At 43.4% G+C, this 72,089-nt stretch overlaps 1 long non-coding RNA gene across 1 annotated transcript; it reads left to right on the plus strand.

Annotated features, from left to right (window-relative positions):
- Positions 1-1,389: 1,389 nt before the first annotated feature.
- Positions 1,390-58,240, plus strand: LOC119622012 (uncharacterized). Its single transcript, XR_012093562.1, has 3 exons — positions 1,390-1,533; positions 4,342-4,453; positions 56,938-58,240. It is a non-coding gene; the product is annotated as an uncharacterized lncRNA (long non-coding RNA).
- Positions 58,241-72,089: the final 13,849 nt, after the last annotated feature.

The raw sequence follows: 72,089 nt of genomic DNA on the forward strand, positions 1-72,089 counted from the left end.
AATAAACAGTGTAAATGGGACAGAATTCATCATTTGCTTTTGGAGACACAAAGGTTAAGTGCTTTGTCCCACCCTACAAATCAAGACACCGTCAGAGCTCAGAATGGAATAGGGAGCATTGACAGGGCTCTTTGCAATCTACCAACATCTTTTTCCACAGAAGTATTAGTTGGCTAGAATACCTCCATGGAAGTCAGAAAACGGCAGTTAAAGAAAAACTTAAAGCACCCAGAGCAATCGATTGATGCTTGAAGTAAAACTACAAGAGAAAGTTCAAGTAGAAATAATCAGTTAACAGACTCCAATCTTCTCCACATTGAAAGGCAAGTTTAATTTGCTGAATTTCATCCCATCGATGCTATAAAACAAATGAGTGCCATTTAAAGAAAGGATTTCAAAGTTCTCCAATGATATTGACTCATTTACTCCTCATTTCCAGGCTTGTTAGATAAGGCAGATTGCCACCTCATCATATCTGAAAGTAGTTTGGGCAAGATCTAAAGAAAAATATTTCCTGGATGTTATTCTTTATATAACTTTTTCTTAAAGTACCAAGGGGCAGAGATAAATATATCTTAAAAATAAACCAGAATGTATTAGTTGAATGCCTCCCCCATCCCAAGCTTTTTTCCTGCAAATTTTATAGTGTTGGTTTAGTGACTTTCCTAAGAGACGTAGTCTGAATCAATGGACCTGATTCAGGAATCTCAGATCTCTGAGGTCAGAAAGTCCTGATTGACCTAGCCTTCCCAGACCTTGGATTTCAAGCTTCTAACTCAGGACAATGTCTCATTTGACTCCTTTTACCTATAAGACCCCTTCTTTCCTAGATAACTACATTATTTGGAAAGCCTAATCTTTATTATTAGAAATTGTTAGAAAGCCTAATCTTTCTTACATAATTTTCCCCATAGGCTTTAGATGTTCATCCTGTAGGTCCTTCAATTGTGGGTCTGGGCATCTGCTAATGACCCTTTAGAATCACATGGAAATAGTCTTATAAATTTAATAGTAAAAAAATATTTAAAATTCTTATGGAAAGGTATTTTTATTATTTTATATTTGAATATAGTATATCATATTAGTAACACTGTACATTATACAAGTGAGGGTCCATTTTGTTCCTGACCATCCATGAGAGGTCATGGGAGAGGAATTCATCAAGAACAGAATGCTCAGATAGGTTAATACTGCATTTGATTTTTTTAAGCTGCAAATATGGAGGAAAGAATATTCCTGAATGTGTTATTGCATGATTTATGATCCTCTCAATCCTAAGAAGCAAATTAAAGTCTAGCAGATGGTTCTCCAAAGCCCTGTAACTATAGTTACATGTTTTAAAAGTCAGAAACATCTTAGTGAATTGCTATTGAATTGTAGAGCTTCTCCACACCACAGAAAGGCTTCTCTACCCAGAACAGGTTGTGGCACTGAATGGGGCAGCCAATCCCCTGCCTCAGTTCCTGGCAGGAGCTTTCCCAGATGCCTGCAGCTGCCCTTCCCAGGCTGCTCTGGTGTCAAGGAACAAACCATGTAAGTAGCCTTGGTCCCATCGGATGGATGAGAATTGCTTGATACGGAGTAACTGACCACCCCAGAATGTAAGTTCATGCAGAGATGGATTTTATTTGGTTTTATTCATGGAAGTACCCCAGGCCTTTGATTTGTGCTGGCACACAGTAGGAATATAATAACTGTTGAATGAATGAATGAATAGTCCTGGCAGTCTGACCTCTCAGGAGTGCCTCTGTGTGACTATCATGCCCCAGTGTGTTCCCCAAGCACTGAGAAGTGCTTCCTGGGAGGAATGGGATCATTGAACCCGTGGGCCTGAGCTCTGAAAAGTACAGGTCTGCTCCTCTCTCCAACCCAGGACTCAGCCCAGTCTTGCCCAGATGCCCATTTGAGCTTCATGCACATGGTGGAAATCCATTCTTCTTAGTCTCCTGAGAACACCATTTGCTTCCCTAAGGCTAGAGATAGCTGCTGTTTGCTTTGCCAACCCATTGAACTTCCATATTCCACAAACGATGCTCAGTAGCATCTGCCTCCTCTCTGGGGTATCATAGCATGTCCTGGCCCTTCCTCGAACCCTGCTTCCCTGTGGGTACACAGCCATGCCTGTCCAACAAGCCCTGAGATAGGATCAGCTTTGAGAGAAATCATGAGCCCATTGATGCCCTGGCACTGAAGCAAACAAGGTCATCTGAGAATTACTGACTCATCCGTATAATTGGACACTTGAACTATTTCTTTACATTGGTTGATCCATTTTTCTGAGTCAGTTCTCCTTGCTTGAGACATAAAATCCCAAGCCCTAGAAGACTCAGCTTCTCCCTTTCAATGGAGTTTTTTCAGTCTTTAGAGATTACCAAGGGTGATTTTAATTAAAATGAAAGACATCTCTTATTAAGATGGCTTTGCTGACAAATAATTAAGATGTATTACTAGCATATACTTATCCCAGATGGCTCATTGGTGTCCATTTGAAGTAAGCATATGAAGCCCATAGTCCACACCTCAGCTCTTTAAAAGCAATTTATAACCTAACTCACCATCCTAACTACCTGAGAAGATTTTAATCCTAAACCTGTCACCAGCCATTATTTTCACAGGGTCCTGACAGTTCTACATTAAAACAGTTTATAAGTAAAAGTTAACAAGGCCTAAAGAGAGTGATTTATGTTTTACTGCGTGAAACGGTCAACTTTCTTTCCCTGGCCAAAGATAGCCCAGAGCTCTCTATGGGCTGAAGGGAGAAAATTATCTTGGAAAGATGAATGGCTTGTGCCTTTGGGCAGGTGGCTGATGTGTGGTCCTGGGCCCAAGTCCCAGGCATCAAGTAAAGCTTATGGATGTGAGGAACCAAGTGCAGCACCTCCTCCCTCCCCATTCCTTTCTAGCATCACTACCCTCCTGGGTCTATGTCATCTCTCAGGTATTTGGTGGTATGAAGGAAATGTTAACTTTCCTCTTTATAAAATGTTGATGACTCAGAAATTATCCTTGATTCATCAAAACCAACAGTGAGGAGTTGTAAATCAGTCCTGTTTGCCACTGGCAATTATGATTAGGTGATTCAGAGGAGGTAGGAGAGGTGTTTACAAAATAGACCCCACATCCCCAAAAAACCATACCTTAGGGAAGACAGAGCAGCCAAATGCTTTCTCTCTTTAAACTTGAGCTCTCTTCTCCGGTGTCCTGACCAACACGCGTTCTGAGAAGCTGTCTTTTCTGTAAAGGGATATCCCGCTCCCACTCCAGTTATATTCGTTTGCCTAGGCTGCCGTAACAAAATTCTAGAGACTGGGTGGCTTACACAACAGGAATTTATCTTCTCACAGTTCTGGAGACTGAAAGTCCAAGATCAATGTGTTGGCAGATGGGATTTCTTCTGAGGCCTCATTCCTTGGCTTGCGGACGGCTGCCTTCTTACTGGGTCCTCATATGGTCTTTCCTCTGTGCACACACACATCCCTGCTGTCTCTGTGCATTCAAATTTTCTCTTCTTATGACTCCAGTCAGATTGAATTAGAGCCCACCCTCATGGCCTCATTTTAACATAATCACTCCCTTAAAGGTCCTGTCTCCAAATAGTCACATTGAAGAAGTGGGAGTTAGGGTTCTGGGGGAGAATTTAGGGAGGATATAGTTCAGCCCATAACATCAATTGATTGCAGAAGCACTCCAGCTGAAAAATATCTACAAAGGAAGTACATTGAGGAGTTTCTCTAACTCTTGATGTGGCCAAAATAATCCCATTTTGAGGAATAAATATAACACTCTTTGCAAAAGGAAACAGAATTGCCACCTTAGAAAGGAAGCTATCAAAGAACTGAAAAACAGCTCAGCAAAACAAACTCCTTTCGAGGACGTTAATTTCATTTCCTTCCTTTGGTGCAGCACAGATCAAATCTCTGTCTCTTTTTCTTTTTTTCTTTATAAAAGAAAAAGGGGGCTTCTCCTTTCTCATTTTATTCAAAGATACCATTAAAGCAACATCCTCTCTTTGCCACAACTGCATTCCATTTTTGGTACCCAACTTTCTAAATGTGAACAGAAACTAATTTAGGGTGCTCCATCTGAAGCTGGTATGGAAGGTATTTCTCCATCCATTATTTCAAGTTGTAATAAGCCAGTGTGATTGGTGTTGCTCCCAAGAGAAGCAGGCCATAATATTTTCACTGTCACCATGATCACAGACTAAGATAAGAGGCCAACATGCTATTTTTACTCCCTATTTTTTACTCCTGGTGTTAAATACAAGGAGAACAAGTGAAAAACAAACTGCCTTGGCCCCTGCCGCAAAGTACAAAACATCCAACCTTTTCCTTTTCCAAGCCGGCCACGATGTACGTCAAGGATGACACAGATACTATTGAGGTGATCCGGTGCTGAAGAGATGCCTCCTAATTGTGTTTGCAGCACAGAGCAGAAAGCATGCCCATTCAAGGTACTTGTTGTATCATTTTTAAATCAAGGCCATCTTTTTCTCAGTGGTAAACGTGAAATGTTTTTAAAGGCCAGACTTAGCATAAAATCTATTGGTTGCCATGGATACCACTTACCACACAGGACTGCGCTCTGTGTTCAACTGTGTGATTTTCTCTATTCAAAGGTTCAGCATTGTCAAAAAACAAATTACTTTTTCTGTTGTTTATCTCAAAGTTCATTATGGGAAAGGCAATAAATAAGAAGATATTCATGTGTGGAGGGGAGCGACGTGGGGAGTCACTTGGGTGCCGTGCCTTAAAATTCAGTATTTTACTATAATTATAGCCAAATTGGCTATTGTTAGGAAATAAAATGCATTTGATCTTTTTTGTGTATGTGAATATAAAGTAAAGCAGGTACTTGGAAGTCTGTTCCCAACAAAATTACATGGTAATAAGGCTTTTCACACCTACACAGCACTTAGTTACAAAGCTCTGAAAGGAGGAGATTAAGCCCTGATAGGTTTGAAACTTGGTACCTGAGGCTTGTGGCTTTCCTCTTTATGAGAGAAAACGTGGGTTCGGGACCTCGTGCTTGCTGAATTATTCATGCCGTCTTTCCATCATACATCTTTAGGGGTGGAACCCGTTAGGCTCCTATTATTACGCATGCAGGTCCACCCTGTCCTGACACAGCCCAGAAGCCTGCACCACTGCCCTTGGCTAATTAGTTTGAATATTTGCAGCTGGCCACACCTTCCTCGCCTCAGTTCTTCCCTCCCACCTCTGCTCCTGAAGGAAAAGTGGGGGGAAAAAACCCACAGGGAATTTACATAAGTAGCAAAAGGGAGTTTCTCACATAACTGGAGGGTATTCAAAGGTAATTCATTGTCAGCAAGTTCCCATTGGCTGAAGCCTGGTGTATTTTGCTATAACTCCCAAGTAATCAAGGAATGCCTGGAAGATAGACTTGTTACTTATTTAAGATGCTCTTCCATCACCTCTCCAGCACTTTTTAGACTCCTTCATCTGGATGATTTGCATAACAATGAGGTAAAGGGGAGACCTTAATGAAGGCATATGTTTTTGAATGGGCTAGTGGTATTGGGTGCCTGTAATAATAGCCTGGAGGGGGCTGGAATTCTCATTTGGGTTCACCGCGAAGCAGTACTCTGATGGCTGCTAATATGCAAATTCCAACTTGTCACCACAATTATGCCTATAGCTGGTGGAATTGTCAAGTCTGCAGAGTAACAGTCGAATTGCGACTGGGCATAACCCACTTGCAAGATGCACTGGTAATTGATTTACATATTGCAAACATAAAAACAAGACAAAATAAAAGTGAGAATGCCCAAGGAAGGCTCAAGCGGTATTGGTAATCTCACTGCGCACTTGCCCTTGTGGGAAACTGACTTGGCCTATCTTGGGGCTTCAGGCCTGTACCAAGGAAACAGAGGTGAGAGCCCTACAGCAGGAGTTTCACTGGCTGGAAATCGGACGAGGTGGCCTTGAAACAGACGCAATGAACAGGGTGGTAATCTGTTTTATTCATAGATGTATCTCAGTCCCTAGACATTGTCTGGCACACGGCAAATACACAAGATATATTTGTCTTTGAGTTAAACAATAGGCAGTACTGAGAGACAGTTGTGTTGTTACTGGTGGTGAATCCACATGGGTCTGCAGCAACCTCAATTCTTGCCTCCTCAGAAGAAAGAATTCAACTGAGGGGCATAAGGCAGAAGGAGAGACCGAGGCAAGTTTTAGAGCAGGAGTGAAAGTTTATTAAAAAGTTTAGTACAGCAACGAAAGGAAGTAAAGTACACTCGGAAGAGTGCCAAGTGGGTGAATTGAGAAATCAAGTACGTGATTTACCTTTGACTTCGGGTGTTATATGTTGGCATGCTCCTGGGGGACTGCGTCCCTTCTCCTCTCATTCTTCTCTTGGGGTGGGCTATCCACATGTGCAGTGGCCTGCCAGCACTTGGGAGGGGAGCAGGCACAATGTGTTTACTGGAATTGTACGCATGCTCACTTGAGGTGTTCTCCCCTTACCAGTTCCTCCCTTACCAGTCAGAATGTCCCTAGAAAGTCATATGCCAGTTAAACTCCACCATTTTGCCTCTTCGTGCACATGTGTAAGAGCCCAGTCACCCAACTCCTGAGAGCTTATTGGGAAGCTATGTCCAGTTTCAGGTTTTTCTATCTATTGGGAGACTGCCTTTCCCTGGTGCTGACTGTGACCAATTATTATTTTAGAGAAGCAGTTTAACAAGCACTTGACCATCACCTGATGTTTGCCTGACATTCCTGGTTGGGGGCCTCTCCTGCCCTGCTCATGTCTGACTAGCTACCTACTGTAGCTACCTACTGTAACAGGATCAGTTAAACATATATTTGTGGCAAGCAACAAACACCAACTTTGGTTAGCTTATGCAGAGATGGTACTTATAGCCTTGCCATGGGGAAAAGTGAAAAACCAGACAACAGGAATCAGGGCAGTTTCAGGAGTCAAGGAGGAAGAAATCAATGGAGGATAGCTTCAAGATGCTGCCACTGGGATGGGGTAGCTCCAACTTTGTTCAGTCTTTTTGTCATTCTGCCCAAGATTCAAATTTTGAGGAAGAGTATCCTTTACCTTAGTTTGGGTTATATGTCCACCTCTTAACTAGAATTTACCTGGAGCACTTGGGGCATGAGCTTGGCTAGAAACTACAAGTCCCAGCCTCCCTTGTAGCCAAGTGTAGTCAGGAGATGAAGTTCTCACCAATGGAATATGAGTTAAAGTAATATACAGCTGTTTACAGGACTGGACCTAAAGACACAGAGTGGGAACTCTTCCATGCTCTATTTCCTTCCTGCTGGACAGAAATGGCAAAGCCTGGGGCAACCATGGAACCATGTGTTCAGGATGGCAGAGCTGCCCCCATAGCCTAGGTCCCTGCATGACCATGTGGAGCAGAACCTATCTACTGGCTCTGGGTTGTTAAGACAACTAACCTTTATCTTGTTTGAGATGTTACATTTTGGGATCTCTGTGTTATGGCTACTAAGCCTTTATTTTTTCTAATACTAGAGGTGGGAAGAGAAGCATCATTCCCCACCCCAGCCAAGCAATCTGTGAGGTTTCTTTCATCAGAAGAAGGAGAAATGAATATTTGGAAGCAACTACAATAAATGCCCACTGCAATAGTTGTTGTTATTGGCAACATGATCATTGTGCACAGCCTACATTCAGTATAAGTATTCCCTGCTCCTGTTCAGACTATCTGGTTTGAAATTTCTAACCAGGAAGTGCCTCGTTCTTTGCCACTCACATGCATGACTTGCCCCAAGCTACCAAGTGTGGTGCAGCTCTCCTCCACTTACTGAAATGCCAATCACAGAATCCCTCATTTAAGGGACTGGTGGTGAATTAAGTCACAATTTACTACAAAATGGAAGGAATTTAAATTTTCTGCCTGCCCTCTTGTCTCTGTAGCTACCACCACTTGTGATGCAGACTAATCTTTAACACTGATGAGCACATGCCCAGCCTCAATAAGCACCATTTTGTCCTAACGACTCTTAAGGAAAAGTCATTGCCAGTGAAATAAACAACTCATTAGCTTGGGGAGAGCATGATCAGCAGAAGCATGGACTCCTAATTTGTATTTTTATTTTGTGATTTATTTTCAGTCAATCAGCAAGTACTTATCGATTGCTCACTATGTGCCTATCCATGCTTTCATTTTGAGTGGAACAATGTATTGTTTTCAACCTGAGTATTGTTGTTAGTGTTTAATGAAACATATTGGATTTTTTTCCTGGTTGAAATACAGACACACACACTCATGTACTTTAACTCTTGCTGCAGTGTTAGTGGTAACTTTTCTACTTCATGCTGGAAATCAAAAGGAAAATGGGTTTTTATTTCAAATAATTTCATTCTTGAGTAAACTTTTTCTGGAATGTGCTTATTTCATTGATAATGGCTTTACTTTTTTCCCTCTTTCTTCAATTTACTTGTATTCCATTCCTGTACCAATCTGTGTGCCCACATTTTGGCATGATACAAGTTTGAGACATTTCATTATTAACTGTGCAGGTTGTTTAACCAGTTCAGGGTTCTTTTCAAATGAGAGTGAGACTTACTCATCTCTCTGTTTGCTTCCCACTCTCAGCCTACAAATCTTTTAGATATGGTCTTTCCTGCTTTGCCCAAGTACCTGGTTCTGATCAAGCCAGCTTTGATCATCAGTGTCTATACACAAAACCTTCTAGACTGCTCAGCCATCTCCAATCTTTAGATTTTCCTTGGCCATTGGCCTGCTGACCCACCTGAGGAACAGCTTGCTCCCCACCTCCAAAAGAAAAAGAGAAATCACTCCAATGCTTCAACATTCTAGCAGAAAGGTGCAATTCTGGCCAGAAGTAGAGAGTCAGTCCTTTAGTGTAAGAAAAACCATCTTATGAGCTTTGCTTATGCAGAGATGGGTAGAATCTCATCTAGGGAACAGGCTTAGACAAAAAGAAATTATGGGTTGTTTTGGGGGGGCGGGGTTCTTGGTTTATTGAAAAGGAATGGGTATTTGTGGTGAGGGAAGTCTGGAGCCAGAAGAAAAGTTAAGATGGAGAGTCTAAAGGAGAACATTCCATGATGACAGAACTGTTTCATATCTTTGCTACCCAATATGGTGACTATTAGCCACAAGTGACTATTGAGCACTTTTACTTTTATTTAATTTTAATTCATTTCAACTTAAATAGTCACACATAGCCAGGCACAGTGGCTCACACCTGTCATCCCAGCACTGTGGGAGGCTGAGGCAGGCAGATCACTTGAGGTCAGGAGTTCGAGAACAACCTAGCCAACATGGTGAAAGCCCGTCTCTACTAAAAACACACAAAAATTTAGCCGGGCACGGAGGTGCATACCTGTAATCCCAGCCACTTGGGAGTCTGAGGCAGGAGAATTGCTTGAACCCGGGGGATGGGGGTTTTAGTAAGTCGAGATCGTGCCACTGCACACCAGCCTGGGGGACAGAGTGAGACTCTGTCTAAAACAACAGCAACACAAAAATCACACATATGGCTAGTGACTACTGTTTTGGACCATGCTGGTCTACAGCCTCAGCAAATCCAAGATGAAGCCTTAGAAACAGCCAGTGAGAAACTGCCTGCAGTAAGGGTGGTGAAAAGACTTTGGCTTTCTGCCCTGTGTGGTGACAGTCTGCTCTATAGCATTGGGAATGGAAGGAGGAAGGAACATGAATGGAATACCTGGAGGGGAGAATCAGAGGCTTTGACAGGTCCTTTTAACCTTAGTATCCAAAAAGGTTGTGACTTAGACTAAGCCAATGAAAACAGAGGCTAGGTAGAGTTAGAGGTGGGCCCAGGAAGGACAATGAAGGTCTGATCTACAGGTAAATAGGGGCAAACTAGGTGAAGAATGAGGCTGGGCTTGTATTGCATGCTGTTAATATCTCTGAAGGACCAACGCCCACCTGCTGCAGTTCCACAGCAGAGTTTTGGAAGATGTAGTGGGGAGGGCGGGCCTGCTGGAGACCCACACGGCAGAGGCCAGCTTCCCTGAACCCACTTTCGGGACAGAAACATTAATGCCCTGAGCGGTGGAAATAGGAGGTTACTCAACAGAGGTGACCCTTCCCTTCAGAAGCTGCCAAACATTGCCTTTGTCCCAGGAAGCCCTCCCCTGGAGTGCTCCAGTCTGTTCATTACCCCCACCCTCATCATCATCATCTTCCTCCTAGTATGGCCTGCATACTTACAGAGAGGAAATGAGCAAAATGACTTAACACCCACAGGATGAACTTGCAGCTACCATGGTTGCCTGATAAATTAGGAGGCAGATCAGTCTGAGCACCCACTCATAGTACCTGAGGCTTCAGAGTAGCACAGTGCAATGCAGGCCTTTCGGGTGCTCTCCAAGTGTCTGGACCAGAGGTCCCCAAACCCTGGGCCACAGACTGGGTCAATGGCTGGTTAGGAACCAGGTCACACAGAAGGAGGTGAGTGGCAGGCAAGCAAGCCTTACCACCTGAGTTCCATCTCCTGTCAGATCAGCAGGGCATTCAATTCTCTTAGGAGCGTGAACTCTATTGTGAACTGCGTATGGGAGGGATCTAGGTTGCATGCTCCTTACGAGAATCTAATGCCTGAGAATCTATCACTATCTCCCATCACTCCCAGATGGAACCATCTAGTTGCAGGAAAACAAGCTCAGGGCTCCCACTGCTTCTACATTATGGTGAGTTGTATAATTATTTCATTATATATTTCAATGTAATAATAATAGCAATAAAGTTCACAATAAATGTAATGCACTTGAATCATCCTGAAACCATCCCCACCCCCAACCCTGGTCCAAGAAAAAAATCTTTTCCTGTAACCAGTCCCTGGTGCCAAAAGGGTTAGAGAATGAAAACACCCTCCCTCAGTAGAAAGGCGGGCTGTCTCCAACACAAAGGCCTTTGCTCCTCCTCCCACCTGTGAAATATCTTCGCAGGCTCTCTGCTTACAAGAGGCTAGTCTCAATGTGGGTACACAGCTCCAGTTCCTCCTGAACCCCAGTGCTGAAAATCAGAGGGCTCAGCTCCCCAGGCTGCCAAATCTAGTACTCTCATGAACACTACATTGGCTTAATTATTTTAATTGAAAAAAGTAGGCGACTAATGATTACAGCTCTCTCAGCCAATACATAATGGAGCCATGAAGCTAAAAGAACTGAGGTCCACTGTGAGTTTTTAAAGCCTTGTTATTTCAGAATGACTCTCACGTTTGGGTTGGACCAGGGAGTTGCCACCCTTTGGGGAGGGATAGTTAACATAGTTGATGTCAATTCATTTCTTTTGCTTTTCATGGAAAACCCACCCCATGGCTCTGTCTGAGTCACAAGTGTTCTGGAGTGCTTATGATTTCTTGCTCAAGAAAAATAATAGTCTTTTGCATAATTCTCAGAGCAAGCAACATGACTCTCCACCACATCTGGGAAAATTCCGAGATACACAATGCATAAGATGAATAGAGGTCCCAGCAAGCAAGCCATGATAAGGAGGTGTGTGGCATTCCACGCCAGTCTCCTGCCTGTGAAGTGACATAAAAGCCCAGTTAGTGCTGCATTAACAGCTGTATTTTTCTTGTCTACGAATGAGCAACCACGCCCGGCCGGAGCCTCAAATTCTATGTGCTCCCCACTTCCCCTGTCCCATCTAAGTACAAAATTTCCTCTCATCCCTGTTTGAGGCTGCTAGGTTAAGAACAACACGTCTGTATCCAAATCTTCAGGCAAGACATGAACTCTCAAAGCTACCTCAGTGCAACCCCCTCTTGTTCACCCAGTTCTTCAGAAATCTCAAACAATTTCCATTCAGTTGTATGAAAGTGGAACGCAACAAGGAAACCCCATGTCTGCCAATAATGGAAATTGTTTGAGATTTCTGAAGAACTGGGTGAACAAGAGGGGGTTGCACTGAGGTAGCTTTGAGAGTTCATGTCTTGCCTGAAGATTTGGATACAGACGTGTTGTTCTTAACCTAGCAGCCTCAAACAGGGATGAGAGGAAATTTTGTACTTAGATGGGACAGGGGAAGTGGGGAGCACATAGAATTTGAGGCTCTGGCCGGGCGTGGTTGCTCATGCCTTTAATCCCAGCACTTTGGGAGGCTGAGGCAGGTCAATCACCTGAGGTCAGGAGTTCAAGACCAGACTCACCAACGTGGTGAAACCCCGTCCCTACTAAAAATACAAAAATTAGCCAGGCATGGTGGTGGGCACCTGTAATCCCAGCTACTCGGGAGGCTGAGGCAGGAGAATCGGTTGAACCTGGGAGGCAGAGGTTGCAGTGAGCTGAGATTGTGCCATTGCACTCCAGCCTTGGTGACAGAACAAGACTCTATCTAAAAAAAAAAAAAAAAAAAAAAAAATTGAGGATCTGTAGAGATTAGAATTGGAACATGAGGGCAGATAAAAGACACAGAATTTGGCCAACCCAGTATAAGAACCTCCTGTTAGGTTCTTTCCATCCTTGGCCAATTACTACCGCATCCTGAGTTCTGCCCGAAAGACTTTAGAAGGCCAGAGCAGAGACACATTAGTAAGAAGCTTCTACCTCTGAATCGAGGCACCTTCCACAAGGAGCTCTCAATTGTCCTTCCACTTGCTGCTCTCTCACCTTCTAGATCTCAGGTTGTTGGGGGAGTGGTGGGGACGTGGGGCATGGACCCTCATGACCATCCATGAGGTGGGCTTAGTATATAGCATTATGTTTAGTTTTATAGATGAGGACATTGGGGTTTAAAAAAAATGCAAATGCCTGAGGCTGTGATCTACCAAATGGCAGAGGCAGAATGCAGACCCAGCCTCTCAAAGCCACGCTCGGTGTCCTTCATAACCTGCCACCTCCTCTACAGATGAGCTTGGCTCTGACCTTCAGCTTGCCCTTTTGGCCCCTACCTTGCTTTGCCCTTCGATGTATCCATCTGGCTCCCAATAGCCTGCTTGTCTTAGCCTCCAGTGTCCACCCACACCCCTGCCTCTGCTTGCAGTACTGCTTGGGAAAGGCGGTTGCTGGTTTCCCCTGTTTCCAAACTCCTGACAATCTATCTGCCTGGTTTCTGACCTCACCTTCGGCCCACTCCAGGTCTGACCGTGTTGGGTTTTGGCTGTTTCTGTGCTTTAAGGTCATGTTTGCTAGAGGACTGCCCATGAAGCTGGGCCGTGTTTGGTGGGAGCTGTGCCAGACAGCAGGTCATCAGGCAATGACCACTCCAAGATGCTGGGCCAGATAGGAGAAGCAAAGTCAGAAGCTAGGGAATGGAGCCAAAGGCGCATCGGGGCAGGAACTCATGCATAGATCCGCAGGGTGTGAGCCAAGGAAACATGTCAGGCAAAGGCAGATGAAATGGGGGGTTCTGGAGGTCATTCTATGAGCTCTGGCCATCTACTATGGAGTATTCTGAGCATGTTTTACTAGTGTTTCAACCATGTTACCCTGGGTGAGGAATTGGGAGGCCAGATGCGGATCAAGAGAGAGAAGCAGGATAGAGTGGTACAGATGGTTATAGTCACAGTTCCATGGGAAGAACAGAGCGCACTATGTGGGATTGTCCCTGGTTGACTGCTCCTTGGCCTTGGGGCAATTAGGACTGGTATTTATTGACCCGGGAGTGTGAGAGCCCAATAAGCGAGGCCATGTAGGGATGCGGATTTAACTGGCTACTCAAAAAGGGGAACTAATCAGCCTCTGGCCAGTGTGCCTCAAAACTGGGTCAAGGTAGCGTCAATAAAAGCTATATTACAAATGGGTTGTGATAGACTCCTAAAGAGAGTGTTTTAGCTTTATATATATATATATATGTTTTTGTATTTTTTATTTTATACATATATGTGTGTGTGTGTATATATATACACACATATATATATATATTTTTAGTGTCTCGCTCTGTCACCCAGATTGGAGTGCAAAGGCGCGATCTCGGCTCACTGCAACTTCCGCCTCCTGGGTATAAGCAATTCTCCTGCCTTAGTCTCCTGAGTAGCTTGGATTACAGGCACCCACCACCACGCCTGGCTAATTTTTGTAATTTTACTAGAGATGGGATTTCACCATGTTGGCCAGGCTGGTCTCGAACTCCTGACCTCAGGTGATCTGCCCCCTTCAGCCTTTCAAAGTGCTGGGAGTACAGGCATGAGCCAACGTGTCCAACCTAGTTATATTTTTAATTACAAAAGTAGTATATAGAAGTTGAAAATTCAATAATACAGTGAAAACTGATTTTACAAATGACTCTGTGACTCAACATCACAGGGGAAACTGCTATTCATAGATAAATATACATTTTTTCAGAACATTGGCTATGCTGATAGGAAATGTGTATTCATGAACATTTATGCATATACATATTGTTTTACAGTTTATAATACAGATAAAAAATCATATCATATATGGCATAATTCCTTTTTTTAACTCAATAATAAATTATGGGCCTTCTGCCACATTGATACCTACAGACTGACATCATTCTCTCTTAAGGGCTGCATAATATTCCATGGTTTGTCTCATTCTACTATTAATTAATATTTATGTTGCCTTCAGATTTTTACTATTACATTAACTAAGTAAACATTGTACACACTTGCATGACTTTTCTGGGGAATAAATTCCTCTAAGTGAAATTTCTGGATCAAAATTTGTATGCATTTGAAATTGTATTAGTAACTGTTCAATTTCTCTCTAAAAAGATTATACCAGTTTATGTTCCCACAGCAGTTTATGACTAGACATTAGACATTATTGATCTTTATTTTTCCAATCTAATTGCTGGGAAATGTGACTTTGTTTTAATTTGTATATATCTGATCACTAGGGAGGTAGGTAGGTCTTCTAAAATGTTATCTGTTTGAATAGCCTCACCTATAAATTAACTCTTCTGGTCTTTTTCCATTTTAAAACTTTATTCTTTGTATATTAAGAATATTAACTCTTGTCCATGTCAATTATAAATATTTTTATTAGCCTATCATTTGCTTTTTGTTTTGTCTATAGTGTTTTGTTCTGTATAAAAACTTTTCTGTTTTAGATAATAAAATCTGTCAGTATTTTCTTTCATGGTCTCTAGGTTTCTTGTCTTGTTTAGGAAGGTCTTCCCGATAGGGTAAATTTTTCAGGGGAGTGGGCTAGGAGAGACAATATTCCCAGCAATGGGAATACTGATGAGGCTGAGGCTGCTGGGGGGCTGGGCAGCGGTATTACCACTGCAAGTCACTGTTAAGTGGCTCTTAACTTTTTGTGTGCCATATATTTCTCTGAGATTCTGATAAAAGCTATGGACCCCAGACACAATTTCGACTACGATTTCAGAGGTTTTACAGACCACTTGAAGTTTATCACAGATCCCTGCTTATCTTCATCTGGTTAAGAACCCTCCCTATTGCATTGGGAAATATCCACTCTAGGAAAACATTTCAAATGATTTCTGCTGTCGAATATAGACCCTCAATTGACTCCTCCAGTAAATTTCACCTGGGAAGCTGAGTATTCTAAGGCAGCCTCTTTCTGAAACCCATTTGCCATCCTGGAAATTCATGACTCCTCCTGGCCCTGAATGTAAGGACGAGCGTCATCCTAGCTTGGGACCAGCATTCTCAGCCCTTCGCAGTAGAGCAGCCTTTTTCAATGCACCCATGCATTCCCTACAGTCGCTCTGACTTCACTGGATTTCAGATCTGGGGAGATAACAGCTGAGGCTCGGAGATGGAGGTGGGTGTGGGATTGTGGGGAGGGATGCTAAGGGCGGCAAGACACCATCAAGAAGATTAGAATCTGCCCGCCTTTGAAGAGCCCATGAAGAAGGACATTAAATTTAGCAGCAGTCTTACAAAGGCTCTGTTCTTGAGTCTGTCTGTTGAGTCCTGTCTGTTGAGATTTTGCCCTTTGCATATGTCCTACGATGCTATTATCTCTTGGAGATCTAAGTTGGAGTATCTTTTTCTTGTTTCATTTTCAAGGAATCTTTAATTTCAGCTTACATTCTCTATCAACACATTTCTTCAAAGGTTAGTCTTTCTAAAACCACAAAATGCTGGTTGCCTACAACCTAGCTGCTCCTCCTTCATCCGTTGGTCCGTGTCTGTATTCTCTCTTCATTGTCTGCCACAGTCAGCATTCTCCACGCTCTGAAGATGGAAGGGGAATTTTAAATTTCTTTTGGTGGAAAAGTTACTTTCAACTTCAAAGATAAATGAGTTAATTTCTTCACCCTATATAAGTGCCTGGTGATTCCTGCGTAACACAATGAAACATTCTCCCCTGTACCTCCTCAAAATAAACACACACATTTTACATAAGACTACAGTAACCTAAGAAGAGAGCCTCCTTAACATTTTATACTATATTGTGTAAGCCAAGGGGCAAATCTGGCTAAAGTAGGTAGTATTTTTAGTGGTACAGATTCCTGAGCCCAGCCTGGACTTTGGATTAGATGCTTTGAGGGTAAGCCCTGAGAGTCCTTACGCCCAGCCTAACTTCTTTGGTGGTTTGCTGTATGTAGCCGGCCCGGCACAGGTATGAAAACTGGGATAGTTTACAATGACAAAGAGTAAGAGTATATTATATAATCATGCAAAGTAAAAGAAGCAGAGAAAGCCTCTTTTCCTTGAAATTGGGGAACAATTTATGGAAGAATGAGTATTTCAGACCAGCCTGAGTGAAGAGAACTCATGAAGGAGCAGGCGTTGTCGGCAGCAATGGAGCCAGGGTGAGAGTCAGAAGCAGGCATGGAAAAAAGGGAAATTATACGGATATCCTGGGAGAAATGAAGAGGCCAGGCTGGCTTGCTTCAGGCTTTGTGATCCTTCACGCTTCCGGGATTCCCCACCTTTGATGAGAAAGTGCTTTCATCCTCAGAGCCATGCAATTGGACAGAGGGAAAGTGTGCATTGATAGCAATAAATTTCCCAAGCAGACCAGACAGGGTCTCCCTGGCTGGAAATCCCTACATGGAGCTATAACTTGTGCCTGAGCAACCCACCACCAGGGTCTCCAAGGCCACCCAACCCTTGTTGCACATTAGAATCACCTGGACCCTTTCTAAAAGTACCAATGCCCAGGCCCCTTCCCCAATATTCTGATTTACTAGGTCTGGGGTGGGGCTCCAGCACAGATTTTTTGTTTTGTTTTGTTTTTGAGATGGAGTCTCGCTCTGTCGCCCAGGTTGGAGTGCAGTGGCGCGATCTTGGCTCACTGCAAGCTCAGCCTCCCAGGTTCACGCCATTCTCCTGCCTCAGCCTCCCTAGTAGCGGGGACTACAGGCGCCCACCACCACGTCCGGCTAACTTTTTGTATTTTTAGTAGAGACGGGGTTTTACCATGTTAGCCAGGATGGTCTAGATCTCCTGACCTCATGATCCACCCGCCTCGGCCTCCCAAAGTGCTGGGATTACAGGCGTGAGCCACGGCGCCCGGCCCCAGCATAGGTATTTTTTGAAGTCCCCAGGTGATTCTAATGTGTAACCACAGTTGAGAACTACTGACCTGGCCAGTTGGAACCAACTAGCTGGGAAATTGTTGTTGACTTTGAGCCTCAATTTCCTCATCTGTTCTGGGGAATGTTGCCGAGGTGATGTAGAGGGTCTCCAGGACCTCCCTTCTGTCCTCTTCTCTTCGCAGGCATCTGGTTCTCTCTCCCAGCCTCTCTACTGTTCCCTGTGGTGTTTCGCTGCCATCTTTTCCCCTTCATATCTTATCTGCTATGCTTTGGTTCCTGTGGGCCCAGATCTCTGCTAAGTGACAAAGACTGCTAATTGCTTAATCAGATAAACTAATTGCTGTTAATACTACCTGACTGAATCATTCCCTTGCAAGTAAAACGCTACCTTGAGCCACTAAGATTGTGCTCCCCAAGGAGTGAAGAGCAGTCTCTACAATGTGGTTTCCAGGCAGGGCTGATAGTGAATACCAGGGCCTTGCAGTTCCTCCAGGCCTACCACAGAGCAGCCATATCTTTGGACAGAGAAAGTGTAGACAGAGAAAACAGCAGAGCCCCCACCTTACTGGCTATTTGAAACTGGGCCATTACTTGGTTTCTCTGTTGTTTAGGGGGTGGCAACACTTACCTTCCAGAATTATTATTAAGGGCCCATAAAAGGATGTGGCATGTGGTAGGTGTTCTATAAATATTAGCCTCCATTTTCCTTCCAAAGCCCAGATTCAAATACAGCTTTTGATAGCTACATCTCACTTTTAACACCGGGGTTTAACTCTGTAGTTAAGCCATGTCTCTCTCATCATGCACTTGGGCAATTTTTTTTTCAATTTTTTTTTCTGTCTTTTTTTTTTTTTTTTTTTTTTTTGATACAGAGTTTCGCTCTTTATTGCCCAGGCTGGAGTGCAGTGGTGCAATCTTGGCTCACTGCAACCTCCACCTCCCTGGTTCAACCTATTCTCCTGCCTCAGCCTCCCAAGTAGTTGGGATTACAGATGCCCACCACCATGCCTGGCTAATTTTTGTATTTTTGGTAGAGATGAGGTTTCACCATGTTGGCCAGGCTAGTCTCGTATTCCTGATCTTAGGTGATCTGCCCACCTCAGCCTCCCAAAATGCTGGGATTACAGGCATGAACCACCATGCCCTGCTTCAGTTATTTTTTCTTGTGGTGAATTAACACATGACATGAACTTCACCAGCTTAACCATTTTTAAGTGTATGGTTCGTAATATTAAGCACATTCACATCATTGTACAACCATCACTTCCACATTGTATTATCCAGTTCCAGAACTCTTCATTCTGCAAAACTGAAACTCAATTAAATAATACCCCTGCATTCCCTCCTCCCCTCAGGCCCTGGCAACCAATATTCCACTTTCTGTCTCTATGACTTTGACTACTCTAGGTACCTCATATAAGTGAAATCATGGTGCAGTTAATTTTTTAGATCTAAAGATTTAATTTTATAATTTTTCCTGTTGAATTCTCTCTTGCTATTTTTTTCCCCAGCCTTACAGCATTTCCTGAGCTTCTGGACCCTGATTTTACTGTCCGATGTGGTAGCTAACCTTCCCAGGTCTGTGCCATCAGCAGACATAGACAGAGGGCTCTCGATGTCTTCACTCAGATCATAAGTAACATTTTCGACAGAAAAGGGCAAGAGACAAAACCCTTCTGCACCCTGAGCTTCCAGCATGATGCTGACAAATTAAGCAAACCTCTGTAGTTTTAATATTAGTTTCAAACTAACCAAACTGTATTATCATTCAGTTCACAATCCTTAATTCTCCACTGCCACTTTCTGCAGCAGAAACTAGTTTCTTATCCCAACATCCATTCTTCTCTTCCTCCTTAGTAACAGAACTCTAATTTTTAGCTGCTCTGATCCCAGCTTCTCTTGAAACTAGAGATGGTTGTGTGCCTCATTCTGGTCAATGAGTTGTAAATAGAATTCTTTTGTGGAACTTCAGCCAAATCTCCCTAAAAGTAACTGACTCAGCTAAGGGGTAGATAGCCCTGCCTCCTTCCTGGTGCTTGAATGTGGATGTAATGGCTGAGCCTCCAGCAGCCATCTTGAATCATGAGGTGACCTTGAGGATGAAGGATAAGGGAACCTGGTCTTTACCGACCATGGGACCATATCATAGCAGCCTGGGATTGCCTATTGCCAGATTTTCTTACAGGAGAGAGAAATAAACTTTCAAATTGTTTAAGCTTTTGAATCTAATTTTAATGAATGATGAAAATAATGAACACTTTGTTTAAAATCCAAACACTCTTTCTCAGAAAGAAGACAGGGAGAAAGAAAAATGAGAGAAAGAGAGACAGAAAAAAAGAAAGAATAAAAGAGAAAGGAAGAGGAAGGAGGGAGGGAGGGAAGGAAGGAAGGAAGGAAGGAAGGAAGGAAGGAAGGAAGGAAGGAAGGAAGGAAGGAAGGAAGGAAAGAGGGAAGGAAGGAAGGAGGGAAGGAAGGAAGGAAACGGAGTGAATGAAGGAAGGCAGGGGAAAGAGACTGAGTTTTCTGATGCAAATCTGGAATTCCTCCCATATCTGGAAGAGTTCTGTGCATCTACAGCCTCTCCAACCTTTGAAAAAGAGTTTGGGAGGTCATTAGGAAAGGGAGAAAAACAAAAAGGGAAATTTGTCAGCCTGGGTTTGAGTAGACCTCCTGACGTGAAGAGCTAGAGAAGCCTCTCTTTGGAGACCTAGGCCATTTCTAACAGTTTCCTTTGAAATCACTAATTATGTTCTAAAAAAGAAGGCGTCATTGGAGCCAGAACCAGCAGCCAATTACCCACGAGAAATCACTCACTGTGTGGGCTGCCTTTTCTCTCTGTTCGCATAATTTTAAAATGCAATTTCTAGAATCATGCTAAATACTTGTAAACAGAGATTGGTTTAATTGCAAGGAGAAACAATTTCAGGGGATAAAAAGGAGTTGTTTCTCCTTGTTTTATGGATAATAGAGCAGTCCGCTTTAGGTCAGACTTAGAGACTTACTTAACCCATCTATCTCCTCACCCAAAGTCAGGTCCCTCTGCAAATCTGGTGAGAGGAACAGACTTCAGGAGAAGACAGAGGTTGAGGCTGCTATGGGGTAGTGGAAAGAGCATAGCATTTGGCTTAGAAGACCTGGGTTCATAGTCCCAGCTCTAGCAGTTTCTAGATTGCTTCTATTACAACATTATAATAGCAAGTCACTTAGCCTTCCTGAGCCTCAGTTTTCTCATCTGAAAAGTGGGACTGCCACACAGGGTGGGAGGATTAAGGGGTAATGTACACTTGTGAAAACTATAAAGTACGCTAATGGAATGTGAGCTCCGTGAGAGTAGTGTCTCAGCTGCCTGCCGCCTTTCCTGTGTTCTGGATGGTGCCTGTAAGATTGTATCCATTATTTTGTATCAATCAAAACTGCCACATAATGAAAACTACAGAGTGACAGGGGCCTACCACCACCCACATTTGTTTCTCACAGTTCTGTGGGGTCTGGCTGATCTAGGCTGGGCCTAGCTGATCACCACCAGGCTGGTTCAGCTGGAGCAACTTAGCCAGAGAACCATGCTTCTCTCAAGACTAAGGGCTAGCTGGGGTTCATCCTTGCCATGGTGATGGCAGAAAGGCAAGAAGAAGCAAGGCCAGCATGTCTGTGCTATGTTTACTAATATCCCATCAGTCAAAGGTGGAAGACATGTGGCTGGGGCTAGGGATGGGAATTTCATTCTGCCCACACAACGGGAAGACACTGCAAAGTTACATGGCAAAGGGTGTGAAGAATTGGGCCATTAATGCTGTCTACCACAAATTGCAAGTAGCATACACATGGTTATTGAATGAATGAATGTTTTCCAAATGAATGAAGACAAATTGAAGACAGTTGAGGCTTGTAAAGCAAGTTCTCACCTTGGGCATCAAGGCTATCTGTCTTCCAATGCCTGCAATCCTTTAACCAATGGAAGAGGGATTGGGGGAAAAGTTACTACAATCGGACAGAGCCATGTAGTAAAAATAAATGAGTCTCCAGCCTTGCCCTGTGAGCCCTGCCCGGCACCTAGAATCTTCAGCTCACTCTTAACTAACTGTTGCTGAGATTACAGTTGATCTCTAAGGCGTTACCTAAAGATGTTGAGTCCATTTAAGAACTGGAGGGACAACCAAGGTGGGAAAATATGTTTGTCTTCTTTAATCACAGGGAATCGTTTGATTGCTTCTTGAGTTGAAATTAAGATAATAAGTCACTTAAAATTATAACAATAACCCAAAGAGCCAAACACTGAAATTATTAATGGTGGCTCCATTTGACGAATTAGATTAGGGATAAGGTAGATGAAGAAGGTATTTTCTTTATATTTTATAACTTCCTGGGCTATTGGGAAAAAACTGTTTAACTATGTGCATGTTATTTTTATAATACGTTTTTGAAAAGGTTTAAAGGTGCAGGCTGTGAAACTCCCTTCTTGTATGTGCTTTCAAACCCTAGAGGGATGAAGCTTTGTAGGCGGGATGACAGGCATTGGCTATAGGAGGGAGGCCAGAGGCCTTGCCCAGAACCATCTCAAATCCTACCCTGTGGACGGCAGCTTGCCTGCTCTACTCACAAGGCCTCCATCTAAAAAAAGAAAAGGAAAGCAATCCCCCCTTCCTCATAATAACACACAGAAGAGAGCATGAATGAAATTAACATTCTTGTCTGCTCACCCAGAATAAAATGTCACTGGGTGAGTAAGAAAGCAATTACTTCCAAGGCTGAATGAGCAAACTCTTTAGGCAGATGGGGAAGTCTTGTTGTACTCTTGATTTTGGGGTTATTTCCCTTGTCTTTCCATTTCTTCCTGCCTCCTCCAGGCTTCCTGTGGACCCGGGTTTGCATAAAGAGTGTGTTTGGGGGCGCATATCCTGGGAAGGCACTGGCCTCTTTTTAGCATTTGCAATTTGGTTTTTAAATGTTGCTGTATAGCAGGAAGGCACATTAAGAAAAAGCATGTGAGTTAAGATGGATTTTTTTTTTTTGGAAAATGCTGTTTGCAGCTCTCATCTGAGTAAGGCTTGGATAGCTCTGTTCTCAGAGTTTATTTCTGGTGCAGAATGATACAGGTGGAGAACGACCTGCCCGCAGTTTTACGTTGCATAATGGCTGGATGGGGTCCTTTAGCTGCTGAATTGCTCTCTTATATCACAGCTGATCAGAAATCTGGTGGTTTTCTCTGGGGAAGAGTCTCAGCCCAGCCATCTCTGAAATGATGAGAGGGGAACAGATTCTGGAATTCCCGAGTTCCTTATTTATTGCTGAGATCAAAAGGTCTGTGTGTGGTTGCAACTCTGTGTGTGTGTGTGTGTGTGTGTGTGTGTGTGCTTACTTATAAGTGTGTGCTGAGGTGGGGGCACTTGGGAGGAGAAAATCTCGGAGCAAAAGGACTTTTCCAAAGAAGAACATCATCTACCTTGTGCTCCTGTCATTTTGGCCACAGAGAGCAGAACAAACCATAAAAATCAAAGCTCCAGTCCCCCATAAGCTAAGACAAATGACCACATGCCTAAAAGTCACTCCAACCTTGAAACTCACAGCTTGGAAAAGTCTTCCTGTAGCATGGTAACAAGTCATCCAGACTAAAGTTGCTTACGACCCAGCGAGGACCTGCCCTCACAGATGCAGGAACTGGGAATGAGAAGAGGGTTTTGCTTCAGCCTGGATCACAGGCTCCCTGGTTCTCTCCTCTCCCTGTCTTCCTCTTGTCTCACTTTGCAGAGATTTTCAGTCTATTGCAGCATCTCCCCATTAAAGTAAATAGTGCTTTCCCGAGAGCACATCTTCGATATTTCTGCAATTGTGCCATAGCCAGCTAATGTGTAATGCTGTAGTTTAATAGTCTATTAAAACACAGCGCCGCACATTAAAATCTCTACTGTATCACTGCAGATCTACTTAACAAAGGCGAGGTCCCCAGAAAGCACTATTCACTTGCTGAGAGTTGCTGCAACAGAACAGGAGAAGTCTCTTATGGTGGAAAAATTTAAAGGGGAAATGGGAGAGTAAAGGGGACCTCCCTGTATCTCCCATGGCCAAATAGAGCAGCCCCTTTGGCCATCTGAAAGGAGCAAAATCTGCTGGTGCTATGGATTGCATCTGGAAATTCTTGGAGTTTAATAACAGATCCCTGTAGATCAAATCTCATTACTCAGATCTTTATTTGGAAGCACTTCAGTTTCCTCTCTCTCCCTCTCAGAGAGAGACAGAGTTCAGGAAAGCTGCCCCCAGCCTGGAAAATGCACCACGGCTCCTCCCTCTAGAACAATTGCCAGGGCGGAGGAGGAATTCTTCAAACAGCTGTAAATCCTCCCACCAACATCTTCCTCCTTTAGAAAGTACAACATATCCCCACATCAAAGCCTCCCCTCAGCTGCCAAGAGAAAGAATCAATAGTGTAACAGAAAGGAAGCAACGTGAATGCAGGGTGTGTGGTGTAAACACCTCTACTGCAGATAACCCAAATATCACCTTAGAAACAGGAGAATAAAACTCCTGGTGCTGAGGCTTCTGATGGGCCCTGCAAGTGAGCAGTCAAAATACCAGTAGCAGTTTGCCGCAGAGTCAGGTCCGGGAGAGAAGAATAGGGAAGACAGCAAGACAAGGATGGGACTTTGCAGGTGGGATGGTCAGAATCAAAGGCAAAGAAAAAGTAGGTGAGTCGAGAAATAAGGTTCAAAAAAGTAGAAGAGACACACTCACTGGAATGAGCATCAGAAGCTCTGGCAATGGCCATGCTGCCATTCGATGACTTTAGGATGGGTCAGGTCAGTAACCTGGACATCCTCATCCACTAGCGAATGCAGGCCCTCTCAGTTTTCCCCCAGTTCTAGTGATTCCATGAACTCCGAGCAAACCTACGCGGTGGTTGTGCATGTGTGTAGGGGTACACATCTTTAATCATCTTAGTGTTTAAACTCTCAATGTCATTTGATAATTGTTTAATTTGTTGAGTCACTATGATGCCTGCAGTGTTTCCGTGTCACAGAGTCAGAGCTTGTTGGAATTCGTTGTGGACTTGTATTTTCCAAGCAAAGCCCTGAGTTATCTCAATTTGGTCATTTAAACTAGGAATTTAAGTGACCAGTTTAGGAGTATCTGTTCTGGCTTCCTGGATGATGAACATGTGGCCACCTTCTTCCAGAGACTACGAAGAAAGCAGCCGTGGCCCGGCGCCTCCTGACTCTCACACTGAGAGTGCAGCGGCCCCAGTGCTTTTCTGCCCATGGAAGAAACAGAGGGTGTGGCCACGGTTGTTAATTTTAGTCGTTTTCTCTTCTAACCGTTCCCCAAAAGCACCAGTTGGGGCAGGGAGTGTAAATACATGGTTCTTTATCAATGTCCAGCTCTTCTTGGATCTGTTCACATAACTGACATGCATTTTGTGAGCTAACTTCCCGCCTGGCTCCCTCTTATCCTTCCAGTAGCTCACCTCCCCCATGTCACCACGTCCTCACCTACTGAACTTGAATTTAATCTAAATTGAAATCTTACTGTCGTGACACATTTGGAGTTGCCTGGGATCCTATGTGGGGCAAAATGGACACAAAACATGCATAAATGAACGGATAATTCCCTGACCTTTCTCCCCTAGTTGTAGGTACAGGTGTGTCTAGGAGTAGGGAAGTAACGGAAGACGGCGAAAACAGATCTGCCTTGGTGACTTGGGGTAGAAATGTGGGAGTGAAGCTTTTACTTGACATTTAAGTAGAATGGGGTAACAGTGAAAAGAAGTGTGAGGCCTTCAGCATGTCTGAAAGCAGACTTGTATGAGGAGAAGCAAATAACTACAGGGACAATGTGATTTCTCAAGTGATGGGTAATGTTTCTCTTTAGTTTTTAATATTGAGGCACCGAGTATCTAGTCAGGAAGACCCTGTCAGGGAAAGGCCAAACCTTTACTGAGTCCTCCATTGGGTCGGTGGCTGGCTTTCATATGCATTATCTCGTTGAGTCCTTGCAATGACCCTTCCACAGGGATTGTTCAGATTTTATAGGTGAAGAAACTGAGGCAGAAATGGGGTTAAGTCAGGGGTCTCCAACCCCAGGGCCAGAGACTGGTAGCAGTCTATGCCCTGTTAGGCTGCACAGGAGAAGGTGGGCAGTGGCAAGCCAGCATTACCCCCTGAGCCCCACCTCCTGTCAGATCAGGGCTGGCATTAGATTCTCATGACAGCACAAGGTCTATTGTGAACTGCGCATGTGAGGGATCTAGGTTGCATGTTCCTCATGAGAATCTAATGCCTGATGATCTGAGGTGGAACAGTTTCATCCCCAAACTATCTCTCAACTCCTGGCTACTATCTATGGAAAAATTGTCTTCCATGAAACTGGTCCCTGGTGGCAAAAAGGTTGGGGACTTCTGGGTTAAGTAATGGGCCCAAGGACACACACCAGCAAGGTGCAAAAGTTAGTATTTCAATACAGTTTTCCTATCACCTTCTTATATGACATGTTGGGGCCACTTAGCCCATTAAAAACTTTGGGCCATAAAAGTATGAATAATCCAATGTCTTTGAAATTGCCTTCGCAAAGATTATGACAGAGAGAGAAGTCTAGCATGGCTGACTCCATCTTGCTTCTAATCTCACAGGCTGGCTGTCTTTGCTCATTCCTAGGCATAGACCAAGCTAACCATAGGTGGAATTTAGTTTACTGTTTAACTTTGAAGCAAGGATGATAATAGTCCCACCTAAAACGGATTTCTTCCTGTTCAGAGTGTGGAACTGCTTCTGTAAGCCTAATGAAAGTCCACAAGATTAGGATTATGGGAGGAGCTCAAATTCTGCTAAAAGGTAGGTATATTTCTATGACCTCTTACTGTTCAGGAGTCACACAGCTAGAGGACACAAGATCTGTGACTTCTCCAATTGCTCCTACAGATGACATCTCTATTGTAGAACCTAAGATTGGTCTTTTGAGATGTTTTTCTGGCTGACCCACCCAGACTGGTGACTTACCATGATTCAACCCATCCTGTTGCCCCCAACCCAAGGGTGGATTCAGCTCATGGGGACCACGTTCCCTGTTCCTATGATTGCATCCCCAACCAATCCACAGCACCCACTTCCTAGTCTCCTGCACACCACACTATCCTTGAAAAACCCTAATCTCCAAGCCTTTGGGGAGACTGATTTGAGCAATAACTCCATCTCCTGTGTCGCTGGCCTCCCGTCAATTAAACTCTTTCTGTCCTGTGATTTCTTTGTCTCAGTGACCTGCTTTTTTCTGTGCAGAGGGAAAGAAGAACCCATCAGCAATTACATCGTTTCCCTCAAGGCAAGTAAAATCTGAGAGATGGAGATAGAAAATCCAGGAATGGCTATTGAATTAAGAAGGAGAAAGAAAGGACAAAACAAGTGTTTTTAGGAAGGTGGCAACACCTCCAGCTGGTCTAAAGGATTTATGGGGAAGCAGCTGCAGACCCAGTGCACTGCTCCAGAATCCTGCCACAACCATAAGTCTAGAAATGACCCAGATCCTCAAACAGAGGTTTCCTGTGTCCCAGGAAGAGTTGCCCACTGGCCAGTTTCCTCACTTTCAGCTCATCAGGCAAAGCAGGGAAGACGGCAGGCTGGAGTGCCCGGAAGGACAGAGAGGAGGCATCTAGGCGGAGGGAGAAGAGATCCTTATGGGTAAAAGAGATGCATGGTAGGCCTGGGAGCCACAGCTGATTTCCCCTCCTCTCTCCACACTAGGAACTGATAATTGTGCACACATGTCTTTGTGTGAAGTGCTCCCAAATTGAAGAAGTGATAGTGACACCCTCAAACCCTGAAGAGGAGCACAGGGGAGTAACTACTGCACCCTTATCTCTGCCCCCAGCTGGGAGGCTGATGGAAGCTATTAAAGTGAGCCTCTGTGAGTGGCATTTGTGGTGGCAGGGGTGGGCCTGGGGATTGGAGAGAGAAAGAAAGAGAAAGAGAAACAGAGAGAAGCAGCCTGGGAAATGCTTGCTGCTTTCCTTCTCAAAATAGTAAAGGTGGGAGGGGTGATAACTGAGAAATGCAAATGCATGATTTGGAGGATTTCATGGCTGTTGCCCAAGATAGTGCAGGGTGGGTGCCACCTGAAGACCAAGGCCTAAAACGCTCTTGGTTGCTACCTTAGATGCAAGAATTTAGAACTAGGTCTCTAAATTAGAATAATCGCATTAATGCAGTCTCCTCCCTCAGGCTCCTCTTTAGGCTTCTAACACAGCACCGGAAGAGAATTCAGGAATAAAAGATGTGAGCTCAAGTCAGCTATGCGACCTCAGAAACTCCTCTTAACAACCTCTTTAGTCTAGATTGCTCATCAGCAACTTCACAGGGCCGTTACTGAAAAACAAGCACCAGTGAAGCTGAAAGCATTTTGCACACTGTAGAATGTCACATGAATAGTGTTTATTTGTTATAACCAAAGTGTAACCTTGGGAGGTCCAAACCACCACAGCCCAGTTTAACTGGATAGCAAGATCTTGCCCAAGCCCTCTGGCTTCCTTGTAATCGACTCTTGGGGTCCAGTGCAAAGTCCAGGAGGTCTTGGATGTCCTCTGCAGCTTTCATGGGGCTCTGCTAGGGAAAAGCCAATGAACTTACTCCCAAGAGGCCAACAGGTGGCTAACAGAGGGACCTTGAAAATGCTGTCCCCTGTATGGGTGCTCTGCTAACAAGGCCCTCTCAGGCGTGAGACCCAGGAGGGGTGCGGTGGTGTTCCTGCAGCCAGGCAAGGCAGAGTGGAACATGCAACATCATTCAAGGAGGCCCTGAGTTCTCTGCCAAGGAAAGAGCCTGGCCCTGTCCTTATTTTAGGAAATGGGGCTGTTCAGTTTTATACCTACCACTTTCCTCACCCGAGGATGCACACACAGTCAAACCTCAGGACCAACTGGAGAGACAGGACATCATCAGGCACCATCTTGACATCTCTGCTGGCCTTGGCAGGTAGTTCAGGGCACAGACCAGCGTTCCTCATCATCAATCATGGCAACTGGCTTCACAAGCACTCTCCTCTGGGTGAAAGCGCCTGTGTGCTTCTCCGAGAGCTTAACTCTCAGCAGTGGGATCCTGATGCCTTGTGCTTCCGTCCTCAGCCTTCTTCAGTGGCCCTGGGTTCCTGAGATGCAAAATGCCCATGCACAGCCAACCCTGTGCCCTTGGTCCTTGCCTTCTGGGCACACTCACTGTGCTCCCTACACCTCCTTGTTGGCCATGCCCCACCCAGGTGCTCCTTTGTGTTTTTCCTTCCTCTTCTACTAAAACCTAGTATATGGAAAGAAAATGATGTCATTGATTATACTGAGACATAGATCTTATGTTCCTTTTCAGATTTCCTTGGCTGCAGCCTCCTACTCCTCTTCCTCCTCCTCCGTCTCTTTCTCTTTTTGTTAGTGTCTCCACCTGTTCTACTTTCCCCCTCCACTTTTTTTTTTTTTTAAAGATAGTGCTCTGGTTTGCATAGCTCCTCTAAAAATCAGGTGGAAATTTAATTGCCATTATAACAGAATTAAGAGATAGGACTTTTAAGAGGTGATTAGGCCCCAAGGGCCCTGCCCTCCTGAATGGCTTAGATGGATGCCTTTATCATGGGGGTGGATTAGTCATTGCGGGCGTGGGCTCCTGGTTACAAGGTAATTTCAGCCCCTATTTTCTCTCTGTCTCGCGCACTTGCTCACCACGCGATGCCTTCCACCCTCATCAGATGCCAATGCTGTGCTCTTGGTCTTCTCAGCCTCCAGAGCCGTGAGCCAAATAAACTTCTATTCTTTATAAGTTACCCCGTCTGTGGTATTCTGTTATAGCAGCAGAAAATGGACTCAGACAGATGGTAAGGCAGACTTTATTCAGGATGAACCTGGTAGGTACGAAGACTACTTCGATGAGGTTTTGCAGTCGGGGAGAGAGATTGGGCTTCCTGCCCCGCCACTTTCGGAGCTGAATAAAACACCACCATGTAAGGTGTGGGATCTGGCTGCCTGAGATGAGGGACTGAATTACATAATCTGGAAGTATGGGGGAGTAGCTCCCTTTGGGAGGAAACTTGACAAACGGGAGAGGAGAGACAGGAGGGAGCCTGACAGATTCCTCTCCTTTCTCCCTCCTGTGCACTATTCTGGGAGATGAGGTGTGCTTCTTGCAGTCATTCCAGAGAAGTCCCTTGTACCAAGTAAACATATCTGCTAAGCCCCTAGCTGTCCTCCTGGCTAGTACTGCCCAGAGTGAAAGCGCCTCCTGTGGAATCACTTCTCACCTTGACCTTCCTCACCTCCCTTTGATCTTTACCACCTGTCTCCTTGCCCAGTCCCTGCTTTTCGAGAAGACAATGGCCGAGACACCTCTTTAATTTTATTGAGAGATCAAGCTCCACCCACTCTCTTACTTCTCCTCCAAGCTATTTAACACATCTCTAATCGTGGCCTTTATATTTGTTAATCATTAAAGGAAGCAAAGGAGGAAGAGGAGGCATGAGTTAGGGGAGGAGGAGAGACAGGAGGTTGGTCTCTTGCTCCTAAAAGCTCACTCCATTGGCCTTCTTTTACCCTGAAGAGAAAATCTGTCATGCTTCTATCTATAGAGTTCCAGGCGTTTTCGAACCAGACAGGCTAGAATGCAGAAATTTCGGTGAGGTGGGATTTCGGGAGAATAATTTGGCAAACCTTTTGCAGGCTGAGCGCAGCTTGAAAAAGGCTCTTTTCTGTTTATTGACTAAAAACTTGCCCAGAAAGGAAAAGTCATAGCCGGCATAATTCAGCTACTTCGAAGGACTTCTGTTCTCTCTCTCTTTTAAGACAATATAATCAACGAAAGGATTTGGAAAAAAATGAACTATAGAGAGCATAAGGGGTCTTGAAGTGGGTTTTCGTCTGCATCACTTCCCTTGCGGAGGTTTACTTTTATTTGCTTTTCGAAAGATGGGGCTGTGTCAATAGCAGTGTTCATCCCATCAGCCAGGCTGATAAGCACGGAGGTGGGCTGTCCTTTCGCCTCTCCTGCTCAAGGAGCTGGAGTTGCACATGTGGTATATGTGTTTGCAACAGGCTGCTGGGAACCAGTGATCAGCTTTCTGGCAGTATCTGGTAAATAAGAACGTCTCCAATGTGCAAATTGCAGAAATTGGCTTCTCCCACTACTCTTTTGCCAGGAAATGCGGAACGCACAAAGGAGGAACACTGAATGCCCGGGGAACATTCATTTTCATGTTACTGTATTTAGGTGCTGTGTTTGGTGAGTTCAGGAGAGCCAGCAGAGGGGGCCGGACTAGAAGGAATGGGCTGGAGGTTGACTTGGTCGAGTCCCATGGATCAGAGAAGGCAATTTCAGCCACTAAAGAGCAAAAATGTCACAGGATCTCTATCTACTTCCACATTTATGCGGACTGAAACCGCACATGTCCCAAACTGAATTCATCCTCTTCCCTCCAAAGCCTGTTCTCTTCTGCTGGCCCTTCTGTTGTCCAATTGCTCCAATGAGTGTAAGGAACCAAAGTCATTCGTGACTCTTCCTCTTCTTTATCTATAAATCTCATTAATAAATCTTATGAATTTTATAAGATTATAGTATTTCTGGAATCATCTATCCTCCCACCTCCACTTTTCCATCTTAGTCCAAGCACCTGTCCCCTCTCACTTGGATGACTGCAATGGCCTCATTCTTGTTGTCTCCCAATCCATTCCTCAGCCTGCAAGAAAGTTCATATTTTTTAAGGCTAAAGATCATATTGTTATCCCTCTTGCTCTAAAGCCCTTGCATGTTTCCCATTGCCCTTTAAGTTTGGGCTCAAGTCTCAGAGTCCTTAACCATGATTTCCTAGGCCTTCCTCAGTGCAGTCCTGCCCTTACACACCCATTCCCGCTCTCCTCCACTGCCTCCCTGCTCCTGGGTGCCTTCAGACCTTTCCCGTGCCCACACTCATCTCAGAGCTTCTGACTATGTGGTTCCCTCTGCCTGATGTCAGGGTTCAGCACATGATACCCCAGAGTAGGGCTCCGTGGTATGCCGGGTACTTTGAACTGACAGAGATTAGAAGGACCTCAGAAACAAGGTCACTCTGACGTTCTCCTATCCTGCTTTCTCCCTCAAACAGGGCACAGAAACTAGAATTCCTCATCCCAAAGCAAGCCATAAGCCTGGGAAGGTCTCAGACCTTCTCCCTTCCCTGCCGAAAGTCCTCCTGCGACAGGTGTCCTGCCCTGTACCTGGCAGAGAGGTCTGTCTTACAGAGACACAGAAAAGACTCTGGACAAAAGGGCCTTGAAGACCACCCCCCCCCCCCGCCTCCCAGTTCATTCCCATTAGATCAGACCCTTTTTTGTCCAGTCATGTTTCTTCATAACCATGCACTTCTTTCTTCAGATCCTGCATAAAAATATAACTTTCTCTGGGTTTTGGGGTCTCTATTTCTGAAGCCTTCTTGTCACATAAAACTTTGTTAAGTAAGTTTGTTGTGTTTTCCTTGTGTTACAGTCTGTCTTTCATTATCAGGGTTGTCAGTCATGACTGTATGACTGATGGATGAAGAAAAGGTATGACTTTTTCCACCCTACCCTGGGACAGCCCTTCCTTGCTCTGTTTCTTTCCTTCCATTGCACCAAGACTGGTGTCATTTATTTACCTATGTTTTTGTGTTTCTCGCTTGACTCAGCTCTATGGGGGAAGACACTATGTCTGTTTCGGTTCCCACTGCATCCCTAGCACGCAACACAATGCCTAGCATCTATTAGATGTTCTCTCTATAGCTATAGATATAGATACATAGATACAGATTATATAGAGATTATACATAGAACATATATAGAATTAATGAGATTATGGTAAATCTGCTTTGGAATTATAAAGGCTATATAATACTGATAATTTTTATTTCTTCCTTCTAGCTCAGAAAAGGCAGGATAGAATATTCTATTATCATTTAAACTTGAGTGGAACTTATTTATATCTGTGTGTTGAGGCTTCCAGGTATTTGCATCTTAAGCTTTTTATTTATACCTGCAGAATGAAGGGATTTGTGCCACTTTAAAGGAATTTCAGGCAATAGCCAGCAGGTGGGTTCATTAAGGAAGGAACAGAACACTTTCATCACTATTTTTATTTCTTTTTTAACAGTTTGGAAACTGAAAAACAAAGAGACAAGCAGCTGTGGGCAAAGGAAGTAGGTTGGGTGGTAGGAACGGGCTTTGGATAAGTTGCCTAGCCCCCTTAGAAGCACTCTCCTCACCTCCACACCCACCCACAGGGGAGGAGGGGCTGCCAGCCTGCTGGGAAGGCTGTTTGGTAGAGTAGGAGGGGCCAGGGCTACTGGCAGACATCCTGAGTTCAAACCTGCTATTAACCCTGGGATTTCCAGTAGTCGCTAATTTCTGCCTCAGTTTCCTTATTTGTAAAACAAAGCTCTAATCCCTGATCTCACAGGATTAGTGTGACGATTAAAGAGATAATGTATCAGAAAACTCCTGGCCAGATGCAGTGACTCATCCCCGTAATCCCAGCACTTTGAGAGGCCGAGGTAGGCAGATAGCTTGATCCCAGGAGTTCGTGACCAGCCTGGGCAACATGGAGAAATCCTGTCTCTACAAAAAATACAAAAATTAGCCAGGCATGGTGGCATGCATCTGTAGTCCCAGCTACTCAGGAGGCTGAGGTGCGAGTATCACCTGAGCCTGGGAGTTGGAGGCTGCAATGAGATTATGGCACTGCATTCCAGCCTGGGCAACAGAGTAAGACTCTGTCTAAAAAAAAGAGAGACAGAGAGAGAGAGGGAAGAAATGAAAAGAAAGGATAGGAAAGGAAAGGAAACCCTTCATAAACTGCAAATATAAATTAAAGGTGGTGTGATTATGCCACTAAACCAATCTTCCCAAATACAAAAATTAAGTCTGACTTTCCTTCACCGTGTGCTGCCCCCACCATTGTAAATCCACGGACATGATTGTGTGTCAAGACCAACACTGAGTATCTGCATTTCTCCCAATTCCGGTGGTCCGTAAACTCATAGGATGGGTCGTAGCCATTTGATGTCCCTAGTAACCTGTAGTGTCAGATGCTCAATATGCCTTGAATAAACATTGAGTGAATAAATGTAAGGTGGGAAGCACAGAGGAGGTAAGTCTGAAGGAAAAGCTGAAAAGGGAAGAGTGGGCTAGATTTCTAGAAAAATTTACATGTTCTTGGAAATCAGGAGGAACAATTAGAGGCACTGGATTAACTGGAGTGCACCTCCTTAAGTCTGTTGGCTCAAATGTCAACTCCCAGAATTCACTTGGAGTAGAGTGAGCTTCAGGGATGCTTAATTCAGCAAGGCTGAATTCAGCTTTGGAGGTCTTTCCTTAGTGGCGGGGAAGGAGTGCCCTACTGAGCCACAGGGAGCAGTGGTATATTAGAAATATCTAGATTTGGGAACCTTTCAAAAGATGCATGTCCTTGTCTCGTGCCCAAACAAAGCTGATATAGCCAAACTTCAAAGAAACAGTTCTTCCTAGTCCCTGGAAAAAAGTGAAACATCTATCCATCTATCAAAACTCTGCTAGGTCCCTGTTGTGTGCTGTACTAGGTGCTGGAGTGCTGTAAAAGGAAACACACTTGAGGCCGATCGCAAGACTTCTCTTCCACTTGGAGGAAGCTCACAGGGGAGCCAGCACTGATGCAGGTCCAGGCCTGGGGAAAACATATGCCTCTGAGATCCATCAAGCCTGTCCCTGCCATCTCTCTCCACCATTCTAGCTTCACCCTAGCTTGTAGGTACCATAGGTACCTACTTCCAGGAACCCAGGGAATTCCTTTTGACCTTGCTGGGAAAGTGCAAATCACTAAACAGGAGCTTAGCTGTGCAGCCAACATTTGGAGCTATCCAATAGCTTTCTGGAGTCAACAAATAAGGAAATCATTTCTTTAGGATCAAAAAAAAAGTTATTTTGTTTTAGTAAAAGGTAATGGCTCTCCATTGCTAATGGAAACTGTTCTCCCCTTGGTTTGAGCAGAGCCCATTTGTCAGCACTGCTTGAGGCCTGCGAAGTGACGATCTAGGTATTTTTCTCGATTGATCTGAGGACATCTTCCCCACTGGGTCCCTCTTACTCATGTGACTTCCAAGTTTTCAGGTGGTAAAGTTGGAGGCAGAGAGAGCATGCCCCTGAATTGGACAGCAGAGTGTCCTTCAACTGATAGAAGATCACTTCAGGGCAGGTGGAGCAGCCACAGAAGAAAATGGTAATTACCCAACTGCTCCTGTGCCTCATTTTGAATCTATCCTGCTCTTCAGCTCTTTCTGCACATAAAGGAAGAGGCTCCTTGTCATTTGAAAAGATTGCACCAAAGTGGCAGTGTTGACAGAGCCTTCCCTGTCAGAGCCACTTTCTCAATACATTTAATTAGCAAGGGCTGCCAAGGGCCCCCTGCCAGCCCAACACAGGCCTGGATGACACCTGAGTGAGGTTGCCACAGTCCCAGCCAAGCCCCTTCAAGCTCCATTTTTAGATGTGCTACAACCAGCTAGCTTTCAGCGAGTTCCCCTCCCGCCCCTTTGCCCAATGCTGGTCAGCTGGGCTGCTTGACTGTGAAGCCTTTCTTTCCAGGCCATGGGGAAAGAACCAAAGGAAGCTGCTTTCTCTCATGCGTGCAGTATTTTTGAACAAAGAGGCCTGTATGCACTGCAACAACAGCGTCTCTAGATCCTGAGCATGGGCCCCGCTTGGCGGAGGGTCAGCAGCGTGGTGGAGGGCATGCATTGGAATACAGATTGCCACCAAGCCTCTGGGGCCATGCCCATCATGTGGCTGGGCCTGGCTCTGACAACCCGACATTGAGCTGCCAACAGCTTGCAGGCCTGTTTGCTGCATGGCCAGCATCCTGTTTGGTATTTGATGAGAGTCCCAGGCTCTCTTTGCATATCAGAACGCTGGTCTCCGTGCACCTCGCATGGGATGACTGCATCTGGACAACTGAGATGTTCCTTGCCATTGATCAAATGCTCAGCAAGCTCAGAAAATACAGCTGGAAACTCCTTGGAGCCTTCCGCCTGCTGCTCTTGATTCACAGCTTCTCCCTGCAAAGTGGGGCTTTATTATTCTTGGAGAGACGCAGCTATCTGTTACAAGGTACTGTCTTGCAATAGGGCTGAAATATCTCAGATTCTGATAAAGATAAGAAATATTGAATGCCCCCTCCCTTTATTTTCTAAACAGTTACCACCCCTACAGTCATAACTAGTGATGTCACTGTGGGACCGGTGTGGCTGAAATGTATACTTCCCCTTTTAACCCAGCTTTAATGCTTTTGTACAAGTTATTTGCAAAGTTACATAGACTCTTTAGTGTGAAGATTGGCTGTTTACTTGTATCTCACACATAGCAAAATCAAAAGCAGCACAAGTGTGTTGCTTTTCTACAATATCCATGCATCCTTCATGCTCTCTTGGTCCTCACGTCCACTGACCTCTCCCTCTTCTCCCCATTCATTGGGCTCTGCCTGCCCTCTCTCCCTTCATTCTGGACTCAGTGACTCATTCAGTCTTACCAGACACTCACAAAGCAAAATTCCAACCTGTCAACCTTTGTCTTGCTCTGTCTCTGAGACTGAGCACTCCCAGGGAAATGGACTCTCCTACATAGGCCAGGGCACTACAAGTTAATGGTCTCTGGCCTCTGCTGGGCCTCAGGGCTGCCCATCTCACCTTCACCTGTCCTGGAAGAGCTTCCTCTCATCTGCCTTAGGTGACCATTCCAAGCCTTCTAGCACTGTCCCCAAAGCTCCTACTCAAACTTCTGTCTCATACTCAGTGGATAAACCTGTCCCCAACATCAAGACCATCAGGCCCAATGTCCCTCAACTTTCTACCTACTTCCTACAAACACCTCTGCACCCACCCCATCCTCACCTTCAGGCTGAGGTATGTTCCTCTTTCTGCGTCCTTTGCTCTATCCTTTGATGTCTACTACAGACTTTGATAGTAATTTTTAAAAATTGTTTTCATCTCCCTTGACTATACTTGAGTTTGGTGCCCTGTATCTCCCTCTCACTGTTGCTCAGCTTCCCTCCTCCCATTCTCTTCCAAACTTCCTGCTGCCTACACGTCCGTTCGCCCTTTCAGCTCTCTGGAATCTGGCTTCTGTTCCCACCCACCACACTCCTAAAACTGCTGTCACTAAGGTGACCACCAACTTCCCTGATAACAAATTGAATAGACTCGTTTCAATCCTTTCCTGACTAGGACTTTCTGTGGCATTTGAAAACATGGTTTACCTTCTTTGAAGTTTCCTGAGCCCTGAACTTCCATATGTTACGTTCTCAATTCTGCACTGCCCGTCTGCAGGGGCCCGTCTGCCCGGCCCGCGCCTGCTGTGCGCCTGTTGGTGTTCCCCAGGATTCTCTTCTAACTCACTGTTCCTCTTGCGCTGCCACACACACTCCCTGGAGAAACTCATCCTCTCTCGTGGGACATGCAAATTACTCTCAAATCCCTGTCTCCAATGGAACTCTTTGCCCTAGTTTCTCCCATAGGCAACACAAAGCCAGCACTCCCAAATGGCAGTGGGAACACAGTCATTTTCCTGTTAAACTGCCCACTCTCCCCACCTTGCTGAGCCCCCCTGCAGGGGTGGGGGCGCTGCTACTGCACTCCCCCCTCACTACATTCAACCACTTAATTGCCATGTCCTCCCAAATCTCTCTCCTAAGTATCTCCTAAAGGTCTCCATCTCTCCCTGCTATCCTACCTCCATCCACAGCTGCCTGGAGGCTTGCCCTATTTGCAGGCCTTACCATCTTCTTCCTAACTGCGGAGTGACCCCTCTAAATGGTGAAACTGGTCTTGCCAAGTCTCTGCTTCGAACCTTTTCATCGTCCCTCTACCACCACCTTAAGTCTGGACTCTATGTAGCTCATGGGAGGTCTCCTGGGGCCAGAGCTGCTGCTCCTTCTCCGAAGCTTTGTGCTTTCTGCTCCTGCAGTGCCAAATCATCGGTGCTGGCTCTGGTTTTCTCCTCAGCCCAAAGTGGCCTGTCTTCCTCCTCCCTGCCCGCTCATCTCTTCACTTGGCGGACCCTTATTCATCCTTAACACCAGGTAAGTTGTACCCTCTTCATCATTCCTCCCTGACCATCTTGTAAATGCTCCTATACTGCCCTGAGCTTATCCCCTATGTTATGGGTTGAATTCTGTTCCCAAAATTAGTACATTGAAGTCCTAACCCCAGAACCTCAGACTGACCTTATTTGGAAACAGAATCATTGCACATGCAATCAGTTAAGATGAGGTCCTACTGGAGGAGAGTGGGCCCTAATCCAATATGACTGGTGTTCTTATAAAAAGGAGAAATTAGGACACAGACCCACACAGATCTGCAAAAACACCATGGGAAGATAAAGCCAGAGAAGGGGTAATGCTTCCACAAGCCAAGGAACACCAGAGGTGGCCCACAAACCTCCAAAAGTTGTGGGGGGCCTGGAACAGAACCTTCCCTGGCAGCCCTTAGAAGGAACCTCTAGCCTGCAGAAATGGGAGACAATATACTCCTATTGTGAAGCCACCAGCATGTGGTACTCTGTGACAGCAGCCCTAGGAAACGGACACACCCATCATTGTGCTTCTGTGTTGTATTGTAATGACCTACCTGTCCATGTTCACCACTCCCCATTGTGAACTTCTTAAGGGCAGAAAAGGTGTCTTATTTATCCTTGTAGCTCTAGTGCCCAAAATAGTGTGCAAAACATGAAAAACTCAGTAAATGTTTGATGAATGAATTAATGAAAGCACAACATCCCCAGAAAGTCAGACAAATCACAGACTAACAAGTGTAACTGATTTGCCGTACCTCAGCACCCTACATTTCTTTGTTGAATCTGTCCATATCTTCCTGTCCTTTATGGGTGGGTGTGTTGGTTATTCTCCACTTGTCCTTCCAGAGGAATTTTCTGCTTATTTTCTGGCTATGGCTATCGTCTTCTGGGAAGCCATTTTGTAAGGTTCCAAATCTTGGTAGGTTCTGGCCACCCTGCTCTGTCCCTTTGTTCCTTCAAGCCTAAGGATGGCTAGGACTCCTCACTGTTGCTAGTCCCAGGGGCTTCATTCCTTGGTGTCCTCTTAATTCTGCCCACTCCTATGCAAACAGTTTCTTCATTCAATGCTGGTGAGCCATCTGTTTCCTGCTGGGACCCTACAGTTGGTAGGCAGGTGGGTGGGGACAGAGATGATAACCATGGTTCAAAAATAATCACATTTTTAAAAATGATCTTCTAAATCCCATTGCTTAATTCCCTTCCACTTCTGTTTTTAAAGCACCACATACCTAGCATTTTTACATAAAGCCTGCTATTTGACCTATGCATTTGCTATGCATTTGACTAAACATAGAAAATGTTTCATTTAATTTGACATTTTGTTGAACACCTGTGATGGGCCAGGCACAGTGATGGGGATTGAGGATCTAAAGAGGAAAAGATCTCATGTCTGCTAAAAAAGACTCAGAATCCAGTAGGATGACAGACACACCACCAACAGAGCACAGGGTCTATGGGAGCAGTGTGGAGGGTGCTTTGCCAGCCTTGGGGTGGGTCCCACAGATAAACCCTGAAATGTGGTTTATCTCTTTCCCAATCTAGACACCTTGGAGCTACACCGGTCCTTCTACTTTTATTGTTTTTCACAGAATCATCTTCACATTTTTTCATCAGAGAGATGCCTTCTGTCAGCCAAATGCTCATAGAACGCTCATTTAAGATGTTTTGGGGTCAAACTTCCACCTTATATTTTCTCTTTTCCCAACATGATAGGTCTCTTATGTTGGAAAAGACTTTATATGATCACTTGGACCAGTAATTGCTAATTCTGGATGGTCACCAGAGGGTTCTTTAAAAACAGTAAATCCTGAGCCTTGTTGCCATTCTATCGAATCAAAACCCAAAGGGAGGAGGGGGCTGGGGAGAAGGAGATCTAGGGGGTCAGGGTTTTTTTTTCAAGACCCTGTGATGATTCTGATATTCAGTCTGGTTGGGAACCATTGGTCTGGGTTAGCTCCTTTTTACAGCAACTATAATTTAGGACAGGGTTTTGTTTTTGTTTTTTTTTTTCTAAGAGTGGTTCCTTGGCACCTGAGTGTGTCATACTGGCATAAGGATAGACATATAGATCAGTAGAAAGAGCGCAGAAATCAGCCTTGATATTTACAGTGAATTGATTTTCTGCAAGGGAGTCAGGACTATCTAAAGGGAACATTCTTTTCAACAAGTGGTGTTGGAAAAATAGGTTGTTTATATGCAACAGAATGAAATTGGACCCCTCCACCTCACATCATATAGAAAAATTAACTCAAAATGGATCAGTAACCTAAATGTAAGAGCTAAAACTATACAACTCTTAGGAAAAAACACAGACATAAATCTTCGTGTCTGTGAATTAGGCAGTGGTTTCTTAGCTATAATACAAAGTGCTCAAGAAACAAAAGAGAAATAGATAAATTGGACTTCACCAAAATTAAAAGCTCTTGTCCATCAAAAGACACTATCAAGAGAGTTAAAAGATAACTCACAGAATGAGATAAAATATTTGCAAATAATGTATCTGATATGAGACTAATATCCAGAATATGTAAAGAGCACCTAAAACTCAGTAACAACAAAAAAACACACAACCCAATTAAAAAAAAAGGGCAAAGCTTGAATAAACTTTTCTCCAAAGAAGATACACAAATGGACAATAAGCAGATGAAAAGATGTTCAACATAACTAGTCATTAAGAAAATGCATATCAAAATTAAGGAGGGATATTCCCTTCCCACTTACTAGGGTAGCTATAATGAAAGAGATGGACAATAACAAGTGCTAATGAGGATGCAAGGAAGTTGAAACCTTCATACATTGCTGGTGGGAATGCAAAATGTTTCAACTGCTGCAGAAGACAGTTTGAGTAGCTCCTCAAAAAGTTAAGCATAGAGTTACCAAATGACCTGGCAATTTCCACTCTCTTGGCTATATACCACTGAACTGGAAACACAAGTCCATACAAAAACTAACTCACAATGTTCGTATTAGCATTATTTATAATATCCAAAAAGTGGAAACAATCTAAATGTCTGTCACCTGATGAATGGATAAATAAAATGCAGTATAGGTCCATACAATGAACTATTATGCAGTCATAAAAAAGAATGATGCACTGATCCATGGTACAGCATGGATAAACCTTGACAACATTATGCTCGGTGAAAGAAGCAAGTCACAAAAGACCATATATTATATGATTCCATCACTAGGAAATATTCAGAATAGACACATGCATGGAGACCAGAAAGCAGTTTAGTAGTTTCCAAGGACTGAGGGAAAGGAGCAATGGGAAGTGACTGTTAATGAATGTGAGTTTCTTCTTAGAGTGATAAAAATGTTCTGGAATTAGATAGTGGTGAAGGTTGCATAACTTTGTGAATATCCTAAAAACCACTGGATCGTACACTTAAAAAGGTGAATTTTATGACATGAAATATATCTCAGTTTTTTTAATGAATTAATTTTCTTCAAAATTACCTGGGCATTTGGGGCTTGGGGATCTGTATTTGAAATAAGTCCCCAAGATGATTTTTAGGCACACTGAGATTGGAAAACCACAGCCATAACTACCTCCTTTGTATCACTTCATACCCTCTGAAAATTCTAAATATTTAAAATCTGTTGAGGGGGGAAAAAAACTAAACAAAACAAACAAGTCAAAAATAGACAACCCAGGGCATAGAAAGTGACCATTCATTGAACAAATGTTTAACTGCTGCTTGCTGTGAAGCAGAGTAGGCTGGGCTCAGTGAGCTAGACACAAATCCCATTGTAAAAGCGTTAGAGTCCAGGAGGAAGGCAAACATGCAAACAAATGGTTGCAATACAAAAAGACAACTGTGACATCTGCTTCAATGGAGGTGTGTCCAGAGCAGAGCAAGGTTGATCAGGAGCTCCAAAGTCAGTTCAGTGGAGCCAAAGGATGAGGCAGTATTTGAATTGAGGCTCAAGAGCTGGAGACCGAGGAGGGTGGGAGAGAGTATGAGACACGGGCAGGAGGAACAGCAGGTGCAAAGCTACAGAGCTTTAGGAGTACTTGGTGTATTAAAGCAACTGCAAGAGGCTGAAACAAAATGCCCAAGGGGAGGAGGTGGGAGAGGAAGCAGAGATTTACATTTTGTGTGCATTGAGAAGCCACTGGAGAATTTAGAAAAACTCTGCACCACTCCTGATTTGGGAAGATGAGTCTGACGGCAGGGTTGGGGATTGGAGGACACCAGGTGGCTGGAAGGCTGGTGGGAAGACTGCTTTGTCTCAAGCGCTGAAGCTCCAGACTAGGACAGTAGAAGGGAGAGGAGGAGAGAGACTGATTCTATACCTGTTTAGGAAGAAGAGCATATAGTCCCTGGGGACAGACTTAATGCACCATAGTACCTTTAGCAGCACCCCCGGCCTCTACTCACTAGATAGGAGTAGCACTTCCCTGGGTTGTGAAAACAAAAATATCCCAGAGATTGTCTGGAGGGCAAAATCCGGGGGGACAGAATCTGTTCTAGTGGAGAACATTGGCCTAGATTAACTGAATCCTGCAGTGGAATATGGTCCCATTGCCTGCAAGGTGAACCTTTTGTGTGAGGTGCATTTGCGTGCCTACATGATAGGGAGCTGGGATTCCACTGAGCTCACAGATCTGCTTTTGTGACCCTTTTTGTACTTGTTTGCTAGTAAATGTCTCTGTGTGAGGCAGAATCTGATCTGAGGCTTGCTTTGATTATGAGGTTGTTAGGAGCAGACCTGTAGCCCTTCCCTTCCTCTAACAATTGGAAGATCCCATTAGTTACCAAATAGATCGTAATTGTGAACAACCAGCCTGACTTTGGTCAGTTTGTAGCTGAGTTGTCAAAGGTGATTTGTCATTTTCTGGCTGGACCAGTGATGCCATTCCTGAAACAGGGGATCCCACGGGAGTGCCTACGGCCAAGGGTAGGAGGGAGGATGCAGTGGAGCCAGTCCTGACATCAGGAACTTTTAGAACATACAGAATGGATTTCTTCTGGGTTTCCCAAGTGATTGGTTTACAAGAATTATCACCCCAAAATTATGGGCTGTGATGACCACAAAACAGACCAAGCATAGTTCTGCCCAGCTTTGAGGCCAAGCAGATCTCCTCAACAGAGAGCTCCACTCTGATAGCCATGGTGCGTAGGTAACAGTCTCAGAATGTCTGAGCAGGCCAGGACCTTAGAGAGAGCTCTCCTGTCACCATTCACAACAGTTCTGCACCCCACGTCAGTTCTAGGTCTGGAATCTGTCCATCTCTCTGCCCTCACTACCACTGTCCTGGTCCAAGTTACCATGCTCTGCTGCTTGGACTTCTGTAATAGCCACCCAACTGATGCTCTAGTTCCTTTTCTCTTCCCCTGTATCCTGTTCTCCGTATGGCCACCAGAATAATTATTCGTGAGTAAATCTATCTTATCATCTCCTGATGAAATTCCTTCAGAAGCCTCCCCTTGCATTTAGAATAGTTCCCCTCTCCTTACAGGTTTTATAAAGCCCTTCAAAGTCTGGCCCCGAACCTCATTCAACCCTTGCCTCTCCATTGAACTCCAGCCACCGGGGCTTCCTTTTTGTTTCTAGAATATGCTCAGATCTTTTTCACCACAGGGCTTTAGATGTTAATGGTCCCTTTTCCAGGTCTTTCTGCGCCTGGCTTATTCTCACCCATGAGGCTTAGCTCAGACGGTACTCTTTCAGAGAGGCCCCGCCTGCCTTCCCTTTCTACAGCAGCTCCTGGTGTCCCTGCCCACACTGTCACAGCACCTTCTTGCTCCATTACCACCACTTTCTCCACAGCAGTTGTTTTTGTGATGATTGATTGATTGCTTCCTGCTTCTAAAAGACAAGATTCTTGCAAGCAAGAGATTGCCCCGGCCTTGGTCAGCATTTCATCTTTGGTGCTTAGCGTAGGGCCTGAAGTGTCCCAGGTGATAAATTGATACTTGGTGAAGAGATGAATGAACTAAAGTTTCGTTTGTGCCAGAGTAAATCCGTCCAAGTTGTTATGTGCACAATGATGGCCAAAACGAGATCTTTTTGTATCCCTGACTTCTCTACCAATCAAGAGCTTTGTCTTCACTGAGCACTGTAAGGGCCTAATTACAAGTCTCTACTCACGTGGACCCCTGCTCTCTCACTAGAGTGGAGATGTCTGTGCTTAAAGGCAGGTCCTGGATGATGTAGCTGGACTTCTCAAAACTGTTGCTTCTGTTCTCCTTTTCTTTCTCTTCTGTCTTCCCTCCCTCTTTTTCTCTCTGGCTTGCTCCTGAAAAATTATGTGTTAATTGAATAGTTTAACATCAAATTCTTCTTCCTGTTAACTTGCAGAGTAGCTTTAAAAGCCTTGTAATTCTGTTCTAAAGGCTCTGATTGGCCACACTTTAGCCGTTGGCCTCTTTGTGAAATGATTAATGATCAGTAAACAAACACTTACACAGAACAGTTAAAGCACCCGCTATTTAGAGGTCCCTTGTGGTGAATCCTTTTTGTAAATGGAAGAACTGTCCGGTTTATCTCCCCTGTAAATATGGATTTTCCTATTTTGGAAGCCTTGTTGGCTACACCTGCCCCATTTATATGAATCCAAGATATGCTGCTATCACCTCTCCATCCTTTCACCTGATTATTCCATTCAGTCATTCAACATACCTTTACTGAGCACCTACTATGTGCCACAGATATTAACAAGACAGCCTCAGTGATACACCTCCTGGTAAAGGAACTAGACAAGATGATGATCACAATACGATGGGATCTGAGGAGAGGCCCCTAAGCCCCAGGAGATCAGGGAGTACTTTCCTGATAACCCTTGAGCTGTCTGTGGATAGATGAGTGGCAGGTAGCCCAGCAGGTGGTAGGTGAGGACTCAGAAAGGGCAAAGGACCATGTTCAAAGGCACAGAGATCTGAAAGAGTGGCCTTTCAGAATGACTTCAGCCAAGTATAGATACGAGTGCAAAGGCACTGAGGTTGGGGGAATAGCAGCACCGTCCTACCACACAGAGGATTCAGGCATTTATTCTTAAGGTGATGGAGAACCACTGACAGGTGTTACAGAGGACATGCGAAAGACCATGAGCAAACCTGCTCTGTTAAAATGTTACTTGGACAGCTCCTGTGGAGAACAGATCAAAAGAGGGGTAGGGTGAGTGGCAGGGATACCTGTTAAAGGTATCCACAGGAGACATAATGAAGCTTGAGCCAGAGATTTTTATCCTTGGACACAGAAGCACTCAGAGAAGGGGGTCTGTGTTAGTCAGGGTTCTCTAGAGGGACAGAACCGATAGGACCGATGTATCTATGAAGGGAGTTTATTAAGGAGTATTGACTCACATGATCACGGGTGAAGTCCCACAATAGGCTGTCTGCAAGTTGAGAAGCAAGGAAGCCAGTCCCCAAACCCCAAAAGTAGTGAAGTCGACAGTGCAGACTTCAGTGTGTGGTGGGAGATCCAAGGGCCCCTGGCAAACCACTGGTGTTAAGTCCAAGAGTCCAAAAGCTCAAGAACTTGGAGTCTGATGTTCCAGGGCAGGAAGCATCCAGCATGGGAGAAAGAGGAAGGCTGAAACACTCAGATCAATCTGGCCCTCCCACATTAGGCCAGTGTAGTCCTTCCACATTCCTCTGTCTGCTTTTACCCTAGCTGTGCTGGCAACTGATTAGATGGTGCCCACCCAGATTGAGGGTCGGTCTGCCTCTCGTAGTCCACTGACTCCAATGTTAATTTCCTTTGGCAACACTTTCACAGACACACCCAGAAACAATACTTTGCATCCTTCAGTCCAATCAAGTTGACACTCAATATTAACCATCACAGGGTCCTCACTGGGCTTTGGAAAATCTAGAAATTCTTGTGTGAAAATGTATTTGTGTGTGTTTTCCTGAAAAGTGAATACATAGCTTTCATCAAAATTCAGGGGGATCCATGACACTGAACTAAGGCCATGTCACACTGGGAGTGTGACAGATGATGTGTGAGGAGGGGAGAGGGAGGAGACGAGACCAAAGGCCAGGCTTCTGGCTTGGGCTATGACTGGGAAAACCATGTATCTTTTACCTAGAACCCTGGAGAAAGCAGAGTTTGAGGGTGGGGTAGGAGAGGGGGAGGAGATAAATTATTTATTCATTCCATTATTTATTGAGCCTTCACTCTGTTTCAAGAACTGTTCTAGGTGCCAAGGATTCAGCTAAATAAAGAAACATATTCCAGGAATGGTAAGCAGACAAAGAACACGTTCATGGAGGGTAGTGATCATTGCTTTGAAGAGAAATAAAGCAGGGTAAGGGGATGGAGAGTGACAGTGATGGGGGTAGTATTTTAGATAGGCTGATCAGAGAAGCTTCTGTGAGCAGCTGATATGTCTGCAGAAACCTAAGTGAAGTGAAGGAGAGAGGTTTGTGGCTGTCAGATCTGGGGCAATAGCATTTCAGGCAGAGAGAATAACCGGGCCAAAGCCCTGTGAAAAGAGCATCCTTGGACTTACTGGAAGAATAGCAAGGACGCCAGCTTGGCTTGTGCAGAGTGAGTCATGAGGAATCTAAATGATGAGGCAGAGAAGGGAGCTAGAGGCTAGATCACTTTAACCCCAGAGCCTTGAAGACCATAGCAATAATTATTGATTTTCTTTTAAATGCAATGAGGAAGCATGGGAAAGCACTAAGTAGGGAGAAGGATTCACTTCAGTTTGGGGCATTTGAGTTTGAAAGGGTATATGAGACATCCAGGATGTGGGGGGTTGTACAGCAGGCAATAGATAAGAACCCCACAAAGCGATGAGGACTTAGGGTACATTTATGAGAATCATCATCATAGAGGTGGTAGTGGAAATCATGGGTGTGGATGGGTTTGACCAGGAATGTTGCAGAGTGTGATGAGAAGAGGAGAAAGTCCAGGACACCAGCAGTTAAGGGGTAGAGAAAAGAGGAGGAATTTATGAAAAAGCTTGAAAAGGAGTGGTGAGAGAGAAAGGAGAGGTAGGCATCAAAGTAAAGGGAGAGAGGTTTTGAAGGAGGTCAGTGGTTTCAGAGGCTGCAGAGAGGGTAAAACAAGGACTAAAAAAGTATGCGTACTTGTCACAGTCTATAAGGTAGTGGATCGGATGTGGGCTAAGGAATAAGTGACTAGTGGTGAATCAGGGTAGATGTCATCCCCAAACGATAAGCCTGGTCCAGACACGAATGTGTACACTTTTTGAGCCGACCCATTGGGCTGATGGCCAAGCTGCAGGCTCAGTTAACCGGAGGACAGAACCAAAATATCTCATGCCAAGTGGTAAACTGGTGGGCAGATCAGGAGGCTGTGATCATGGGGCCTGTGTAGACTAATGGGGAAGCAAAACCAGGAAGATTTTGATAAGGGGAGCAATGGAAGAGTAGAGGTCTGAGGTTCCTGATAAGCCTGAAGTACAGGCAAGGTGGTGAAAGAGGGTGGATGGATGGCTGGGAGAAAAGGAGGCTGAGGTCCAAGTGAAATATGGGACTTATGAATTTGAAAGATGAAGCAGAGAAAAGCCAAGGGTGTGATTTTAGGAGAAGATGGGTAAAGTGGAGCAGAGGTGATGTTCACTGGCTTCAAGAAGATAAGAAATAATTCCCTTAAGGTAGCCTTGTGACATGGCTGGGCGTGGTGGCTCACACCTGTAATCTCAGCACTTTGGGAGGCTGAGGTGGGTGAATCAGCTGAGGTCAGGAGTTCAAGACCAGACTGACCAATATGGTAAAACCCCGTTTCTACTAAAAATACAAAAATTAGCAGGGTGTGGTGGAATGCACCTGTAATCTCAGCTACTCAGGAGGCTGAGACACGAGAATTGCTTGAACCCAGGAGGCAGAGGTTGCAGTGAGCTGATATTGTGCCACTGCACTCCAACCTGGGTGACAGAGTCAGACTCTGTCTCAAAAAAAAAAAAAAAAAAAAGAGTAGACTAGACCACAGGATAAACCACAGCCATGGCAACCAACTGAAGGGGGTTGGCCCAACAATCAAACAAATTAGTGGGTCCCAGGCAGCATTCTTTTATTTTTTAGTGGAAGGAAATAGAACAAAATAGAAATTATCAATGTATCTTTTTTGTGTGTGTGATGGAGTCTCGCTCTGTCGCCCAGGCTGGGATGCAGTGGCGTGAACTCAGCTCATTGCAACCTCTGCCTCCTGGGTTCAAGCAATTCTTCTGCCTCAGCCTCCCAAGTAGCTGGGACTATAGGACTGCACCACCATGCCTGACTAATTGGCTAATTTTTGTATTTTTAGTAGAGATGGGGTGTCACCATTTTGGCCAAGCTGGTCTCGAACTCCTGACCTTGTGATCTGCCCACCTCAGCCTCCTAAAGTGCTTGGATTACAGGCATGAGCCACAGCGCCCGGCCCAATGCATCATTCTTAACAAAAAGAATGTTTTGAGAAACCTTTGTTTTAATTGTGTGTGTGTGTATGTGTGTGTGCATACTGGGTCAAAATGTAAAATGCATTTCTTATTGTGGGTGGTTATGAAAAAAATTGGAAGCTTAGATGACATAAGCCTCAAAGCACTTTTTGCAGGAAGGTAGAAGGGTGTGGAAGGTGAGACAGGACACCGAGGCCTCAGCCTCTTTTGGACTGAGTCACATGGGGCCCAGTGGAAGCAGTGGCCCAATGATAGACCAATGAAAATAGTGCATGCTTGGTCCAGAGATGGTGATGAAGGAGGCCATACCTCTGAGGTCCATAAACTCTAAGAACTAAGATCTCCCAGAACAAGATAAGATCATTATAAATGGTATTGTTTGGCAACGTAGGCTCGAGTCACAACACTCAGGAATCATAACACCAAAACAATCAATCAAACACTCTTGTTTTGCAAAAGAAGCAAGGTCTGGCTTAAATTTAGCTCTGTCAAAACACGACAAAATCTGCCAATGCAGTGCTGTGAGTGCCGACTCAATTTCTTCTACAGGGCCTTCATTTTCAGAGTCTTCCGTGAGCAGAAAAGGTGAATGTCTATTTTTCCCTCTTAGTGTAAATTTTATTTGATTTTTTTTCCCTTTTAGAGTCCTTGTTATCTTTTTTCCCCAACACTTTATTGTCCTCTATTTCATTACTGTGCTGTGTGAAATATGCCTGAGCACCATGAGCCTGGGGGACTAGATACTTGAGATTAGTTTTAAGAACGAAGGCAAGGAAGAGCAGGTCTTAGGTTCCCCAGACACTGCGGGGAGTGCTCCTGGAGTTTGCAAGTGCCCTGCACGGCAGATCAGTTGTTGTTCCAAACACCAATTTCCATTTCCTCCTGAGCATGCAAAGAGATTGTTTTCCCAGCGCTCTTTGCAGTTAGGTGTGATTCAATTTCAGCCAAGAAATGTGGAGGCAGAAGTAATATGTGTGCTCTCCAGTCCTGACCCATGAAAACTCACCACATTCAATTCTGTCTTGCTTCCCCAGCTGTAGACTGGATGTGAATGCCGGGCAGCATCGGAAGCCGCTTGTTGTAGACGGCAGAGACTTGGTCATTTTGGGGCCTGTGTGACTACATGGAGCAGAGAGGTCCTTCCTGTCCCTCCCATGCTCAGTTTGTTAGACTTTATGCAACAGGAAGGGAACATTTACTGTGTTAAGCCTTTTGGACTTTGGGGTTTGCCTGTTACAGCAGCTTGCATTACATTAACTACACCTTACTCTAGTGCATCCTTAGATGATCAACCCTGGGTGACGACTGGATACCTGTGTTCATTTATAGTTTGCCTTTGGAGCCAAACCAAGTTGGCGATTTCATTTTATTTTTCCATGGAGGCCTAGCCTAGTGTTTTGAAAATAAGCTTTTTAAGTTCTGTTTTCATTTTAATTTGCATTTTTATTTTCTCACCACTGTTGAAAAACAATAAGCTGCATAGTACTTTCTGCTTTGCCCCAAGTCCACACCAGTGATATCTACCAAAAGATACTTCATAAATACAGCTGAGCTGATTGCTGATTTCACTTTAAGAAATTATGTTTCCTCACTTCGGGAGGTCCTCTACTTAATTTACAACTGAGACATGCCAAGTGTTAGTGGAAATCCTCAGTGATTTTAAATAAAAGTGACAATTACCACACACTGGTGTTGCAAGATGCCAGGCACTGTGCTAGACCTTTGATCTATTTTATCACAAATCGAATAATCCTGCAAGTGAGGCATTAATATATCATTTTAGTGATTTGAAACAGAATCTGAAAATAACTACAGGATGTACCAAGGTCACATAGCCAGGGATTGGTGGAGCCAAGATTCTGACTCAGACCTGACTGGCTCCAAAGCCTGTTCTTGATCCATTTGTTTCCCAAATGTGTGTTTCTCAGTTACCTTATGTCTGCTTATTCCTTTCTCTTTCTTTCCTTTGATGCCAATTTTACCAGCTCTGCACATTGAGTGGTTAAGACAGTATACCCTGAATTCAGCCAGGGCCACTTAATTTTAACAGAGGAAACAGAACTCAACCTTTTCAGTGCAGGGAGTTCAGGCCCGCCTTAATGGGTATTAGAATATACAAATATTTACATAATTCCTCTGGCAAACATATGAGCATGCAATGCTCACTATTAATGAACAGCAGCAAAGGCATCACCTATTGGCCTCCTTTGAATCCATCTGGCTCATTGTGAAAGCTGGTGGATTTAAAAATTCTTGAGGTCAGCCAGGCGTGGTGGCTCATGCCTGTAATCTCAGCACTTTAGGAGGCCAAGGCAGGTGCATCAGCTGAGGTCAGGAGTTCGAGACCAGCCTGACCAACATGGTAAAACCCCGACTCTACTAAAAACACAAAAATTAGCCGGGTGTGGTGGTGGATGCCTGTAATCCCAGCTACTTGGGAGGCTGAGGCAGGAGAATTGCTTGAACTTGGGAGGTGGAGTTTGCAGTAGACTGAGATTGTGCCACTGCACTCCAGCCTAGACAACAGAGTGAGACTCCATTTAAAAAAAACAAAAAACAAAAAAACCTTGAGGTCAGATGCTATATTAAAAAAGAACTTTGTAACCACATCCTCACCTCATGCCTTGCACAGGCCTGAAACTTGAGATATGTACGTTGAATGAATGCTGAGTTAGCATGTTTACCTTTGAACACAACTTCTATTAAAAATGAGTGCCCACCCTAAGTAACTAAGGGCAAGTTGACCACAGGCTGATACAACTTATTTTACTCAGAGGCAAGCTTGGGTATGGAGAAGAGGGGAAGAGGCACGGATTGGTTACTTTTATGAGGTGGCCATTTTAAGGTTTACTGAATAGCAACAAACATGTTGGTCATGTTTCGGCCTACAGACATTTGGCACTCAGTCTAGTTCCCCTTCTTCCTTCAGGCAAGTTTCTGAACTCCTTGGGAATGAAAACCTGCCTAAGGGCTTGAGCTGGTGCTGTGAGTCCCAGTCGGGCTAAAAGGACTGGCTCTGAAGTTTAGGTTACAATCTTGGCCCCGTCACCAGTTAGCTCTATGGCTTTGGGCAAGGGGCTTGGGTTGGCACATTTTTCTCAGCACAGAAATGATATTACCATAATATTACCACTACCATGGGATTATTTAGTGAATGCAATGAACATGCAATGCTCACTATTAATGAATAACAGCAAATTAGTGAATAGCCCCTGTAAGTGAATCCTGTAAGGCATTCAGCATAGCGCTTGACACTTAGGAAGTGCTTAGTGACTGTGAGCCACTTCTTCCATCGCCTCTGTGTATTGAACTGGACTTTTCATCCCAGCCCCTCACTAAGGTTTTAACTTATCTAGTAAAGGAAGCATTCTGCCCTGGATGCTGGGATTGGCACCATAAAGAAAGGGTCTTGCCCTTGAGGAGCTGAGAGTTTATTTTCAGCGTTTAAATATTTAGACTCACAAGACGTTGAGCAAGTGACTTCACCTCTCTGTGCCTGAGTGTGTGGAAGGTGAACAGTAAGCAACCTTCCAACCCAATGTGTCCATGAGTCTCAGTGTTGGCTGGAACTCAGCTACAGACAGAAGGAAAGAATGATTAGTCACTATGCTGGTAAACATAGCAAGGTTATCTCCTTTTATTAATAGACTAGGCTATGCAAGCCATAAAAATAGGGTAGCTTCAAAACTTAAATTCTTGGAATTTTAGTTTCTGTTGCATCTGATGGAATGTGAAAAGGGACTTGTGTTATGTATGGACTTTGTAAAATGATCTTCTATCTCTTGCTGCAAATCAATTACTTATTAGTTTTTATTGCCAAGGAAAGGAAAATATATTACTATTCATTTTAGTCTTTTTCTTATCGATTTTGTAAGCACAGTGATACTTTTTTAAAGAAAAATGATTACATTTATTTGTTCATTACAAAAGACCTATACCACATTATAGGAAACTCAAAAAGGGAAAAAACAGAAGAAAAAAAAAGCTTTCCACACTACTCAGCAACTGTTAGTGTTTAAGTGTTCTACTTTCATTTTTCTTCTGAATATTTTTACATTGAGTATTGTATTTTCACTAAACACTAAGTAATAAACATTTACCATGTTCCTACATGGATTTTATAATGATTTTTAATTGTAGAATAATATTTCCACAAGGGACACTTTGGGTCAAAGGGTTCCTTTGACCATTTTCCTACTCTTGTCTTGTTAGAAGGCAGTAGAGCAGGATTTCCATGGGATGTGGTGCCAGGACTGGGTTGAGACATGGCTCTCTCATTTCCTAGCAGTGTGACCTTGGTTAGGCCACTAAATCTCTCCAGGCCTAGATGTCCTCATCTAGGAAAATGCGGGCTATATGAGTTCCAATCTTGTCAGGTCATTGTGAACACTACATGAGATCATGTACGTAGAAAGCTCACGAGTATCTGGAATGTCGTCGAGTTTGCTGATGTTAGTGGCTGCTGCTACGTAGCCTACATTCCAATCTGATGACTGGTTTGATTTTTATAAACATCCTCCAAGAAAATGCACATGGAATACCAGGCCACGTCATTTCATCTCTCATGTCACTTTATCTCTTGAGATCCTCATTTGCAAAGTGAGGTGGTGTGACCCCAAAGGCCCCTTCCATCTCCAACATGCAGTGATTCTTGGCTTATGCTAAAAGCAGCTATAACCACTGCAGGGAAATGACCTATGGAAACTACAGCCCTGCCCATGAAGAAGGAAATCTGCAAAGGCCTGAGGGTTTGTGCACATCAGTTTATCTTTTAGTCTGGATAAACATTTGACATTTGTTCCGACACCTTCCTTCCAAAGGCCTCTCACAGTTCAGTCTGTGTGCTTCTCAGATCTCCATTTTTCAAATGGGTTCAGCAGCCGGTGTGCTCACCCAAAGTTTTATTTATCCATTTCATATTTCTAATGTCGCTTTGCTGCTGTGATCATTTTCCTATGTGATCATTTAAGGAAGATGAATTGAACTGCAAATCTCAGTAGAACAGGCATTGCTCTTAGTCATTCCCCAAGGGACAGAGAAGATTTTTCTCACTTTTAGCACCACCTGCTTGTGCTCACCCTATAACCTCCCAAGAGCAGTTTTTAATTTAAAAAAATTATTTGGACATCAGAGTAGTTGGCTGAGTCGCCTCCCTGGTCCATGCACTGTTACCCCGAACATTCAGACTTCTCAGATCCCAAAACCAGGTGCTGAAAGGGACTGAACTAATCTCACCTTAGGATCAGAGGTGCCCCTGCCAAGAAGCAGATGTCATTAGCATAGAACTGACAGCCACAAAAGCTTCCCACCCACCACCTCTGGCCTTCTGTTCCCAGAAAATTTCAGTGGAGCCAGGCTTCCCATCCAGAGAGCCTCTCCAGTGGGCACATTAGAAAGGACACATTAGGATGCAGAAGAAGCCCGGCACACAAGGGCATCCACTGGGATGCAGAATACAGCGTGAGTTTTTGTTTCTTTGGTGTTTTCGGCTTTTTTTTTTTTTTTTTTTTTTTTTTTTTTCCAGACAGAGTCTCGTTCTGTTGCCCAGGCTGGAGTGCTGTGGTGTGATCTCGGCTCACTGCAGCTGCAGCCTCTGCCTCCTCCAGGGCTCAAGCAATTCTTTTGCCTCAGTCTCCTGAGTAGCTGGGATTACAGGTACCCACCACCACACCTGGCTAATTTTTGAATTTTTAGTAGAGATAGGGTTTCTCCATGTTGGCCAGGCTGGTTTCAAACCCCTGGCCTCAAGTGATCTGCCTGCCTCGGCCTCCCAAAGTGATGGGATTACAGGCATTGAGCCACCGCGCCCGGCCCAGCATGAGTATTAAGGTTAGGTACGTGGGCTCTGGATCCGGGCTGCCTAGATTTGAATCCTTGCATTGTTTATTCTGTGTGACCTTAGGTAGGTTATTTAACCTCTCTGTGCTTCCATTTCCAAAATGAGATAATATTAATAGAAGAGCTTTTCACAAGGCATGTGAGGATTACATGAGTTAGCACATGTAAAAAATCATAAAACCTGCCTCGCATATCCCAAAGGTGTGGTAAACAGCAGCTCACACCATGAGTGACTGAAGACTATGTGCTAAATGAGTGAATCCCATTCTTTCTGTAAGGGGCAGTCAGTAGTAGTAGAAAGAGCGTGGGTTTTAGGGGAAGACCTGAGTTTGAATCTTACCTCCAGTTTGTGTTTAACTTTAAATAAATTGCTAGACTTCTCATAGCCTCAGTGTCCTCATCTGTTAAATAGGAACACTTCCTCTACCTTTGAGGCTGACTGTGAGGACTAAACAGGAGAATGTATTTTAAATGCTCAACACAGTGCCTAGCACGTAATCAGCTTTTGAATATGTGAGATCCTGACACAGCCCAGCTCAAAACAGGAGCCAGGGTCTCCTCAGGGTTTTAGAGGCAAGCACTGTTTCATTTATTCCCAGTGTTTGCTTTGTTGCTGCCAACCTAGTCTTCACAGTTCCTGGGGTTTGGGTCATCAAAGCCATTTTAAAAGCCTCTATTTTCCTCCAGCGTCTCCCTCCTGGTGGAGAGATGCCTGCCACCCGCTCGGGTGGCCTGTGTGTTTTTGGGTCACACTGTAGGTTTCCAGTGCCCTGGCTGCTTTGCTCTTCAACAAACCAACCACCAAGAGCCCTTTCACTTCCCTACCACCCCCACCCACCAGCTGCAGTCCATCTTATCTTTACTACGGCAACAAAATTGGTCCCCTTAAAATCAACAGGGACCTTGTTCTCTGTCCTCCTCTGTTTGCCTCTGTGGAGGGCTGGGCACTGCGGAACAATCCTCCTTTCCTTTCCTGGGACTGTTTTCTGCAGTAGCTTCTCCTTTTACTGCTACTTTGTTGACTCCTCTTTTTTCAGGATCTGGCCATCTCCCCACCCTAGAATCCCCTCCCTGCAAGCCCTATCCCACTCCGACCTCCCCAGGCCAGACTTCAGGGCAAGCTAAAGCCCCGTCATCCTCCCAAAGACTTCCAGAGCTCTCGAGGTTCCAGAGAGCACTCTCCTCTGAATTTCAAAAGACTGACCTGGCATATTGCTCATTAGGACCTTGGAAAGACAGAGGCTACCTGTGTTTTCTGTGCATGATGCTTCTATATTCCTCTGGTTTGCAAGCTCCTCGAGGGCAGACCCAGAACTTTCTGTATGAGAAGGGCTCTGTCTACATTGTTGATATACTACGAGTCGCTTCCATTTGCTGAGTGAGGCTGGGATGTGTATGTATCTTTGTGTCTATCTATCTGTGTATATATCTATGTATCTATGTATATATCTATCTGTCATCTATTTATCTAGTTACATATAGCTATCAATCATCCATCTATCTTATCTTGTCATCACAACATTCCATGAAGTAGCTATTACTATGTTAATTGTATACATGAAGAAACTGAAAGTCAGACAGAAAAAAAAGAACTTGACCAAGACCAAACAGCTAGAAAGAAAGAGGGCCCAGGATCATAATTCTAGCATGTTTCCAATCCCTACGCACTAAATAAGTAGCCTCTAAACTTTCCGTATTTGGCATCCCTTTCAGAAAATATATGTCTTTTTTTGTCATTTATAACTTAATTATAATGTATTTACCATATTATTGATATATTATGTGCATTATAAAACATAAACGACAAAAAATAGAAATTAAAGGATAATACCCTAAGTATGGATTGTGGTCTCTCACTAAAAGAAATCAGGTCTTGGGAGAAGTGTCTAAGTTTTAGTCTGGGAAGTGTGCCTGGAGCATTTTGTCATACCAGAAAGCCAGGAAGCTATCAATTATTATTGGGTCCTGTCAAAAGGATGTGGGAACCAACCTGAAAAAGTTTCCATTGGCCAAACATGGGACATTTTGAGCAATTGCAATTGATTAAACCACATTTTAGGGGTGTGTGTGTGTGTGTGTGTGTGTGTGTGTATTTTTTTCAAATTTATGTTTATTATGATACTAAAAAGATACCTTGGTGATCACTTTTAGAGAATACTAGATGACCAACTAATTACTTTGAAAACTGGTAAAGAAAAAGAAGAATTTGTTCTGCCTTTCCTGTAAGAATTGTGTCCCTGGATTAACAAATAGACAATAAGAAGGTTCTCTTAAAGAAGAATTCCAACTAATAAGTGAGGACACATAGATAGAATGAGGATACCATAGGACACCACACTTTGTAACTGCTAGTGAACAAGGGATTTGATAATGATTGCTATCACAAAAAGAGAGACAAGCAGACATTACGTTCCCCCAATAGATGTCCATAACACCAGTTGCAAAATGTTCTTGTCAGAAAGATTTAATATGAACCTGATGGAGCCTCTTGATTTCCTTTTACAGAAAATATAGGGGATGGAGGCACATGATAAATGATACCATGGGAACATAATCAGCGGAATCTAGCCTGTAGATTAACCAAGAAAAGCAACCCAAGTTTTTCAACCAAAAAAAAAAAAAAAAAAAAAAAAAATTGCAAAAATAAATAATGAGAGATTGAGAGAGGGAGTAATAGATTAAAAGAGACCTGAGGGGCATATTTATATATCACAATGTGTGGACTTTGTTTGGGTCCCAACTCAAACTGTAAAAAAAAAAAAATTGTAGGAAAATCAAGGAAATATGAACACTGATTGGATATTCAGTTATATTGTGGGCTAATTATTGATGTGTTGGGAGTATAATGATGGTGTGGTTCAAGTTTTAAAAAGAGAGGGCATGTTTTTTAGATCCATATATTGAAATATTTACAGATGTAATGAGGTAGGGTTTGCTGTCTTAGATAACAAAATAAAGGAGCAGGGAGGACAAGTAGGTGGGTTAATACGGGAAATAAGCCTGGGCATGGAGTTGGTAATTTTTGAAGTTGAATGGTGGGAACATGGGTACCTGGGAGGTTCATTATATGATTCTACTTCTATATATATTTAAACTTTTAACAAAAAAGTGGTTTTGTAATGATGATATCAGAATAAATATAAAGAGTTTTAATCTTTCTTTTCTTCCTCCTTCCCTTCTTCCTTCTTCCTTTCCTTCCATCCTTTCCTCCTCACCCTTTCCTTCCTCTCCCCTCCCCTTCCTTCCTCTTCTTTCTTCCAGTGGGTTGTTTGGAGGTGGTGCCCTTGAGGTGTGATACCCCACTTTGGGGACCTTTGCTCTTGTCCCTTATGCAGCATCACCTCTCAACCTGGGGCCCAGGGAGGCCTGACCATGAGAAGCATCTCTTCCATCCAGGAACCAAGCTCTGCGCTGCATCTCCAAGCCTGCAGAGAAATGATGTGTGACAGCCCACCTTGACAAATCAGCACTGCTTACAGCCCCGCCACCACAATGCCTTCACTCTGTCCAACTCCAATTCCCTTTAAAGCAATGGAAGGAATCTGCTTTCCAAGATCCCTTCAGAAGGAAAGATTTGCATTGTTTAAAGGAGAAGAAAAATCAGATGTTTAAGAAAAAGGAAAAAGACAAAATCTCCTTTCAACAAGTAACAACCCTGCCAGCTTACTTAGGTCATGAAATAATGCTGTTGGCAATGACTTTGGGGTGTTCTATCACAGTCTCAGTACACTTTCTCCCCCAGGGCAGTATTTTATAGTTACTGCTTCTACACCCCATTGGCTCAGACATAATTTATTATTTGTTTACATGTTTCACTTACTCTGCTAAGGTGGAAGTCCAGTGATACATTATTACTGAGAGCATCAGTGTGTGTGTGTGTGTGTGATTGAAAGACTCAAGGAGATCCGACAGGTTCTGAACCTGCAACTTTTCAGAGCACAAGTGGCCTCCTCAGGTCTACAAGAGCCTCCCTGGGCTCTTGGCTCAGATCAAATGTGTTCTATGTCCCTGTAGTTAGTTCCTTCTACTTCTCTGAGGAGCAAGACAATTCCAGGAAGACACAGGCTCCCCGGGACTGTGACTTTCTATTCACTCCTTTGACTTGTCTTCCTGTGTAATGATCAAAGTCCTCCCATTTCTGGGGGGAACGTCACAGTTTACACAGCACTTTCTTCACGACAATAGCATAAAGAAAATAATACCTGCCCTTTATCTCCACATGAGACACAGAGAGGTCAAGGACGTGTGCAAGTTCAAAGAGCAAGAGTGGAATCCAGCCGGGACCAGCACCCCATGATGGAAGGGGCATGATCGTGGCTGGCCCAGTCACTTACAGCTCTTTGACCTGGGGCAGGTCAAGAAAAGCTCAGGTTCTTCACCTGCTAAAAGATGGAATTGATAGTGCTTACTGCACTGGGCTGTTTTAGAAATAAAATAGATGTCTAAAAATGCTCAGCAAAATGACTGGCATGTAATAAACGTGCAGTAAATGCTACCAACATTAATGGTCTTTTCAAAGCATTGTGTTTACAAAAGCTTTGGTGCCTTATAATAAGAATGGTAGTAGGTGACTCTTTTGTAGTATAATAATAATGATAATAATAAAATAATAGATGGCTTACAGGCATCATTTGAAGTCCCCTATGTGCATTAACCCTTTCATGTGTCATTACGTCCTTTATGCATTTTTGCCACAACAAACCTATGCGGTAGGTAGCATTAGCACTCCCCTATTAGGGATGAAGGACACAGATGGTAGTTAGGTTTAAGTAACCTGGCCTTTTACAAAGAATTAGTCCACATCTGAAGTGTTTCTCTGCTCTTTACTGTCCTCGTTCAGGGAGCATGGAACTGTGATCCCCCCCACCACCATCCATCAGCACCTGCTGAGAACTCAACAGCCTCCGTAGCTTCCGCTCCCTGGCTTCCCCCTCTAGTAGTAAAGTTCATGATTTTATGTGTCAGGTGCTCTTTGGGAGAGGAAACCACGGCCCAGATGGATTAGCGACTTGCCCAAATCCACGTGGGGAGCTGGATTTAGAGCCGGCTTGAGGATCAAGTCCGTGTTCTCACTCTCCCTTCCGTGTCCCCGTGATGCTGTAAGAATGCACAGGGCCTTGGGACCTCGGTCCTCCCTGCTGCCTGCAGCCCCGGGGTTTTAGCAGGCTTGAACTCCCGCACGCAGCCGCTGCAGCCATCGGGGCCAGAGGGACAGAAAAGTTCAATAGGGGGCGCCTGAGAGCCCAGGTGGGCGCTGAGCTCCTGCCTTCTCTCCCTCCGGGCCCAGCCGACAGGGAGGGGTTAGGAATTTAATCCTCCGCATTCCAGCCAGGGTTCCTGTGACATAATGAGGCCCAAGGAGGGATCTCGAGTGACTTGTCAGCAGAACCCCCGAAGGGATTTTCTATAGATAGCCAGGGCGTGTCTCGGCTCGGTCCTCTGCGGCAGGAAAGTTCTTTAATGCCTGGGCTGGGCAACGCTGTGCGCAGCAGGTGGGTCGGATGAGGCCCGCCAGGCGCTGGGCCCAGAGGACTCCGCGCCGCTAGGAAGTGTGTGGCAGCCGGGGAGGGGACGCAAGGAGCCCGGGCCAGGAGAGGGAATTCCAACTATGGCGTTTTGGAGAAAACTATTTAGCTATTTGCCCTCGCTGACCCCACCCCACGTTGGGACTGCGACTGCAAGGAGAGGTCCCAAATACTGAACCTCACACAGCCTTTGATGCTGGCTCTGGAAAGATTCTGTGGCATGAACCCGGCTCTCTTTGGGGAGAGAGACGTGTTTGGAATGTTGGTGTCTGGAGTGGTGTGATTGGAGGCTTGAGGTTTCAGAGTTCCTTAATTTGCATGGCCATGCACCAAGGTTATTATTTTCCACGATAGAGGATTGAAATTTGAAACTCTATTTACCTTCCAGATTCCAAACAAGCAACATTCCTATCAATAATGTCACATAAATAACGGCATGATAGCCGAGAATCCTGTCATTAGTAATGTGTATACATACACACACACACACACACACACACATATATATTCATTCTGTTTGCTGGTGGAAACGGATTCTCAGAAGCTATGCATGTATTTTACATAAAATAATAGCTAAGCTGCCGAGGGCTTTAACGATATAATTTCATCATGGGATTCTGGGCTCTTTGGTGTATGCTGCCATCAGAACCCCAAGACAGAATTAATTCATGTAACTGGGACAAGCCCAAATGCTGTTTTCCCATTCCCCTTATAAGTGAACTCAACTATTTTAATTGGCCAAACATTTGGTGGGTAGGGTATAGCATGGAGAAAAGCCTGTCTACTATATTCATTAGCGTCCTAATAAATTCATTAGAGGCAGCATATTGTTGTTAAAAACATGAAGTTTGCTTCAAATAGCCTGGGTCTGAATCCTCACTTGGCCTTAAAGCTATGAAAACTTGGGCAAGTTATTATCCTGGAGCCTCCATTTCCTCATCTGTAAAACGTGGGTGCCGATCCCTGGCACCCTCAACCAGCTCTCAGCATGGTTGAGCCATGATTAAATGGCTCATGATTAAATGCTACTGGAACTGATGGAATGTATGAATTTAATACCCGTCAAAGGTCCTTTGCACAGTACCTGGAGCCTACAGTAACTGTCAATAGATGGCTACTTTATTATTAGCTCAATGGCAAAAGCAAAACATCCTTGAAACTGTTCCCTGACACCATGAAGGCCCAAGAATCTTAGCCACTTCCCTCCAGAAGCTTCTCTTTTTAGCTCCTAAATTCCCCAGATGCTCCACATTTGTAAGTTGTATTATTCCCAGCCAGAGAGCAGGGTGGCAGCCCCCACCCTGTCTGGAATCCCAGAAACACCTCTGAGATTCTGACTTAGCGCAGCTGCCCGTTACAAATAATTCGGGAAACATGCAACAAAACATATTGCAGCTCCACAGAAAGGTCTGAAGAGTGGACCTCGTGTGTCTGTCAGGATCTGCTTTCTCCTGCAGAAGAGCCAAGGCAGGGCTCTACCTGGAAGAGTACCCCTGGGGCTCCTCAGTGAGAAGCTCATGTGCCCCCCAACGTCTGTTATAGTGCTACCTTGTCATGGTGGATAGAAGGGTTTCTCTCTAGATGTACACACAATTCTTGCCTGTGAGTAGACCTTAGCTTTGTAATACTGGATAAGATTATGGCTTCAAGTCTTACCTCCATTCTGTACTAGCTGTGTGACCTTGGGTGAGGAACTTTAGCATTTTTGAACCTGTTTATTCTTAAATCTACAAGATGAAAAGAATGGTAAGCCTCTCACTAGATGGCTGGGTAGAATAAATGGGTTATCACAGGTAAAATGACCAGTATAGCTTCTGGCACAGAGCAGAGTGAGATAAGGCTGAATAGCCTTTCAGAAAGAAGAATTATTGAAGCCTATAGCTGGGTAAGCAAGACCTTCACCCTCACAAGCAGCCCAATTATTGATACCACTCCCTTTCCCAAGGCTTTCTCCAAGTATGCTAAACTAAGTGACCTGAAGTCTTTTTAGGGATCCTGTTGCTGTTAACAATCAAAGGGAGAGGAAATTTTATTTAAAACATGTTTTTTTTTTTTTTTTTTTTTTTTTTTCCTGGTTGAAATATGGTCACCCTATTTTCCAGCACCGAAAGTCCCAATTGATCAGGGGTAGCATTAGAGCTTTTAAATATTCCTTGTCAAGCAATGGCAATGGACAATCATTGGAGAAGGGCAGGGGTGTGCCTCACAGGCTGCTGGCAGGGTCCCATGGAGGCTGCGTGTTGAGATTTTCCTTCCTAACCCACTGACTGTAGCTTCGTAATACCCAAGAATTGGGGTTGGATTTATACAGTATCAACCCTTTTCTCCTTATTTTATGCAGCTTTTTGTTATGTGCCTTTGTTCTCTCTGAAAATATTTTCTTCTCACCTATATGAGTAAACTGGTCACAGTCATTTTTAGGAACTGTGAATGTAGTTGAATTTATTTGCAGGTCAACTCTGCAGCTGCCAAATGCCCAAAACAGATCACTGGAGAGAAAGAATTCTAGCTACAGAGGAAAATAAATGTAGACTTTCTTGGTTTTGTCTCTAAAGTGGATACTGTGCCTGTTAAGTCCTGTGTATTTCCCCCATAGCACCTAGAACTGTTCTCCCCAGTGACTGGCATTTCATACATAGCACTGTCTAACTTAAGGTTCAGGAAGGGACTAGAGGCATATGGAGTGGGGAGGGGGCTGCAGAAAATAGATTCTCCTCTTTTTAGTAACTTGTTGTTTGCAATTGACACCATTATACACCCCAGAGAACTAAGTATATAGTTTATAGTAAATCATTCAAAGAAAATGTCAATCAACATACAAGATGCTGCGTAACATAGCCACCAGACACTCATTCTTTTTTTTTTTTTTTTTTTTTTGAGATAGAATCTCACTCTATTATCCAGGCTGGAGTGCAGTGGCGTGATCTTGGCTCACTGCAACCTCCGCCTCCTGGGTTCAAGTGATTCTCCTGCCTCAGCCTCCAGAGTAGCTGGGACTACAGGTGCGCACCACCACGCCCAGCTACTTTTTTTGTGTTTTTAGTAGAGACAGGGTTTCACCATGTTAGCCACACTGGTCTTGATCTCCTGACGTCGTGACCCACCCACCACGGCCTCCCAAAGTGTTGGGATTACAGGCGTGAGCCACTGCACCCAGCCACTCTTTTAGACTGTAATCATCAAACAGGTTGAGCCTTCACTGTTCTGCTTTCTATCATCCCTAGCACTACGTTACATATGTATAGGCTCAAAAAAAAAAAATGCTATTAGACATTGACAATAATATTGGAAAGAACACCGAGCTGGGATTGCTCCCATATTTGTAATGAACCAACATGTCTCTTTGGTTAGTCTCTTGGCTCTTCTGGATCTCAGTTATATTTATAAAATAACCAGATTATTGCCTCAAACTTTTTAACCATCAAAAAACTTATTGGACACCCTCCTTCAAGCTCACCACCTCATTCATTTGCTTAACAAATACTTACTGAGCACTTACTATGTATCAGTCATGTGTCTAAAGGTTGGATATATAATTTATGAGAAAAACAGAAGCAGTTCTTGCCCTCATGAAGCTTATAGTCTAGTGGGAGAGACAGACATGAAACACACAGTCATGCACATAGAAATACAATAATAAACTGTGTTAAGTACTCTGAAGGGAAACACGGATCTATGGAAGCCTGATTAGGAGCTGGGGGAGCAGATAAAAGACTTAGGGCTGTTTTATGTTTGTTTGTTTTACTTTTCTTTCTTTCTTTCTTTTTCTTTTTTAAGTGATAGAGTCTCACTCTGTCACCCAGGCTGGAGTGCAGTGGCACGAACGTAACTCACTGCAGCCTTGAAATCCTGGGCTGAAGTGATTCTCCCGCCTCAGCTTCCCAAGTAGCTGGGACTGCAGGCATACATATGGCTGTATTTTTTAATGTTCTTTTAGAAACCACATAATGATAAAGTGTTACTGTCAATTGAGTAATGCTTTAACATTATTTGTATTTTAGTAATCATAACAGCATCTATCTATACATGTGGAAAATTATAGTTTGTATATGCATGAGTTCATTATTCAGTCTAGAATTGTAGATGCTGTGCACACATGGACACCCAGTATTCTGGAAACTTGATAGCCTCCTGGATGACTGGGGACCCTTAACCAGAATATTCCTCATTTTCCACTAGTTCTCATGGCAACTTGCAGGGCTTCTCAAGGGAGATCTTAAAGAAAAATGATTCCCTGCTCAGGATTCATATTAACACTGAGTGAAGGCTGGGACAGCCCTTTCCACCACAATCGCCCACATACCCAACCACTTTCTACCACAGATAAGTGGTCTGACCAGTTCGGTCCATCTCCCCACTAGTGTGCCAAGTTTGCTTACCTCCAGGCTGATTTGATCTAAATCAAGCCCAACATTCAAAACTATATCAAGTTCTGTCAATAGTTGGGAAGAGGAGGCAGCAAGGGCCTCTTTGGCTCTGTACCCTGTACCCCTGAACTTAAACGTTGCCAGTCTGTATTTTCTCTCTCAGTGCTCACCTAGGTCATTGCATGTTACATCCCAGAGGAACATATGTGTTTCTTCCCTAATGGCCTCCTAGTTACGTAAATGGCTGTACATATTTGATTTATGTTTCCAGATTATAGTATTTGAGGCTTTCTTTCAAGCCCCTCCTTGGAAGTAGAAGTTTGCAATATTCTAATCTTCCTTGCATAACCAGGGATCCATGAATTCAGATAAGAAGCTGGGTCCACCATGAGAACTATCCCCTTTAATAGGCAAAACCACCTAAGGGCAAATGAGAAACTCAAAGTCCGCTTGCCTCTGCTAGTTCCTTTCAGGAGGAGGAGGGAAAGAGGAGGTTCAGTCTGTGTGAGGCCCAGGACTGAAGCTGGGGCAGTTCAGTCCCTTACCTGGAAAAGATGTGTAGAAAAGGAAGGTCCTTGCATTGTTGGTAATACCTCCCTTCCACCCTAAATCCCTGGAGGGCAGAGAGACGGTGTCTTTGTCATAGAGCTGCAGTGGTTAGCTCAGTGGGCACATAATCACTGTTCAGGAGTGAATAGTTCTGGAAAGGTAATGGGACTAGATCACTAACCCAGGTCAAGTGGACAGAAATCAGCCCCCAAAATACAAGCAGCTGAAGTCTTAAGGTAGAGAAGCAAAGGAAGGTAAGTCAGACAAGTCAAGGAGAAGACAAGAGGGAGGCCTTGAGACAGCACCGCTCCATTTCACTAGCCCGTAGTAGGGTGAACAAGATGCTTCAGAAAACACAGTGCAAGCACGTGTGCATCTGGATACACTGGAGCTGAGTGCTCCTATCACAAAAAGACTGTTCACTATGCAGAAGGTTTGACTTCTTTCCTTTTCTTCAAAGATGCCTCATACTCATTTTAAATGCTGTTGCATTTACAATGCATTTTTTAGAAACTATACCCTAGGACATTTCAAGCATGTAAAGGGCACATCTACCTGTCACATGGGCTATTTATGTTTGCTCAGAAAAATGCCACATTTTAGTTTAGTTTCTATTTAGAGTATGACTTATTTGTATAATTTTTTTTGTTTTTCCTGGAGTTTCTGATTGCTTCATTGTTGTTTTTGTTGATGGAAGAGACGTATACCTTCATTATTACATTCAGCTTCTACTCATTTTTCATACTCTGGGAATTCATTCCATTCTTCTTGGATTCCGTTGATATTCTGTTTTAATTCAGACTAACTGCTTGCTAGGTCATCTGACAACAGTTGGATTCCATCAGAATCTCAAACAGGAGTGAAGTGAATAAGTACTTGTAGGTAACTGGTGAGTACAGGCAGATGGAATAGTTGAAATAGTGCTCAACCTTTGCACTGTGCTTCACAGCTCACAACGCACTTTCTCACTTGGATTTCCTTGACCTTCACCAAGGCTCTGTGAATCAGGCACTGCACTCAGTCTTGGAAGAACTGGGTTCAAATCCCAACTCTGCCCCTTACCATCCACAGGCCAGTGTGAGCTGGGATGATTCACCTCACCTATCTGAGCCCCTACTTTCTCTCACTTTAATATGAATATGTCATTTATTTTGTGACCAACTTTTGTATTTACATGGCTATGAAATGGGTTTCCAAGACTTAAATTTAAGTTTTATCAGAATGATTCATGCACCTGATTAAAATGTCAAATCATCCAGAGGTTTCATAATGTAAAGAAACAGTCTTCTTGCTCCTTGTCTCCCCATCCTTATTTTGCTTCCCACAGAAGACAGCCTTTAAACAGTTTCTGTTTTTAGCACTTGTGGTTTCTTACTCCATCTCCAAATGGTATGTTTACATTGGCTATGTCTTGATCAACAACCTTGGTAGACATTATCTACCCACTTCCTTTTAGGGTAGATAAAGTTTTAATTCATGTCCCCCACTCTCTTGCAAGTTTTGAAAGTTCTGGCTATTTTAGTTTCTGAGTTACAGTTGTAACTGTAGACAAACCTCTAACTGTTGTTTCATCAACAGTCAATGATACCTTTGGTTCCTAATTTTGTAAGATGAAGACAGAAGCATTATGTCTCTTTCCTCTACCTCTCTACTATTCTACCTCCCAAATTCTAGATACTCTGTAACCACAATTAAGTTTCCCCTGCTTTGTTTATAGGTTGATTCTAAAAATTGAAAACCAGAAAACAGTGGTCACATTATGACTTTGTAAATATTGTTAATTACAGAGCTAAGCAATGTGCCGTGATTACATTTCTTCTCCGTAGTTCCAATGTTATGACCTCAATGCAAAATGTTTCTAGCATCAGGAACAAATAGTCTTCTTTCTCCTACTCATCCATTGCTCAGAAAAATGCCACATTTTAGTTTAGTTTCTATTTGGACTGACTTATTTGTACACTTTTTTTTTCCGTGAAATTTCTGATTGTTTTGTTGTTGTTTTTATTGATAGAAGAGACATATACTTCATTATCACATTCAGCTTTGATTCATTCTTTGTAGTCCTGGAAATTCATTTCATTCTTCTTGGATTCCATTGACATTGTGTTTTATTTCAGACTAATTGCTTGCTAGGTCAACTGACAATAGGGAATCAGGAATTTCCTGGATGAATTATATTATTTCTTTTATTATTTTTTTTAAACCTTCCATTGTCTGGGATTTTGCCTTAGTTTTTCTAGGGTTGATCCACTCAAGTAACTTCCTCAGAAAAGGTATATAGGAGTTAACTTCATTCTTGAAGGTATGTAGGAGTTAACTTCATTCTTGACCATCTGAAACTGTATTGTGCACTCACACTTAAATGTTTGTTTAGTTTGATACAGAATTCTATTAATAATTTGCTTTCAAAACTTTTAAAGACTTTATTGTACTGCATTTTGGCATCTGTGCATTGTGAATTAGAAATGTGATACCACTCTGATTATCTTTCCTTTGCAAGGAACTTACTTTTTTTCCTTTAGAACCTCTTAGAATCTTCTGATTCCTGGTGTTCTGAAATTCCACAGTGAAGGTGTCTTAGCAGAATAACTATTTCTTTTTCTTTTCTTGCTGGGAATTTGGCAGCCCTTGTATTTTGAAAGTTCTGAGACTTTTCTTCTATTATTTCCTTGATTACATTCCCTTTGGTTTTCATTGTTCTCTGTTTTGTACTCCCAAAAGTCGTCAGATGCCAATTCTTCAAAGTCAATGCCAAGATTGGTCTTTTGTGCCTGTTTTCTTCATAATTTTGATCTTTCTCTCTTTTTCCTCTATGTTCTGGAAGATTTTCCTCGACTTTTTATTCCATTATTTATATAAACTTTGCAATCTTTTTTTTTAAATTTCTGAGAATTCTGTTCTGGTTTCTGATTATTTTATTTTATTTTATTTTATTCTTTCTGTCCCTCTCTGAGCCAATATGCATGCCACTGGCTTGATTATCTCTCACTTCCATGGAAATGTGGCAGGGAACCAAATAATACCAGAAGGTAGAATATCTGAAAATTTAGAAATGGCAATCACTACTTCATTACTAATGATTTCCAACTCCTATGACTATTTTGGAAGAAATAATTGACAATGGAGTTACTCAGGGATAGGGGAAAAGAAAGCCTATCTAAAACTCCTAAGAAGAAAGAAAAGTCTGTTTTTCTCCTCTCAGATTCTTTTTGTCAGGACTGATCTTCAGCTGGGAAACAAGACAGAGAGAGGCTTACTGGGATTTAAGGACAGTGCCCATTCTGTGCAGTTCTGTCTGCTCTGGTTGGTTGGTGATGCTGTACCAGATAAGTGTTTAAATATCACAAATGGTCCTTCCTTAGGCATAAATGCTAAGGAAAATTATAAACCTGTTAATGGCAATAAGAAAAAGTACTAATTATTTTGATTTTTTTTTCTGGTGGATAGCATACTTTTTATTTTTACCTCTAAGAGCAGAACATGATACCTAAAAATCTGCCTGCACTAACAGGCAGACGTAAACTAAAACATCAGCAACATAAAACTGAAATGAAACAGGAATATAAACAGTATAGTCAGAAAATATAGAAAAGACAAAATCAAATAATCACACATCAAATCTCCAAGAAACAAAACAGATGAAAATGTGGTGTGTGAGGCTTTTTAAAATCTGAATGAAATTTGGGGAAAACAGGGCACACATTATAGAAATATCTTTTTGTCTGATATGTCTTGCTGTTAGTCATAATAAACATAATTGCTAACATTGATTTCTGTGTGCCAGGGACGATTTTATATATTTTACTTACATAAACTAGTTTATTTCTCACAACAAACCTAAATGATTATTATCACCATTTTCAGATATGAAAACTCTAGCTAGTCATTTTTCGTCTGTTGAAAGTTTTCACTTGCCTTGGGATAAGACAATATTATATACATGTTTTTGATGTCACTTTTAGGTGCTACATGTGAGATCATGCACTATTTGTTTTCTTGTGTCTGACTTATTTCACTTAACATAATGTCCTCCAGGTTTACCCATGTTGTTGCAAATGACAGATTTCCTCCTTCTTTAAGGCTGAATAGTATTTCAGGTTGATTCCATATTTTGGCTTGGCCAGGCTGGTCTTGAACTCCTTTGGCTATTATGAATAATGCTGCAATGTATATGGGAGTGTATATATCTCTTTGACGTACTGATTTAATTTCCTTTGGACGTATACCCAGTAGTGAGATTGTTGGATCATATGATAGTTCTATTTTTAATGTTTTGAAAAATCTCCATACTGTTTTCTGTAGTGGTAGTACTAATTTACATTCCCACCAACAGTGTGCAAGGGTTCCTTTTTTCTCCCCACCCTTGCCAGCACTTACCTTTTTTTGTTTTTGTTTTTGTTTTTTTTTTTTTGTGACAGAGTCTCACCCTATCATCCAGGCTGGAGTGCAGTGGTACTACCTCAGCTCACTGCAAACTCCATCTCCCAGATTCAGGTGATTCTCTACCTCAGCCTCCTGAGCAGCTGGGATTACAGGCACCTGCCACCACACCCAGCTAGTTTTTGTATTTTTCATAGAGACAGGGTTTCACCATGTTGGACAGGCTGGTCTTGAACTCCTGACCTCCAGTGATCCATCTGCCTTGGCCTCCCAAAGTGCTGGGCTTACAGGCATGAGCCACTGCACCTGGCCATCTTTTGTGTTTTTGATAATGGCCATTTTAACAGGTATGAAGTGATATCTCATTGTGGTTTTAATTTGCATTTATCTGATGATGAGTGATGAGCAATTTTTCATATACCTATTGGCCATTTGGATGTGTTCTTTTGAGAAATGTCTGTGCCAGTCCATTTTTTAAAAATCAAGTTATTTGTTTTCTTGTTATTATTTGAGTTCTTTGTATATTTTGGATATTAACTCATTATCAGATGTATGATTTGTAAATATTTTCTCCCAGTCGATAGATTGTCTCTTCACTCTGTTGATTGTTTCCTTGGCTGTGCAGAAGCTTTTTAGTTTGATGTAATCTTATTTGTCTATTTTCAGTTTTGTTGCCTTTGCTTTTGGGATAATATTAATATCATAAAGCTTTTATCCTATATTTTTTTTTCCTAAGAGTTTATAGTTTCAGGTCACACATTTAAGCCTTTAATACATTTTGAGTTGGCTTTTAGATATGGTGTGAATAAAGGTCTAATTTTATTCCTCTGCATGAGAATGTCCAATTGTCCCAACACTATTTTTTGAAGAGACTATCCTTACCCTATTGTGTGTTCTTGGTACTTTTGTTGAAAATCAATTGACTGCAAATATGTGGGTTTATTTCTAGGCTCTCTATTGTGTTCGATTGCTCTATGTGTCTGTTTTTTGCCAGTACCAAACAGTGTTGGTTACTATAGCTTTGTAATATATTTTGAAGTCAGGTAGTGTGTTATTTCCAGCTTTGTTCTTTTTGCTCGAGATTGCTTTGGCTATTTGGGAGTCAAAGGACTTTAGCATTTTTACACATTTCTGTAAAAAAAAAAGTCATTAGAATTTTGATAGGGATTGCATTGAATTTGTAGATCACTTTGGGTAGTATGGACATTTTAACAATATTAATTATTCCAATTCATGAACACAGGATATCTTGCCATTTATTTGTGTCTTCTTTAATTTCTTTCATCAATTTTCTTTTATAAAATTTCTTTAATTTAAAAAAATGTTTTATTATACTTTAACTTCTAGGGTACATGCACACAACATGCAGGTTTGTTACATATGTATACATGTGCCATGTTGCTGTGCTGCACCCATTAACTCGTCATTTACATTAGGTATATCTCCGAATGCTATCCCTCCCCCATCCCCCCACCCCACAACACGTCCCGGTGTGTGATATTCCCCTCTCTGTGTCCAAGTGTTTTCATTGTTCAATTCCCACCTATGAGTGAGAACATGTGGTGTTTGGTTTTTTGTCCTTGTGATAGTTTGCTGAGAATGATGGTTTCCAGCTTCATCCATGTCCCTGCAAAGGACATGAACTCATCCTTTTTTATGGCTGCATAGTATTCCATGGTGTATATGTGCCACATTTTCTTAATCCAGTCTATCATTGATGGACATTTGGGTTGATTCCAAGTCTTTGCTATTGTGAATAGCACTGCAATAAACATACGTGTGCATGTGTCTTTATAGCAACATGATTTATAATCCTTTTGGTATATACCCAGTAATGGGATTGCTGGGTCATATGGTATTTCCAGTTCTAGATCCTTGAGGAATTGCCACACTGTCTTCCACAATGGTTGAACTAGTTTACAGTACCACCAACAGTGTAAAAGTGTTCCTATTTCTCCACATCCTCTCCAGCATCCGTTGTTTCCTGACTTTTTAATGATTGCCATTCCAACTGGTGTGAAATGGTATCTTATTGTGGTTTTGATTTGCATTTCTCTGATGGCCAATGATAATGAGCATTTTTTCATGTGTCTGTGGGCTGCATAAATGTCTTCTTTTGAGTATTGTCTGTTCATATCCTTTGCCCACTTTTTGATGGGATTGTTTGTTTTTTTCTTGTAAATTTATTTGAGTTCTTTGTAGATTTTGGATATTAGCCCTTTGCCAGATGAGTAGATTGCAAAAATGTTTTCCCATTCTGTAGGTTGCCTGTTCACTCTGATGGTAGTTTCTTTTGCTGTGCAGAAGCTCTTTAGTTTAATTAGATCCCATTTGTCAATTTTGGCTTTTGTTACCATTGCTTTTGGTGTTTTAGACTCAAAGTCCTTGCCCATGCCTATGTCCTGAATGGTATTGCCTAGGTTTTCTTCTAGGGTTTTTATGGTTTTAGGTCTAACATTTCAGTTTTTAATCCATCTTGAATTAATTTTTATAAGGTGTAAGGAAGGGATCCAGTTTCAGCTTTCCACATATGGCTGGCCAGTTTTCCCAGCACCATTTGTTAGACTGGGAATCCTTTCCCCATTACTTGTTTTTGTCAGGTTTGTCAAAGATCAGATGGTTGTAGATGTGTGGTATTATTTCTGAGGGTTCTGTTTTGTTCCATTGGTCTATATCTCTGTTTTGGTACCAGTACCATGCTGTTTTGGTTACTGTAGGCTTGTAGTATAGTGTTAAGTCAGGTAGCATGATGCCTCCAGCTTTATTCTTTTGGCTTAGGTTTGACTTGGCAATGCAGCTCTTTTTTGGTTCAATATGAACTTTAAAGTAGTTTTTTTCAATACTGTGAAGAAAGTCATTAGTAGCTTGATGGGGATGGCATTGAATCTATAAATTACCTTGGGCAGTATGGCCATTTTCACGATATTGATTCTTCCTATCCATGAGCATGGAATGTTCTTCCATTTGTTTGTGTCCTCTTTTATTTCGTTGAGCAGTGGTTTGTAGTTTTCCTTGAAGAGGTCCTTCACGTCCCTTGTAAGTTGGATTCCTAGGTATTTTATTCTCTGAAGCAATTGTGAACGGGAGTTCATTCATGATTTGGCTCTGTTTGTCTGTTATTGGTGTATAAGAATGCTTGTGATTTTTACACATTGATTTTGTATCCTGAGACTTTGCTGAAGTTGCTTATCAGCTTAAGGAGATTTTGGGCTGAGACAATGGGGTTTTCTAAATATACAATCATGTTATCTGCAAACAGGGACAATTTGACTTCCTCTTTTCCTAATTGAGTACCCTTTATTTCTTTCTCCTGCCTGATTGCCCTGGCCAGAACTTCCAACACTATGTTGAATAGGAGTGGTGAGAGAGGGCATCCCTGCCTTGTGCCAGTTTTCAAAGGGAATGCTTCCAGTTTTTGCCCATTCAGTATGATATTGGCTGTGGGTTTGTCATAAACAGCTCTTATTATTTTGAGATACGTCCCATCAATACCTAATTTATTGAGAGTTTTTAGCATGAAGGGCTGTTGAATTTTGTCAAAGGCCTTTTCTGCATCTATCGAGATAATCATGTGGTTTTTGTCTTTGGTTCT

Source organism: Chlorocebus sabaeus, chromosome 7 (genome assembly GCF_047675955.1).
Source record: "Chlorocebus sabaeus isolate Y175 chromosome 7, mChlSab1.0.hap1, whole genome shotgun sequence".
Classification (NCBI taxonomy): Eukaryota; Metazoa; Chordata; class Mammalia; order Primates; family Cercopithecidae; genus Chlorocebus; species Chlorocebus sabaeus.